General features: G+C 40.9%; 7 protein-coding genes across 10 annotated transcripts in view; 2 read left to right on the top strand and 5 right to left on the bottom strand.

The window, feature by feature from the left end:
* LOC102298010 (parvalbumin beta) overlaps positions 1-1,714 on the bottom strand; it is a 1,799-nt gene extending 85 nt beyond the window's left edge. The window contains exons 1-5 of the mRNA XM_005925463.2: positions 1,558-1,714; positions 1,009-1,075; positions 782-914; positions 297-406; positions 1-180 (exon numbers count right to left, since the gene is read on the bottom strand). The exon at positions 1-180 is cut by the window's left edge and continues 85 nt beyond it. Coding sequence (XP_005925525.1) covers positions 140-180; positions 297-406; positions 782-914; positions 1,009-1,069 — 345 coding nt within the window. The 5' untranslated portion in view covers positions 1,070-1,075; positions 1,558-1,714 and the 3' untranslated portion in view covers positions 1-139. The remainder of the gene's footprint in view (positions 181-296; positions 407-781; positions 915-1,008; positions 1,076-1,557) is intronic.
* A 1,512-nt stretch (positions 1,715-3,226) lies between these two features.
* Positions 3,227-5,608, bottom strand: LOC102296479 (parvalbumin alpha). Its single transcript, XM_005925457.2, has 5 exons — positions 5,466-5,608; positions 4,597-4,665; positions 4,194-4,326; positions 3,767-3,876; positions 3,227-3,521 (listed from the first exon to the last, which is right to left on the bottom strand). Exons 2-5 carry the CDS (start codon positions 4,655-4,657, stop codon positions 3,496-3,498), a joined length of 330 nt encoding a protein of 109 aa, XP_005925519.1. The 5' UTR covers positions 4,658-4,665; positions 5,466-5,608; the 3' UTR covers positions 3,227-3,495.
* A 3,684-nt stretch (positions 5,609-9,292) lies between these two features.
* Positions 9,293-12,930, bottom strand: pvalb5 (parvalbumin 5). The gene is made up of 6 exons (XM_005925459.3): positions 12,792-12,930; positions 11,992-12,154; positions 11,349-11,425; positions 10,295-10,427; positions 9,845-9,954; positions 9,293-9,582 (listed from the first exon to the last, which is right to left on the bottom strand). Exons 3-6 carry the CDS (start codon positions 11,407-11,409, stop codon positions 9,560-9,562), a joined length of 327 nt encoding a protein of 108 aa, XP_005925521.1. The 5' UTR covers positions 11,410-11,425; positions 11,992-12,154; positions 12,792-12,930; the 3' UTR covers positions 9,293-9,559.
* A 171-nt stretch (positions 12,931-13,101) lies between these two features.
* On the top strand, positions 13,102-43,554 carry lmtk2 (lemur tyrosine kinase 2). Its single transcript, XM_005925461.3, has 14 exons — positions 13,102-13,621; positions 21,903-22,036; positions 22,255-22,408; positions 25,301-25,377; positions 26,137-26,252; positions 26,493-26,580; positions 31,560-31,690; positions 34,216-34,300; positions 34,869-34,990; positions 36,991-37,140; positions 37,278-40,311; positions 40,396-40,528; positions 40,606-40,857; positions 41,318-43,554. Exons 1-14 carry the CDS (start codon positions 13,519-13,521, stop codon positions 41,344-41,346), a joined length of 4,608 nt encoding a protein of 1,535 aa, XP_005925523.1. The 5' UTR covers positions 13,102-13,518; the 3' UTR covers positions 41,347-43,554.
* A 1,577-nt stretch (positions 43,555-45,131) lies between these two features.
* Positions 45,132-58,073, bottom strand: tecpr1b (tectonin beta-propeller repeat containing 1b). 3 transcript variants are annotated; one of them, XM_005925456.3, is made up of 26 exons: positions 57,842-58,073; positions 57,545-57,644; positions 55,652-55,884; positions 55,377-55,559; positions 55,099-55,221; positions 54,873-54,995; positions 54,146-54,320; positions 53,475-53,575; positions 53,184-53,285; positions 52,165-52,292; positions 51,453-52,066; positions 51,237-51,352; positions 50,959-51,114; positions 50,707-50,856; positions 50,440-50,597; positions 50,075-50,202; positions 49,655-49,748; positions 49,434-49,530; positions 49,267-49,346; positions 49,128-49,184; positions 48,873-49,047; positions 48,652-48,787; positions 48,371-48,463; positions 48,175-48,281; positions 47,442-47,561; positions 45,132-46,143 (listed from the first exon to the last, which is right to left on the bottom strand). In XM_005925456.3, the coding sequence occupies exons 3-26, from the start codon at positions 55,874-55,876 to the stop codon at positions 46,003-46,005; spliced, it is 3,582 nt and encodes a 1,193-aa protein (XP_005925518.1). In that variant the 5' UTR covers positions 55,877-55,884; positions 57,545-57,644; positions 57,842-58,073; the 3' UTR covers positions 45,132-46,002. The 3 variants fall into 3 exon arrangements, with proteins under 3 accessions (XP_005925518.1, XP_042078155.1, XP_014190056.1); XM_042222221.1 differs by lacking the exon at positions 57,842-58,073 and having other exon boundaries at positions 57,545-57,825; XM_014334570.2 differs by lacking the exons at positions 57,545-57,644; positions 57,842-58,073 and adding an exon at positions 57,133-57,530.
* A 4,620-nt stretch (positions 58,074-62,693) lies between these two features.
* Positions 62,694-67,890, top strand: bri3 (brain protein I3). The gene is made up of 3 exons (XM_005925455.3): positions 62,694-63,295; positions 64,283-64,391; positions 66,561-67,890. The coding sequence occupies exons 1-3, from the start codon at positions 63,142-63,144 to the stop codon at positions 66,691-66,693; spliced, it is 396 nt and encodes a 131-aa protein (XP_005925517.1). The 5' UTR covers positions 62,694-63,141; the 3' UTR covers positions 66,694-67,890.
* baiap2l1b (BAR/IMD domain containing adaptor protein 2 like 1b) overlaps positions 67,380-69,413 on the bottom strand; it is a 27,691-nt gene continuing 25,657 nt past the window's right edge. For both annotated transcript variants that reach the window (XM_005925453.3, XM_005925454.3), the window contains exons 13-14: positions 68,897-68,943; positions 67,380-68,810 (exon numbers count right to left, since the gene is read on the bottom strand). In XM_005925453.3, coding sequence (XP_005925515.1) covers positions 68,738-68,810; positions 68,897-68,943 — 120 coding nt within the window. In that variant the 3' untranslated portion in view covers positions 67,380-68,737. The remainder of the gene's footprint in view (positions 68,811-68,896; positions 68,944-69,413) is intronic.

The following is a 69,413-nucleotide window of genomic DNA, read 5'->3' as shown; positions in this document are numbered from 1 at the left end:
TATTTAAGACATGAACACAACCGAGCGGCATTTTCATCATTTTGGACAGGTGTTGCATAGAAGAAAACGTCTTTTAAGCAAATGTATAAAAATTAGGGTGACGAGATGGAGTTCGCTGTGGTCATTGTTGTTCCATCCATCACTTGGCACCATTATTTGTCTTAACCAAGACAACGAACTCTGCAAAAAGACAGAAGGAAAAACACCTGTGACATATCCGTTAGCAGGAAAAACAAAACATCCAAAGAGGAATTTCACTGTGGTGCACGTGAATTTTTTTAATTTATTTTTTATACCATCAGCGCCAATCTTGCCGTCACCGTCGGTGTCACCAGCACCGAGGAAAGCCTTAGTCTCGGTGTCGTTCAGGACGCGTGCACCTGACTTGAAGTTCTGGAGGAACAGCCTGCAGACAGAGGTGAGCAGTGAGTTCACAGACCCAAGTTCTCATTGGCTAAGACATGCAATCTGACTGCAGAGAGTACAGTTTGGATACAAGTCAACTAAGGCATAAAAAAGCTGTTTTCTTTAGCTAAATAAATTAAATTAAAGCAAAATATTCATTCAAAAAAACGACCCATACCTAACCGAAATATATCATTCTGGTTATATAAAACCAGTGCATGGGTTAAATATGTCTACACATAGCTTACTGTAGTCTACTGTTAGCGACTGAATGGTTTTGTGCTTACAGCCTCCTGCCACTCATTATGATGCATCCAAGGTCAAATCAACAACAACAGCAAAACCCTAACAACGCCTTTTGTATGAACTTTCTTACTTAAGCTCGTCCTCCTCAATGAAACCGCTCTTGTCCTGGTCAATGATGGCGAAGGCCTTCTTGATGTCATCTGCGGACTTGTCATGAAGGCCGCAGGACTTGAAGAACTTCTTGTGGTCGAATGTGCCGGCGTCTGAAAGTAGCGCAGGTTGTTACTGAAATTCGCACAAAGCAAGCGCAGCTGAACAAAAAAGAAGGTGAGTTGTGATCGCAGACGAGGGAATCACCTTTGCACGCATCCAGGGCTGCAGTGATGTTAGCCTCAACTAGTACACCTCCGAATGCCATTGTGAACTGGGAAAATAAAAATAAAATTCATTATTAAACTTTTAAAGTTGGGCTTAATGTCCATAGGTGACCATCCCAGGTTATTATTATTATTTTATTATTATTATTAATATTATTATCTTTTAGAACATTGGCAGCATCTGAAGAATCACACATCTGTAAGTTTGCTTCTTGCCAAAAATAATCTGAACCACTCCAAATATGAAAGGGCAAATTATTCATTGCGCTTCTTTCTGAAGCTGCAACTCTAAAGATGCGAGTACGTCTGATCAGTAATCCATGTGGCCAACGATGATGACGCTCCGGCAAGAAAGCGCAAAACTCATCTCCTTCTTCTGATGCTGCCTCGCAGTAAGGAGTCCCGATTTAAAGCGTAATTAACAATAAATTAAAAAAGTAAAAAAAATTAATAAATGTAGTGTTTTCTCAAAGATGCCAGGTGATGATGTGGCTCTCGGGTTTCCCTTCTCCTTTCCATTCAAACTCACCTCTTGTGTCTTTGCTTTGTAGGCTACGAATGACACAGACAAGACCCGAGTCGACTGCAGTGACCATCACGGCGCTCCGGGTGAGCTTTTATATGATCACGCCATCGAAATCTGAAGCATAAGATAACTGACACCGAGAAGGGGGATGCGAAAATGCGTCCCCTTAGCCAGAGAGCCGTCTATTTTAAGTTTCACAAATGAAGACGCTTAAAAGGTGCGTTTGAAGAAGTCTTTAATGTCCACTCAAAGCTAAGAATAGGCCCCAGCACTGCTGAGGAGGACGAATTGGAAGTGCTGCGGGCGGGGGCGGGGGACTGAGCATGCATGCATTAGAGCTGGCGTAAGTTGTACTAACTGGTTGTTTCTCCTCTTTTTGACGATTTAGAAGGCGTGGACTACTCACTGCAACAGTATGTGAAATATATTTGGCGACTTTGAGGGAAATTGTGGTTTTGATTTCTTAGCTGGAACAATGAAGGGTACTTCGTAAGATATATATGTATTTCACTCCTTTGAGATTCGCACAGATAGTCTGCCTGCCTAGCACATTGCTAAATACTTTTTAAAAACCCGTCTTACTTGTGCCGCATACGAATTCCAAATATCAGCCACGCCCGGTTTTACTGTCAAGTCCTTTTTGTTCCAAATATTTGTAAAAAGATTTATTAAATAACCAAATTAATTCAAGGGGACTCTCTGACTTTAGAAATATTCTTAAGTTTTCCTTAAAAATTCCATCTGCCATGTGTGATTACAATAGATATTCTAAACCCCTAAAGGCACAAGGGCATGCTCATGCTTTTAGACAAAGCATTAATAATCAAAATGGGCAAAAAAAAGATAATCACAGTCAGCTACTCTTGCTGAAAGAATGTGTTTGACCTGTAGGAGGCAGCAAAGTTCTGTGGCGTAAGCCTAGCAATTGTGAGGAAACGGCAGACTGCTATCACTCAGACTATTTCTGATTCCCCTGCTGTTAGACAGTAATAACCTTATGGCGTCATCTGATAGGCTTGAGGTTTACATAATGCTGAATTCTTAGCTTACATTGGGATCGTAATTTGACTTTAATATGGAAACTGAGCTGTTCAAAATTTCATTCCAGGCTTATGCATATAGAATATTTTCTTCCTCAAAATGAGGTACACACCAGGTGCTGATAGAAGTTAAATAATGTATTAAAGACCTTCGGCTGATGTAGATGTGCAACTGTACAGTGGGTTCAGTGTGTTAAAAGTTCCTGCTGATGCAACAGTGACTGTTAATAGAACTCCTGTTGCCACAGCACATCATTTAATTGACTATGCAGCAGTTGGTGGAGGAGGAGACCTTGGAAGAGACAGCGTGGCAGCTATCCATTGCAAACCTCCCTAAGATCCCAGAAGCATGTGAGCAAAGCCCCATGGGCCCATTCCCACAGCATTTCCCAGTCCATGGCCAGAGTCCAGCCACACTCCACTATCTCATTAACCAATTATCCAAACAAGTGCTGGGCATGTTGTTTAGACCGTCACTCAACACCTCTGGAGTATTCAAACACCCTGGCAAATCAACAACTACCGTAAGTTGAAAGTGCCACTTCCTCAAACCATTGTGTTGGCATAGCTACGTCTGTGTGAATAGAGAGGGTTTTGGTTGACCATGCAAAAAACGACTGACCTGAACGAGATGACTTTACACCAAAAGAGTATTTATTCCTGGTTTTTCACTCTTCCTCAAAAAGTGCAGATGATGTTGTACAGTTTGCACAAGTCATTTTTTCAGAACATTTAACACATCTGAATAACAGTATCAGTAAAATATGTGCTCCATGTTGAGAAACAGTCCACAGGCAACTCATAAATAAGGTATAAAAAATATTCTTTCAGCTGATGATTAGTGAATCTTGCAAGGAGTTCACAGTTCCATGAAAAGAAGTGGATCTTGGTCAATGGAAATTTATGCCTTTACAAGGGCAGCAAACTCTGTGAAAGTAGAATAGAACTGCCATTAGTATTGGGAACAAAGTGGATTCAGGTTAGTGGTATAGTTTAAACTGACAGGAGCCATTCTCTGACTAAGGGTGTGTCAATGGATGTTAAAAAAATTAAGCTTGTTTCTAACATCTGATTCATGTAGGCTCTGCGGGTAACACTTCATATATATGATGTGTTCTGCTAAACTGAAAGATCTGTAGGAAAGTGCACCATGCTCCACAAAGAACCCTCACCATCAATTCCGATCTTGCCATCACCATCACTGTCACCAGCGGAGAGGAAAGCCTTGGTCTCCTTGTCAGTGAGTGCTCTGGCACCAGCAGAGAAGTTCTGCAGGAACAGCCTGGCGTGTGGACAATAAAAAGCAGCAGTTATTATTTATTATTTTCTTGTGAACCCTTTGGTTTTCCATGTTTTCATGTGTGAGATTTTAAGACTTAAATTGATGTGTCAACCAAATGATCCATAAGAAAGTCATCAACAGCTTCTTTTTGGGGGCTTCCTTAGCAATAGTTACTATATTATTTGGCTTGTAGACTAAAGCCCAAGTCTATAAATAAATGACACAAATCACACTGATAAGATCGTGAATACTCTGGACCACTTAGGCTTGCAAGTATGAGATGCCAGCATTAAGTGTGAACTGCTGGAATTACTTACTTCAGCTCATCCTCCTCAATGAAGCCGCTGTTGTCCTGGTCAATGATTTTGAAGGCGTTCTTCACATCATCGGCAGTTTTTGCAGCCAGGCCGCTGGCCTTGAAGAACTTCTTGTAGTCGAAGGAGTCAGCAGCTAGAACACACATTTTAACTCAATTAGCGCCCAGCAAGTCTGCGCAAGCACAAGTCAGGACTTCATTGTTGATGCAATACGATAACTGTGACTGTTTATATGACACAATGTGAAACTGAGACTTTACTGCTTTCTGACTGAAGCCAAGTTGCATCACTTGTTGGTGTTTTGAATCAAATAGCAGTAAAATGTTCAACAAAGTTACATGAATAATGAAAAACTAGAACAGCTTGTTCACTGTGTGATGAAATAATGATAATGAATGCTCACCTGCGCAGCCATCCAGAGCTGCTTTCACTTCAGCATCATTGAGGACACCAGCAAAGGCCATTTTTTAATCTTAGAGAGGGAAAAAAGACAAGATAACTGGATTAGTATGGTCATTATAAGTCCTATGCAGTGGTCATACTATTGGATTATAGATCATTTTTCAATTCTCCAACTTAACTGGACAATTTGACCTATTTTGTTTAGACTACATTACAGTGAACCTAACTATATGATGTGAGTAATCATAAATAAAACACAGGAAGGGTAAAATCAGACATTAGTGGTCAAAAGCTTAAACAAGGATTAATCCACAATAAAGCAAAGCCCCCTTTTACTTTATGTTGGTCACGAATCAACTCTTTTCCTTAATCCAAAGTCTACCATGCAGCTCTACCCGTCCCGATTAATATAAACAACTACTCTTAAGAGCTGCTCTTCGCCTCCGGATGTTTAATCACAACACGGCACTGACTGTGTATCCCAAAGCGTTTTGCTGCTATGGCACGAAATAGATGATGCTTCCACCGAGAGACCAAATCACGGCAACATGAATCACTGACACAAATAAACAAAGCACCAGTGACGTCAAGCGCGCCAATAACCCTAGGTGTGTTATCATAGCATTTCTTTTATCCCGTTAAAAGAGATAATGTAAATAACAATATTCATCCACAAACGGCGCTCTTCTGAAATCTTTTGGCCTCCTTTGCGCGCTAATTGAATTATCCTGTGGTCCATGAAGTTGTTGGCTATGTTTGTTCCAATTCTCTCTATAGTTTATAGTCCACGTGGATCTCCTTGTCTGAATCCCCTTTTCCCCCTTCCAGTGTAGAAGTCGGTGTGGCGTTCGTCCGCATCCCCGCACTCACCTTTGCGCTGAGTTGAGGCGAGTGAAAACCTAGGCGGACTCGAGTGAATGCCACGAATCCCCTTTCCCTCTCTCTTATATATCCTTGAGCAACACCATTTACAGACCTTTGAGTCCCAGTATCAGGTACCAAGATCCATGGGTTTCGAAAAAATGTGTCTAGTAGTTCAGACCTATTTTTAGGTGAACAAATGAGGATGCTACCATGTGTGAGTAAGGCCTATAGCTAGACATGTGTAACTCGAGCATGCCCGCTGCTACCCGACTTCACTGGCCATGTTGCACCTATATGATTTATTGCCAGCATGCTGATTTTGATTCAGAACGTTTCCTCTACGAGCATAAATTAAAGGAACTGATACATGTGAGGGTGCAGGTCATAATTATAACCCTTATTTTGATTTGTGAGAACCATGTAAAGGAACACCAACCAATTCAACTTCCTACTTTAAACAGGATAACCTTTATTAACGTCACTATAAGCCTTCACTATGAAGAGAAGACCACTGGAAAGGACTGCCTTTTAAAACACCTTTATTTTTGATTTCCATGTCAATATGATCACAGAGCCATTTTCACCTATGCCTTTTAGACTTCTGATTGGCTGATATTGTTTATTTCTACCGTGTTTTCTCTGGCATCATATACTCCAATCACATGCTATATAAACCCACAGTGAGTCCATACAGTCCATTAACAGAGCTGTTTTATGATAAATCTTTCCAGCAATATTTAATACTCATGGTTGTAGAGTGGCTGTGGCTCTTGGGCGACTTATAACTAGATTTACACAAATTCCAGGTTATTTTACATAAATGCAATCTTTTTTCCTTATATTATTAAGAGTTTCTTATTTATTGGTGTCAGGCTTTCTATTCTTGCCTCTGAAGTTGCAACACCAGGCAAGATGGTCTCAGATGATAGACATGTGCAGCTTCTGCCTATATGCTGTCCTGTAACATTAACTAGCTATACCTAGTGTATAAGCTACAGCACAGTATACACAAGGTTCATCTGAACTCTTCACGAAGTGTTGAGTTTCAAACTAAACCACCACCTTATCAGGGTTGAGACTTTGAGGCCTATTTTTTTACATGCTGTATGATTGCAAGCATGACAGTTTTCCATGCTATCCTCAGTAGTTACACCAGCATGTGTCTGTGAATAACATCCTTATAAAGCTTAAACCAAAGACTGCTGATCTCAGTCTGGTAGTTCTGTGTAGTCAGTCTTTCTTTTCTTTTCTTTTCTTTTCTTTCTGTCTGGTCAAACTGAACTCGTGCTAGTGAGTCTACAGCAGTGACTCAAAATGAGGATATTCTTAACTGTCAGAACCATGGTAGTGATCTTTGGTTAGATCCCAGTTTTAGGCAAGCAGTTTTAAGTAAACGCATTGGAAGAAGCAACTTTATCACAAATATTTCGTGTTTAATGGAAATACTGGATATCAGTTTAATAAAGTAAAACAGTGGCTCTCTCAGAACCTGCATTATACACACTATTAGGCACACCTTGCTAATACTGGGTTGGACTGCAGAGATATTGGTCCATATTGATATGATAGCATTGCACAGCTGCTGCACATTTGTCTGTTTCACATCCATGATGCAATTCTCTTCATTCACCTTTTTGGATTTTCTCTAAATCTCAATGGGGATGCGGTGACCATTTGAGTAGAGTGAAATCATTGTCATGTTAAAGGAGCCAGTTTCAGATGACAGCAACAGTACTGGCAAGCAGGCTGTGGTGTTTCAACTGATCCTCAGAAAATATCCCCCACAGATTTACACCACCACAACCACTGCTACAAGGAAGGATGGATTCATGTTTTCGTGGCTTATGCCAAATTCTGACAGTATACCATCTAAATGTTACGACACAACTCATCAGACTAGGCAACCTTTTTCCAAACTTCTGTTGTCCAGTTTTGGTAAGCCTGTGTGAATCGTAGCCTCAGTTTCCTGTTTTAGGTGACAGGAGCGGCTCCTCTGTGGTCTTCTGCTTCATCTGCTTCAAGGTTTATGTTCAGTGATGCTCTTCTGCATATTCTGCTGTAGGTTTTTCTGTTGCCTTGCTATCAACTTAAAGCAGTTTGGTCATTTTCCTCTGAAGTCTGACATCAATAAAGCATTTTTACCCAGAGAAGCGCTGCTCACTGGATATTTTTTAGGTCCATGCTCTGTAAAGTCTAGAGATTGTTGCATGGTAAAGTAGATCAGCAGTAGAATTGTTATTTTTAAATATTTTTTTCATTTTCATTTTGGTTTGACTTTTTATTTTTAATTCTGTTTAGTCTAACTTACTGCCCAGATTTGTTTCCCCTTTGAGTTGTTTTTTATTTGAAGATTTTTTTGTTTTTGTTTAGTTTTTTTATTAGTTTCAGTGTTAGTTCTAGATAGTTTCATATTTTTAGTTGATCTTAGTTAGTTTTCCAAGTTCACAAAATAACTTAGAATGATTAATTTTCAACCTATGGCGGTTTCAAAAGTTTTGCCTTTTATTTTTCTCAACTAGTTCCCCTCTTGCAAAACACTTAGGCCTTGCATACTGTTTGGATCTAATAATATAACAGTGACAAATTCACCCTCTCAAGCAGCAGGTAGCTGGTTTGATTCCGACCAGAGACACATAAACCTCTTTGGGATTGTGTCAGGGCGTCCGGCATCAAACCGCAAACTCAAACATGCAGAGCGACCCTTTGTGATGAGGGAGACAGCAGAATAAGAACCCTAAATTTCATATATTTCGTTTCATTTTTAACCTGAAATTTGGTTACTTTTCTCAAAGTGATCCAAAATATATAAAAATTAAAATGTTTAAAATTGTATGTTGTTCATGGAACATGGGGAAGCTCTAAACAGTATAAATGTGTATAAGGTGCACAAAAGGATGAGAGATGGTGCTCGGTCACAGGATGTGAACTAGAGGAGTGGGGTTTCTGAGCGTTAGTACTATCAGCTTACAGCACGAAGGTTCCTGGTTGAAATCCTGTCTGCAAAGTTTGCATGTTTGACCAACTCCATTGCAATTGGGAGGGGCTGTCTCCTACAGTTCAAATTACTTTGAGCAGTCAGTAAGGCCAGAAAAGTGCTATTTGAATCCAAATACATTGTGTAACTGCCCCTTGTTGGTTGTGCTTCAAGTATCCAGAATGTAAGAAAATAATGAAAATAATTATTCATTATTTTCATTATTCTCATAATCACATTAGAATGCAGCAAACTGAGATTAAAACACAGATCAGAAGAGGGTTGGAGAGTCATAAGATTATAAAGTCATAAAGAGCAAATCCTCCACACACAACATTTCCTTCCACTGCTTTAAATGCACAGGCTAGTTCAATACGCAAGTTTTGTGCTCTAAGTGATAATTAATATTGAACTAATGTTGATTAGTAATTGTAAGAAATATATATATATATCATATTATAAATCCCAAGAGTTCTGATATTTTGCCATTTTCACTTTTAATAAAACATAAAACATAATAAAGCAGTGCTACATCTTCTTGACTGAGGTAAAACGCAACATGATATTTTGTGAAAATAGATGTTTTTTTTCTTCTTCTTCTCCCTGACCTCTGAAATATTACCAATTTAGTATTATTTATTAAAGCATTAACATAACAGCAGAATGCAATTTATACATTTTAAATAGCTTGTTGTAGATACTTATTATGAAGCAATTTTTGACTCAGTTCTAAACCTGACCTGAGCTATGTGAAGTCATTGAATATGAATGAATAGTATGTAATGCTTAATGCATCTATTTGCATCTATTTAAGTTTACATGTATATATATATATAAAAAAAGACAAGCAAAGAGTAAGTTTACTTCTTTAATTGTCTACATTTATTGATTCAAGGTACCTGATTGATTAAACACAAACATGTTTAACATCCAACTTTGGTCATCTGTCTACTAAACATCTTATACACGTTGCATCACATGAACAGGGAGAGCAGCAGGCAGGTACAGATTTTGTGAGGTTTTTGGTCTTTGCATGAAACAATCCAGAAAGTCAAGATCTCCATTGCAAATCCATTATTCAGAACAAGGGTAGACAGCCTCGGTCGTATGTGTATGTAGTTTCTCTTTACTTCAGGAGATCACAGAACTCTGTGTGGGGGGAAAACAGAGACAGCCAAAAGTTGAATTGTGGTTGTCATGCAGCATTACAGTTAAGCAAGATGACTCAACAAACAAGAAATATTTTGTTTTCTTTTTTTTTTAACTTGTTGGAGAGCAGAAGTTTATTTACATCAGTTTTTTTTTTTTAAAGACTAGAATTTCAGCACTAAGTGGTGGACAGCTCCTCAGCACAAATTGCTCTGATTTCACATCTGCTAACAGCTCTTCTAGATGTTTTACAAACACTCACCTTCTATTCCAATCTTGCCATCACCGTCTTTATCCCCAGACGCCATCAGAGCTTTGGTTTCAGCCACAGTCAGCTCTCTGGCCCCCGGAGAGAAATTCTGAAGAAATAGTCTGAAGGGTAGACATAAAAAAAAAACAAACAAACATAGAAGCAGTAAGTTCAGACTGTATCTCTGCTGATGCCTTTTCTTCACCTCTAAGCCTTTTTCAGTTGTCCCTGTCCTCCTCACTCACTCAATTCATGTATCAGTCAATTCATGCAAAGCGGAAAGGCTGCTCCATTCATACAGTGACCTCTGCCTGAGGCCCATCATGAGGGACAGTTACGACAAACTGCAGATGTAACACACATGCACAAACAAACACACACACTCCATCTGTACCACCATGTGCTCCTGCTCAAGTCTTTCAGCCACACACACACGTACACACACATGCACTCCATCCTTACTTGAGCTCCTCCTCTTCGATGTATCCACTCTTGTCTTGGTCCAGGACTGTAAACACTTTTCTCCTGTCTGCTTCAGATAAGCCAGTCAGTCCAACTTGTTCAAAGAATGACTTGAAGTTGAATGTGCCTGGAGCTACGTTGGACCACGTACACACACACACAGACACACACAGACACACACACATAGTTGAGAGAGGAAGAGAAACAGACACATGGGAATAAGAGGTCAATCACACAATGACAAGAAAGAAAGAAAGAACGACGGGAGACTGAATAGACATGTCGCATTAACTCATTCGCTCAGATGACTTTCATTCTTCAGCCAATGACATTTACCAATATACACCCTGTGGCACATCACCGTCTTTTACCATTACAGGCTATGTCATTATGCCATTAAAGCAGGCAAAGCACAATGAATATGGCCCATAGGTCTAATGCAAATGTTAAAAGCCTTTTATTTACAGTCATAGTGGAATTCTTCTGGTACAAGCTACCTTCAAATAATTTCAAAGGACTTTTCTGAAAAAGACTTGCACACACTGCAGTCGAGTTTAAAACTTCTGATTAATAAAACAAAAATCTTCTTAATGCTATTTTGCCTAAAACATTACTAACAGGCGGGTTTGGTTGAATTAAGGGTATGAAAGCACTGACATTTGATTTTCATCAGATCAGTCGAGCTTTGTCTGCCTCGTCATGCGGACATAATTTCTAGAGATAAATATTTAAGTAATTTTGGATGTGAGGACTTTACAGCTTGTGTGATTTGGTGTTCTATGTGTTAATGCTCAACACAACCACTTTGGAAACTACTCTCCTGCCACATGGCTGCCTGGTTACCTGTAGGTACCCTGTCCCCACTGTGAAAATCACATGATACAGGTATGCCCTGTGGGAGTGGGTTTAATAAGCACCTCTGTGTGTGCTGTGTATATGTGAATGGACCTATATTCCCTTGCTGTAAAGTACGTGTTCTTATGTTCACAATTAGATGCTTGCAAAGTGTGTATTTTTCTTGGATGCAAGTTTTAGTGTGCGCTGTCTGACTCACCTTGACAAGCCTGGACTGCAGCCTGTATGTCCTCGTCGCTCAACATCCCTGCAAATGCCATGGTCCTCTGTGGCTGCCTGAGGGATACACATACACATGCATGGAAGAAATGCAAAGTGACACTAAATTGAACTGCTGAGGGCGTTTTCTGCTGCCAGATAGCTGCAACTGTCAAAGAAAAGCAGGACTTGTGGATAGGTTAAGCATTATCATCACCTACGTGGGCATTTTTCTGATCAGCACAGTCAAAAAGAGAGCTGAGTGGGACGTTTTATCAGCAGGGCAGGGCTGCACCATTTTAACAATAAAGTAAAATTATTATAGCTATAAACAACATAGGCTCCACAGTAGGAAAAATGTTCATTGTGTGGTATCATTTTAGCATCGTATGTGAATTGGATTATGGTTTTCTAATGTTAAACACATTCATTTTTCCACAAAGTAAGTTGCAGGTAACTGAAAAGGTAATCACAAATAGGTCCTAACATTTTATTTTTTTTGTCTTCCTATATTTAAACATTTATATCCCCCCTCTCTTAAAGCTAGAGGACTAAAGATTCACAAAACAGTGACACACAGCTATCAGCGCACAAAGAATTTGCAGAAAAACTGCACTTGAATTTGCAGAAAAAGTGGTACTCACCGTGCTTCGGGTGAGGTTTGGAGATCTCTGTTGCTCTTGCTTTGTGCTTGTAAGCCACCAACACTCTCTTACAGCTTCGTGATCCTGAGTGCAAGAAGCAACCTGACGTATCTGTCCTCAAACCAAGGGAGATTTCCTTCACGCCACCGACTGCCTCCTCCCCCTTCATCAGTTAATCAGAGCAGATAATTTTCCCATTCATACTGTTTTGTGAACTTGCATCCATGACCAAAACACAGTAAGAACATATTCACATCCCAACACATCTGATCCTCATAAACATGCATTTTTCTGCAATTTATCTATTTTACTACCACAGTTGCTATGTTGGTGCTGTAGTATTGTAGCACATTTGTAGGGAAATTAATAAGGATTATACAATCAGGTACACTCAAGTGAAAATGGTAGTTGTCCTTGATTTTATTACACCTATGTGGCAAGTTTTAAAACATGCAATGAAGTCAGTCTTAACAGAGCATGTGATTTTTATGCGTTCTTGAGCACACCATGCTGAATAAAAAAAAATGAATTAAAATACAGGCGAGATTGTATTACAAATAATTTCATACCAGTATTCCAAGTAATACGCAAAATAACATATATAACCCATCCTATGGATTACATAGGAATTACAGGTTTACAGCAATATCTACATGCATTTAGTCTTGATGGCGTTTTGGGGACAGATTTTTTTAGGCTATTTCTATGTTTGGTTTTCCATGTAAATCTAACAACGAGCCATATTTATATGAAATTCATACTCACAATAAAACAAAAACAACGAATAAAACCACACATACCCATAATAAAGGTCCTAAAGGTAGCATCACTCGTCAAATACATTCATAAATTTTTGTAGTTTATAGCTTGCCGTAAACACAGATATAAACATTTTATATAGAGAGGTCTTCTTTCATAACCACTTTTACGTGCCTCACATGGTTGGCGACTGACTGAATGCAGAAAGCTTTCTTCAGCTTTGATACAAATCACTGGATTTAACTGACTGAGAATAAAGCTCGAACCCGATTGGCTGTGGGAGTTCAACGCGACGGAATTGTCCCTTGTAATTGGTTTAGGCTGCTGTCAATTCCTTGAAGTTTCACGGCCCACTTTCAGTGACGTCACGGTGTACAGGAACATGGCGCTTTGGAGGAGAGGTTCTTCATGATAGTCAGGGGCTATAACGATTGAAATTCCCATTGTTGTGTTCATTTAGACAACACTAAAGTACAGACACTAAATATGAGAGGCCGCGAAAGGTGACCGCCCCCTCTGTCTCCATGGATACCCGACCACTGCGTGTGGTAGCGGCGTTTGCTGTCGTCAGCTGAAACTCTTAGCATCGATAGCTAAAGCTAGTTAGCTGGCGAATAGCCAGACGCAAAAACAGACAAAATGTGCTCGTTTATGTAGCCTAGACTAACGCGAAGCTGCTATTCAATGTTTAAAACACTTAAGCCTTTTTTTAAATCAGCCATTTTTTTGATTTCACGTAGCTAACATTTTGTTAGCTAAGCTATAAGGATGGAGAACCGCCGTGTATATGTTTTGTTGCTGAGCTTTGGGATTTTTCTATCGGCTTTGGGACTGTCTGAAGGCGCCCCTCTTCAGTATGGTCAGAAATCAGGTAAGGCAACCGATTCACAGGTAAAGTGTGTTGTGTTTGTCCACATGAGAGGATGTTTTGCTGAAATTGGTAGCTGGTGCTAATACGAAGCTAAAAGCTAACAACACACTAGCTTGAACTGTATTTCCGGTTATCCAGACAGGAGTGTTTTCAATGGACGGGTTGTCATACTTGTTTGTTTGGTTGATCACAGAGTTATCAGAATATCGGTTCTGGTCTTTCCGTAGTTTGTTTAATAATGATGAATAACTGCAGGTCATTGTCACGACTCGGCCAAATAGCACAGTGATCAACACAGACGTTTCCTTTAACTATTCTCGGAAAAACACTAATTTATTGCTGCAGGTTTATTTCTGATTAATATTCAACAGCAGAAACCAGTGATGTGTGTGTTGTTGCTTCCTGGTACATAGATGTTAACCTTTTACTGGGATTGGTCTAGGTGTTGATGTAAACAAGTTTAAGGCACAACAAGGTGGATGGTGGCCTACCCGCATGGAAATAATGTTTCTGGTTCTAAAGTGAACCTTGATTAACTTGCTTCGATGACTACAGTGTAATATTTCACCCAAATAAAGAGTCCTGTTATGGTTGGGGCCTCATGAATTGTATGTGTTCTTTGAAGAAAAGTTGCTATCTTATTAAAAAATTAAAAACACTTAATGTAGTAATTAAGAGAGTCTCCTGCTCAGGACACAGCTGTAAAAACGGAAGAAAACTGTGTTATTAGGTTACTAATGTGACTATTTCATATTTGCACAGTCACAAATCACCAACGAAATACAAATGTGAAACAATCATCTTCTTAAATAATCAGTTGAGATGGAATATTCAAGATTCCATAATACTTTGAGCAGTCATTAAATGTTACAGTGCTATGAAAAAAATATTTGCCCCCTTCCTGATTTGTTTTTTCTTTTTGCATATTTTTCACACTTAAATGTTTCAGGTCACCAAATAAAATAACTGAAATAAATAGAAAATATTTTGCAATTGTTAAATTTGGTTTTTCATTTATTAAGGGAAAAGTTTACCTAACCTACAAGGAGCTATGTGAAAAACTAATTGTCCTCCAAACCTTATAACTGGCTGTGTCACTTTTGGCAGCAGAAAATTAAATAACTGGCAATGAGTTTTTAGCATTGTTGTGGAAATTTGGCCCACTCTTTGCTAAATTGTTTTAATTCAGCTACATTAGAGGGTCTTTGAGCATGAACAGCCTGTTTAAGGTCATGCAAATGGCTCTCAATCAGTTTTAAATCTGGACTTTAAATAGGTTACTCCAAAACCATCACCACCTCCTTTTTTTTCTTGAACTATTCAGAGGTGGACTTGCTGATGTGTTTGAGGTCTTTGTCCCGTCTAAAGTGTGCTTGAGCTTCAGGGCACATATTGTAGGCCAAATTCATGCTTGCATCAATCACAGCAAGCTGCCCTGAAACAGCAAACCAGCCCTAGACCATCACACTACAACCACCATGTTTGAGTCTTAGTATAATGTTCTTTTTATGAAATGCTGTGTTTGATTTACACCAGATGTTACAGGATGCAAAATTTTCAAAAACATCACCTTCTTTTTGGCAAATTTGAAATAATCTTTTGTTTTATTTTTGGTCAGCAATGGTTTTTGCCTTAGAACTCTTTCATGCATGCCATTTGTGCCCATTCTCTTTCTTATTGTTGAATCATGAACTCGAACCTTAGCTGAGCCAAGTGAAGCCTGCACTTTTTTAGATGTTGTTCTAGGTTTTTTTTTGTAACCTACTGGATGAGTTGTTGATGCGCTCTTGCACTAATTTTGGTAGGCTGGACACTCATCAAAAGGTTCACCACCATTCCAAGTTTTCCATTTGTGGATAATGGCTCTCACCATAGTTCACTGGAGTCCAAAACATTAGAAATGGCTTTCTAACCCTTCCTGATAAATGTCAGTGTTTTGTGTCTCATCTGTTGTTGAGGTTCTTTAGATCTTTGCTTGATGTGTTACATTTTGAGATCTTTTAACCTACCTCATGTTGTCAGACAGGTTTTGTTTAAGTGATTTCATTCAACAGGTCTGGCAGTAATCAGGCCTGGGTGTGGCTAATGAAATTGAACTTGGCTATCTGAAAAAAAATGGAAATCAGCAGTAGCTGTAATACTTTTGCCACAAAGCTACTTGGTGACAAGACAGTAGTTTCTATGTTTTGCAGAATCCAGAGTTTCCTTGGCTCGTATTGGTATAACATGTTTCCTAGCACATTACCAACACTCACTGGTAATGTGTAACTATAACAGATTCCAGTCTTATCACTACAAGTTAATGATTAGCAACAGCGTTGTTTGCTTAATCATAACGAATGGCACAGGAAAGTACAGTGTAAGATGAAATATAGTCCATATTTTTATTATTTTATTACACAGCAACCTGTCCTTTGGTCCATTTTCCTAGTCTACTTATATCTGTGTGTACACATGATATAATAATTCTTGATTATTTGATTGTTCAAAGTTTTGACTTTAAGTTTCTGATTGTTAATGAGATTATTCTTATGAATATGACTTGGGTTTGCCAATCTGCAAGGGATATTCCGTTTACACATGACAAACAGGGGTAAAAATAGGTTGTTAAGCTTTAACCAAAATGTCAATGTTTAAATTGTAGGGCATAGCCAGGTGATATTTGTTTGATTAGTCTACAAGTCATTAACCTTTCACTACTCTGCTCAGTGACTACCACTACAGACTGTTGGAGATGCTTGTAATAAGCAAGTTTATCCTTTAGCAGTTGTTTATTTTCTAAATGGTGGAAATCAAATTTAGTTTTGTCCCTAACCAGACAGAGATAAGTATTAGCCTATTTTAGGTGCCTCTGTTTTTTCGTTTGATTCATGATATTCTCAGACTGAAGAACCTTAAACTAACCCAAAGCTTTTAGCCACAGTGCCATTTGCCATTTTGTGTGTAACTAAAAGTAGACATCCACTGTTGTGCACACCGGTCGGTGGGTGAAATCTGTAAAAAATGGGTCAACTCCTCCTCTCCCTGAATGCCTGCTGGAATATGCAGTTTAACTGAAATAGGAGGTGGCAGCTCCCTGCTGTATTGGTCCCAAAAACCAGTTGAGTCATTTGGTGGGGCCTGCCAAGTCATAATATGAACCTATGACTCAAATAAAGCCTAATGGAGGAGAACTGATCCCATGTAGCGCTGCCGTGACCCAGCTCCTGTTTTTTTGTATCTGGCTGCTGCTGTAGCCTCTCTGGGAGCCCTGCACTGCCTGGAACCCTGTTGTTTTGCTGAACCAGGTAGTGGGTATGTGTCAAAAAGCTGCCCGCAATTACAGCTGAATGTTTTTCACAGGATTGTTGTGAGCTTTGGAGTTATTAAAGCCATTTGTTCCAATGATTTATCCCACTACTCATTTTAATTGCTGTAATTTAAATAGAAAGGGGCATTGGCTGAAAAATAGCCAGATGTGACATAATTTAGTACCGACTGAAACAGGGCTGTTAAGTCCAAGCTTATCATTAGCTTGGTTTTGCTTTAAAGTTGTTAGAGGTCATTGCTGGTCTAGAGAATATTCTAAAACCCTTAAGAACTGGATTGCCTTATTTTTAGATCCAGATTAGTATAGTAATGGCTTGCTGTGTGGTTTGAGAAAAGTAAATATAGGGCAAAGCTACTTTGATTTCCCTCTGAAACATATTTGCTTTGGCATTGTGGAAAACCCCAGTAAGAAAACACTCTGTCTCAGTACAAGATTCTCATCTGGGGGGCAGTACGGATGACTGGTTTGAAGGCTGACACAGTAACAGCACAAAAATGCATTTGGTGGATTCGTATAATTTTTAGGGATGTTGGCCTAAACCATGCAGTGATGTGCATCTGTTCACCTTTTTAAAACCATGCCTTTTTAGCACGGAGTCCTCAGCCAGAATTGTCTGGGTCAGGTTTTTGCCTTTACTTGCCTTGTTAATGGGTCATTTGCTTTTCACATAAGAATATCAATCTTGACATTGCTATTGCATAAACGGACTTAAAGGCTTATAGTTTTATATAATATGAATCATTTATCTCTGGCATTACCTATAGAGTTTGCTTACAGGTTTGAGTTGCATGTGTTTATAAGGAAATATTATGTTTAATTCTTGTTTTATTCACTTAACATTTTTGATTGTTAAAAAGTTTCAGTCTGGTTGGACGTTCAAGACTTAACAATCCCTCTTCATTGTTCTGTTGATGGTGATGATAATTGCAAGGTAAAGAACCCTTACATTTAACAGCTGTGAGTACACATGCCATTTATAGCTACATTCACTGGTCCAATACACTACAGAGCTATTTAATCTTTAATTTCTCCTCTCATCAATATTTTACTGGATACAGTTTCTCTGTTGCAGTCTTAAGCACAGAGGTTTGTGGAAGTAATCCTTTAGAAAGAGCACTTCATAATGCTGGCCTTGCTGTTGTTGCTAATTTATTTGCATCATAATATATCATCAACTATCATTGACTTACAAAGATCTTCGTGATATCTATCACTGGCGATTCCAATTGTAACTGTGCTCAGTTCTCAGTGAAAGAGGCCACAGAAGTCAGTTTACCTGCACCAGTTTTGGGGTTGTAGTTCAGTATTTTCTGCCCAGCAGGGAAAACATTAGGCATTCAGACATTAGTGAAAAGAAGCAGAGTGCATGAAGGACTTTCATTATGATCATAAGTAAAGAGAACAGATTAAGCCATCTTTTCTATTTCTGTCAGTGACTGCTTGGTGTTCTGTGGCCGACACTAAATGAATCTCAATCATGGCTGACACTCTGTATCATATCTAATATTCCTCAGGGAGTTGGAGGGATTGCTGCTCCATCTTCTCTACTCTCTGACAACCTATGCTGTGTGGATATACCCCCCCTCCCCCGTCTCAGATTAGAATTTACTAAATAGTTAGACCACTGTACAGCCTTATGTGCCAAGCTCTTGCCTTAAGTTTATTTCAACAAAATAATTTGTTACCTGCCACTGTTTTACCTGAAATTGCAAACCTGTCAACCTAGAAATGATATGGCACCCACATTTGTTTTTCTGATTTTTTTTTTTTTCAAGAGAGTTATGTGCAAACTAAATACTCATACAGTCAGAGAAACAGGAACAAACCTTTCTCTTGGTAAATAAATATAATCTCAAATGATGAGTGTGATAGGTGTTAGTGGTTCAAATCATCATTCTGTTGATTACCCTTGGTGTTTCATTGAGGAAGAACACCAGAATTTAATTCACAGTTATATTTATTTTCAATTTCTTGTGTCATACTGCCTAAGCATAAAATTGATGTGTCAAAAACGGCTATCAATTACAACAGTTTCCATGCTGACGGAGCAAGGGTAGATCACAATTTCATGTTTGTGAAATCCTCTGACATTCTAAACATGCACATGAACTGTGACACCTGTTCAACTTAATTTCCTCCCAAAATTGGGCCCATGTTTACAGTTCAAATTTTAAAACGGAATGCAGTGTTAAATGTTGAACCTGAAAATGTGCTGGATTGGATGTTGGATTTCTCATTTGACTTACATTTGTTTTTACTGTGGTAACTGACCTGTAGTGAAGTCAGATAGCACCCAAAGTCTTTCACTATGGTGCTATGCTGTTTAAATGTCTGTAGGGGTGGGTGATATAGCCAGATGAACCTTTTGTAACCTGTGATGTAGCGTATACTTAGGGTACAGATTGTTAATGTCACAACATTCCATATATGCAGAATCTGCAAATATCCATTATGCATGTCTCCAGCACCTTTTTGAATCTCTGTTATAGAAAATTGAGAGAGTTCTGAAAGCAGTGTGCCTACTAATAATTTTTTACTATGTAGATAAGCTAGCTAAAGTCTGATTTTTCATTTATTCCAAATCGGTTCAGGTGTGTGTTGCAATCATACTCACATGTTGGTGTGAAAGCCTGAGACACCTAGATGTGAGTTTGTCATCTGGATGTATTAGTCACCCAATTTCATCTGTCAGAAATTTTGTAGCCAGAAGGAGACTCAGTAGGTGTATACTGTCCTTCTAGCAGACACAATGTACCTGACAAGCCGCAACCAGTGGGACACTGAATAAACATTGACGGGAGGCTAGGAAGAAGTGTCTCGCACAAATTCCCACTGCTCTCAACTCTCACGGGCCACATTGAGGTATAATGTAGGTGGCTGTGATTACGTTCAAGTTATAAAAATAAATGCATTAGACTTTGGTGAATTTGTTACCTCATAATGAAACAAATTGATTCAGCAAGTCCTTTCTGTGTGAACTGAAAGTTGTCATCCATAAAAGATGATTCAAGCTGCAAGTGAGAGAGATTGACTTTAACGTCTTCTGACTGTTCACTGGCATTGGCAGTAAGACAAGAAATGCAATGACCAGTAGTCATACCATTCAAAGGAACAGTTAGAAATGAGCAGTGACATGTCGGAAATAAGATGGGTATGAGTCACGCACACCCTAACAAAAGAATGCGCTTTTGACAGAAATGCAGTGAACATACAGGTGTTCTTGAAATACAAAGAGTATAGGTGGCGTTATGTTGTCTAGCAACTTGTCCAACCTTACAAACAGCGTTGAGAATTGGTTGGTTGGACAAATATAGGTGATAGGTGGTTGGCGAGAACCTCCTAATACATAATTATGAATGGTAAATAGCAATACATGGTGTGTCTTTTTTGTAGTGCTGAGGTACGGTTGTACACAGGCACCGATTGAGTTCCCATCAGTTTCTCTAGCCTGTTGTTAAGGCTAAACCAGGGCAAATATCAAAGTTATTTTGGTCAGCTTTGTCTTTTTTTTTTTTTTTAAACATATATATGTGGCTGTAGCTCAGGTGGCAGAGCAGGTCAGCCACTAATCAGAAGGTCGGTGGTTCGATCCCAGGCTGCCTCCTGGCTGCATGCCAAATATCCTTGGGCAAGATACTAACCCCATGTTTGCCTACTGGTGGTGGTCAGAGGGCCCGGTGGCGCCACTGTCCGGCAGCCTCGCCTCTGTCAGTGCGCCCCAGGGCAACTGTGGCTACAATGTAGCTTGCCATCGCCAGTGTGTGAGTGTGTGTGTGTGAATGGGTGAATGACTGAATGTAGTGTGAAGCGCTTTGGGGTCCTTAGGGACTAGTAAAGTGCTATACAAATGCAGGCCATTTACCATTTTACCATTTATGCACAGACATTGGAAATCCAACTTACAGACCGGTGAAACCAGTGTACTTTTATTGCCAGGCCCAACCCTGGATTTGTACAAGGAAGGGCATCTGGCTTGAAAGGGACATCAACTTTGCGAAATCAGACATGCAGGTCATCAGATTTCCCGATCAGTCAGGGCCCGGGTTAACTACAGCTTATTAGCTTTTAAATTAAAGGAACATAGCTTTTCATTCAAGTAGTTTTCCATATTCTTTATTCATAATTCACTTGAATATACTTAAACAAATTTAGACTTGCTGAAAGGTGGAATAATCTCATTACAACAAAACAGAATCAGTCTCAATAATCTGTTTATCTTGATGTTTCTTTTTTATTAATCTGTGGAAGCTAAAATTGTAATTGCAGTTAAAATTTGATAATGCACAGCCCTGCACGTATATAGTGCCCTCCGTTATCCTTTTGTCTCCTGTAGTATCAGCTTGTACCGTTTAGTTAACTAAATCTGAGGCTCATGTGGTTTGGCATTAGTATAGTGAGTGAGCTGCAGCTGAGCAGCACAGTGGGTGGGTTGTGAGGATGCTGTCAGCCCTGACACTTGAACTGCTAGGCCAGCAGCATCCTCACTTGAGCAGATCTACACCCGCTGTCACGACTGCTGCACTATCAGCTGGTGATTGGCCAGCAGACACCCCCATAACTGCTTCTCTGAATACCTGATAAGGGATAGAGGTCATCTGAGAAGTCACACTTATTGCCACAACATTTTGGGAGAAGTGGTGAATCACTCATTAATGTATGCCATGCACAATGGTACAGATTGGTTTTTCTTCTCACTGCAGTGGAGTTGCAAGAGAAAGACAGTAATGATATGAAGAGGTTGTAGTGTAGTGCACTGTGCAGTTTATTTTTGTTGTCAAGCTCTAATGTACCTTTGTGGGTGGCTTTAGAAGTACTGGTACACTTCTCATGTGTTGTACTGCTGTCAAACACACTTATGCTAACCTAACACAGCTGTCATGTTTCTTCTTTATTCCCTTCTAATTTATTTTTGAATTCCAGAGATAGATGTGAATGATTCAGCACATTTTCTTTCTGTTTTTGTCATTTCAGGTGAAGGCACGGGGGACACTTTGTCTGTCTCTATCTACCTGTCCCTGGTGGTGTCTTTGATGGTGATTGTGTCCTTGGTGGTGGTGCTAGTGAACTGTGTGACCTGCTGCAAGGAAAGGGAGATCAACTTCAAGGTGAGAGTTTTGGCAGGCAGGTAGCCAGACACAAGTGAGTTTCATTTCCTTCATGCAGACTTGACTTGATGAAAACACAGTGGGTGAATGTATAATGTAATGGGCTGTGTGTAAATTTAGTCTAAAAGAGAGTCAGCGTTTTTTGTTTGGGTTTTTTTTTTTTGTTGTTGTCATGCCGTCAACAAATTTATACATGGCATATGTTTGTGTGGACGTAGGAGTTTGAAGATCACTTTGATGATGAGATCGACTTCACTCCGCCAGCAGAGGACACCCCTTCTATGCAGTCCCCAGCTGAGGTCTATACCCTTGCTGTGTCTCCTGTGCCCCTGCCTGGCCCGCCACACCTCCAACCTCCTGCCTGCATCACAGGTCTGATACATACACATTCACAGAATCATGTTGTATAAATAAACTTGGCACAAACACTAAGGAAATGTGTGTATCTTCCATGATTTCTTTGTTGTAACAGTGCTTTTAGGCAATAAGTCTTATAGTGTTGGAAAGCCTGGTTATTTCCCTTAAATAGTGCCACAAGGAAAATGCATTTGTGGGTTGAGCAGCAGAGTTGAGTTTATGGGTTGCGCCCATGAGAAGCTTACAAAATCTTTTCTCCCAGTGCCAGACTGTTTGTTCTGCTATTAATTGTTTGGTTTGGTTTGGTTTGGTTTGGTTTGGTTTGGTTTGGTTTAGTTTAGTTTACTGGACTGGATGATTGAAGTCTGAAGAAACAAGACAGTTTGCAATTTAATAATTTATTTGTCTAATAAACGGGGGCCTCAATAGCTTGTGGGTGAATGATACACAGCCACAACAGCAGTACTCAACTCTGCTGCTCAACCCACAAATGCATTTTATTTACAAATTTTACACCATTTAAGCAGAAATAAACAGGCCTTCCAACGGTAGTTAAAACAAAGAAATGATCAAACACAAATTTCCTTACTTTTGTGTGCTTAGCTTATGTCATGAAATACGGTTGTCCATTAAAATATGTTTGTTTGCACTTTGTAGTAAAAAATGTTCTATTAACACCAGAGGTGGTGGAAATCCACCTGTAGACTGTTTGGTCCCCACCATTAAATAAATATTGAGGGTAGAAATATTAGTACCCCAAAACGTTCTCTGTGGAAAAAACTAAACAAAAATGGGATTTCTTTGGCAAATGTGATCACTGTGTCACAACAGTTCACATAAATTTGAGAACAGTACAGGGATGGAAGGGTGTATCTTAAAAAAGTTGTCACATTTTTTTATTGAAAACGTCATACCTAGTACCCATAAACAGTGACTATGAAATACTTGTTCAGGGCTCTAGACTAACTTTTTTGCCATGGGCGTACCGGCACGCCTAACTTTAAAAAGTTAGGCGTGCCGGCACAAAAGTTAGGCGCACACACATTTTATAATAATTTATATAATATAATGTGTTTTTCTGGATACACTGTGCTTTTTCAGCATTCAAAGATTGATGACACCGTGTCAGAGCACTGGCTATGAATTTCAGAAGGATCAGGCCTTAACTTAACGAAAAGTTAGCAATAGTTCTTTTCCTAGTACAGCTACATCCACTTCTGTCGTGCCTAGGCTGCTCACTAGGGCTGGGTATCATCACTGATTTCTATAATCCATTTGATTCCGGTTTTCAAAGTCCCGATTCGATTCAACTTAGCCTCAGACAGTCAGAAATATTATAATTCTGATCATTTATCAGTACTGACTTCATCAGAATTGTGAACATAACAGCAGATGCCTTTGTGTGAAAGTAACTGAGAATAAAACACAGAAAAACATGAAGGAGATTTTCCTGGTCTGGCTTTTTATAGCAGATAACCTTAAAAATATTCTACAATGTTCTGCATATAAAGTTAAAATTTCTTCAGTATTGAATAACAGAAAAATAGGCTTTCTTGTCTGAGGTCATTTAAGTGAAAAAAGAAAAAGAAAAGAAGACAGCAGCCACAGCGCTGTAAACAACGGTAGACTGGTGGGTAATAAGCGAATGAATAGTACAGAAAACAGAGATTTGAGACGGGAAACTGTTCTTGAAGTACAGAGAGAGATAGAGAGAGAGCTAGCTGTGCATGAAGTGTGATTTTTAATAGTCGTGGAAGCAAAACAGCAAAATTCATGACGACATTGATCAAATGTGAAGCGCAGTTTGCTGCTTCTTTTGCTGCTGGCTCGGTGAATTTTGGTTGGAGAGAGACAAAACCTGCAGCTCAGAATCAGCGCAAAAAGACGTAAACACAGTGTGGACCCGACTCATCAAAATCGCTAAGCTCCGACAGCGTGTCCGTCTACGGGCCGTCGGGTGAGAAAGCCGAGAAAGACAAAGCTGATTCTGATGCGTCGGTCTGCTCTGTGTTTACGTCTTTGTGTGGAGTCCGTGTACCTGCTCTCATTTGCTGTTTGGTTGTTGTTGAAATTGTTTTGTGAGCTTTAATCTGAGAATCTGGCGTTTCTGGCAAAACACAGTTATATTTAAAAGTCAATTCAGGATTTAATGAATTGATATCGCTTTATTCAAGCTACTCACCTCCCACTTCCACCTGCACTTTCAACTGGACCACGGCCAATCAGAGAGGTCCCGCCCCTTAATATCTCTGATTGGTTTAGTCCACGATAGGGGCATAATGTCTGTCTGTTGTTGACCACAGGGAAGGTTGCAGATTTTTTTTTTTTTTTTATTGTTACACGAACAGTTGGTTGCACAGGTGCAACCAAATTTTTTTTAATTTTTTTTAGTCGCACCACTGAAAAATTTGGTCGCACTCTAGAGCCCTGTTGTTCATATCCACACACGGTATGTTAAACTAGTTAGTAACTTAATGTAAAGAAGTTGATGTACTTTCTGTTTAGGTGTAGTTAGCTACACATGCTGCATACAGTGCTTAGTGCTAGTCATTAGACAGTTGTTGTTGTTGTTTTTTTGTTTTTTGTTTTTTTGTTATTTTAATGCAGTTTTATTGTTGTTGTAATTTCAATGTGTTTGTCTGAAACAGGTTTCTCTCGTAAATGAGACATTGAGCCTTAATGGGACTACCTGTATAAATAAAGATTAAGTTAAAAAATTAAATATTTCAGATAGTTTGTTAAGAAGACCATCTCTGACTCAACTATGTGACAACACAATTTCTCAATTTAATTTCACTGTAGTGTTTTCTATTTTGAAGTTGTTGTTTTATTAAGTGGTTCAGATGTAACTTGTGATGCGTCGGTTGGGGCAGTCTTAATAACAGTGATGGGTATTTGGTGTCACAGAGGGATCAACAGGCTTCCAGGTCGTGCGCCACAGTCTGAGCTACATCCAAGAGATCGGCAACGGCTGGTTTGGCCAGGTAAGATAGTTTTTCTTTAATTATCTTCTTCACAAAATTGCATCCACACAAAAGACAAAGAGCTAAATACTCATCTGAAAAAATCATTTAACAAGATGGCAAGCTGTCACTTGTGATTTAATCATTGAATCACAAGTGACAATCATTAATCAATATCGCTGCAACCAGTGACTACAGTGGCTTGCAAAAGTATTCGGCCCCCTTGAACTTTTCCACATTTTGTCACATTACAGCCACAAACATGAATCAATTTTATTGGAATTCCACGTGAAAGACCAACACAAAGTGGTGTACACGTGAGAAGTGGAATGAAAATCATACATGATTCCAAACATTTTTTACAAATAAATAACTGCAAAGTGGGGTGTGCGTAATTATTCAGCCCCCTGAGTCAATACTTTGTAGAACCACCTTTTGCTGCAATTACAGCTGCCAGTCTTTTAGGGTATGTCTCTACCAGCTTTGCACATCTAGAGACTGAAATTCTTGCCCATTCTTCTTTGCAAAACAGCTCCAGCTCAGTCAGATTAGATTGCGAATACTTTTGCAAGCCACTGTAGTATATTGTGTCAAGTAATCCTTACCTCTCAAGGAAAAAAATGACACCTTTTCCTCTGTTAATCAAATCTTTTTCTTTTTCTCTGCAGTTAGTGGTGCTCCTTGAAATCTTAGAAAAAAAACATCTAGACTTGGGTGGTGGTGATGAATCTTTGTTTTCTTTTTGTTTAGCGTGACGTGTTCTTTCTGTTCTATTAACAGGTCCTGTTGAGTGATATCTACACAGACCCAGGGACAAGAGTGGTGGTCAAGGAGTTGAAAGCTAATGCAAGTGCCAAGGAGCAGAATGACTTCCTGCAGCAAGGGGATCCATACAGGTAAAAGCTGATGTTTCTCTCTTTGAGAGCACCCCATTTGCAGACAGCTGTTATTGTTTTTCAGAAGGCTATGGTTAGGGTCATCAACTTATCAAAGACTGTTTTGTTTACTGCACCCGGAGCATCTTTCCTCTTACTTATTGCATCAGTAATTGCAATGTATAGTTTGCTTATTTTAAACTTTTTTGGTAACCTGATGGTCATCAAATCAATGACCTGTTATGTCAATTTGGTTTTCAGAGTTTTGCAGCACCCAAACATACTCCACTGCCTTGGACAGTGTGTTGAGGCGATTCCCTTCCTACTGGTTTTTGAATACTGTGAAATGGTAAGTAACTATATGCTTTTTAAAATACACCAGTACAGGTATTATGTCAATAATACCATATGTACATGGGAATTAAATTAGGCTGTTGTCAATCTACCATCTACAGTCCTTGTCCAAGAATTTTCAGTGATTGTGAGGTGGCTGTGCTTATGGTGTTTTAGCCACCATTCACCTAGAAATTTGTATTCATTGAGGAAATTGAGGAGTTTGAGAATTAGCTCATACACAGGTATTTAAAAGATAGTACTCAAAAACTGTTTATCAACTTGTGATATGTGAGAGATGCTCAATTTTCGCAAGAAACTGGTTCTTAGCAACTACTAAGTGAGACTACCCGGTCTAGGTGTGTCTTTAGTCACCAGACCTACTCTGGAGTGATAAGACCAGATAGAGACACTATTATGAACTTGGCAAACTGAGCTTTTTTTCTGCGATATGACACATTGCACTTGTGATTTGGATAACTATATCAGGGATATTCCTGGCAACTAATTTCTTAGTTGCCTAACAGATTGTTCTAAAGCTAAGAAACTCAGATATTAATGTAAATTTAATTTAATGTACCATGCTTAAATGCATGGTACTTTGCGTTATGCACTATGAACCTGTGTTATACTCCAAACAGATAAGAAAGACGAAAAACACTTAAACTAACCGGCTAAAACTGGCTCCTTTTGATGTGTAGGAGTAGTGGCTCTACTCTGAGCCCCTCCTGAATGACTGAACTCCTTACAATATTGCTAAGGGAGAGCCCATCCACGTTTTGGAGAAAGCTGAGTTCCGCCGATTGTATCTATGATCTCATTCTAGTAGTTTTAACATAAAGATCAGGCCTAGATTAACACATTTATAGTATTTCTCAACAACGATGGCAGATGACTGTATAACATTTAGGACACAATAATTTATTGGCATTGGAGATCAATTACAATTTGAACAAATGGCTTAAATGACTACTACGTCTGGTACCAACTAGTGACAACAGTGACTATTAGACGTGTAAGCGACTAGTCGCACACATCTCTAAACTACACATTTTATGGCTCATTATAGTACCTTAATTACCTCGTCAGCATGCACTTTTTATGGCGGTTGTAACTGCTGAAGGCCAGTGTATGGTGCTTTGTAAGGGTTTGTTTGCAGAGCTCTCTGCCTATACCAAAGAATTATGGGAATTCACCTGACACAGAGGGTATGGAGACACTATTTTGTACACTCCTCCAGGAGGCCAGTGGAGCATTACCTCTGGCTGATTGAATGCTGAGTGGTTGGAAACATGTTAAACAGCAAAGAAGCACAGACAGTGGCTGCTGTGGATAGTTGTAATTAATTTATGTTACTACAATATAAAGACATTTGTTGTACACTTTGATCTCGGTTTCTTCTGCAGCCAGTAGTTTTGATTATGGTGCCCTATTTTTTTTTTTCATGCTGCCCCCTAAAGTGGCAGCAGACATGAGGCAGACATTTGTCTACCTGCTCAGCATCAGCACTATACCAAGCTGGAGAGTTCATGCACTCATTACTTTACCAAATGATTATTGAAGATAATTTTTTTTTCTATGTTTTAAACTTAAGATAATATGTATATGTTGTTGAATAAGTTAAGTTGTTGCCAGTTTTCTTTTATAAATATGGTAAAGATAATGGTTTAAACCCAAAAAATAAAAATAATTACTTAAAAAGCCCAAACCATCCACTTAAAGCCAAGAAAATGAATGATCTAATCATAATGAAGTCACTCAGACTACATTATGGCAGCTGATTTATTCACTCTTCTCCTTTATTTATTCTGGATGGGTTGAGTTGTGACTGAGGGAAAGCTCTCTTCTCCTGCCTCCTCCTTCTCCGGCCCGAGTTACATAGTTACTCTAAGCTAGGGACCTCTCACATTCCCACCTCGCCCAGCAAAGCAACAGGCTCCATTTACGCTCCTCTGGTGTCAGATCCCCCAGTTGCTGTGTTTGTGCATTTTTAATGCTGGCACCTTGTGTGTGTGTGTTAGCGGCTGTTGAGTGCAGTAAACTAAGCTCTTTCTAAAGAAACCTATGGGTGCACGCTGATGAATGCAAAAAGCCAAGAGTGCTGTCTAAAAATATAAACCACCCTGTTGATTTATGTAGCAGGACAAATCTTGACTTTGACTTTGAAGTTGTGTTGGAGAAAACTTCAAAGTTGATATATTTTATATATAGATATATTTTAATGTTTACATAATTTTTTTTATTTTAATGTTTACATAATTTTTTTTATTTTAATGTTAGTAATGTTAGGCCTGTCTGTAAATGTAGAGTTTGTACCCAGGTAAGGTGTAAGGTAACACTGCTTGGAGCAACTTTCTCCTTGCTTCCCAGTTTTCTGACATGTCCCTCAGTGTCCAGTTCAACTTATCTTGCCAGGGATTGCGTAACCTCACTAGACTGGGGTATTGTCAGCTGCCCAGACCTGGCAGATGACCTGGCATTGTGGTTTTTCCCAGCCAACTCTCGTAATGGCTCTGACAGGACATGGAAGTGAGTCAAGGTGAATGACTTATTATGAATGTGTGCAAGCTATTAGGGAGGATGGCATTATGAAGAGCAAGTCCTGTTTGTTGAAGGCGATAATGTGTGAGGGTAGCACGACTGAGTGATGTGTATGCTCACTATCCCTTGCTAGATAAAAGTTTTGAGGCCTTTATCCAAGTACGGTTCGGGTCTCGTCTTTATATAGGATACATTTCCGTTCTATCAGTGTGATAAGCTATATAAGCAAGATGAGCAAAATAAGCTGCTGACACTTGCTTCATAAAGAAACAAGTGTCGAAGTGCTTGTGTTGCATGTAAAGTAAGGGATGACTTGCTGATGGCGTCTTCCTACTTGAGGCCGTGTCAATCATCTGCTACATGTCGAAACATGAAATGTGACACTGCAGCTGCCCAGCGGACAAGGTGAATCCCAAAAAGCCAATGTACTGTGACGTTCCCTCTGGCAGGCTTTTGATTGATGGCGGTTTTTATGTTTTGTATCACCCATGCCAGTAATCCTGACTGAAAGCATTTTAGACATCAAAATACATCCAGCAACTGGTACATGGGCTGCAGAATGTCACATTCTGTAGTGTTAGTGAAAGCTTCAACTGCGTAGATTTTCTGCCTAGTGATTGGCCAAGATGTTTGTTGAGCCTTTTCTAGTTCAAGGTCTCAGACAAGTGGCAGTTCTTCTTTTTAGATTTCAGAATTCACCTTTGTCCTTTTTAACTGTTACAACAGCAATCGCTGTGATTGCTTTTTCTCTTTGTAATACTGTAAAGAAGTTACACCATCACCCTGTGAGCAAGGTTATGTTGTTGTTGCCCATTCTCACAACTGCTTTTATTGAAAATCAATTATTTTTTAAAACTTGAACCGATTTAACAAAGGTGCCTATCCTTGGCCTGCTGTGGTTCTAATATCCATTCGCAGAATTCAGCAGTAGAAAGCACTTAAAATAGCTTTTTTTTCTTTTCCCCACCACTGTTAACTTGATCGTGTGATTACTGAGTTAGGCACGAATCTGTGTTGGAACCTTTACATATCCTTGTTATAAACAGGCCAGACACCAGACTTAATTGTTTTGGCCTTTCACGGTGAATGTCATTTCATTAACAGCGCTGGATCCCCATGAACCCAAACCTAATCACCTGCTTCACATAAAGATAGGCACGCAGTATCACTTACCATATATTGAATATAGCTCTTCAGTGAACACCCCTTCTCAGAGCTATGTGTCTGTCTCTGTCTGTGTCTGTCTCTGTCTGTGTGTGTGTGTATGTGTTTGTGTGGAATAAGCAAACAAATAGTGCTTACGTAAGACGACTGATCTAAGCTGCTTGCACTGAAATGGCTCAAGGAAAAGTAAACCCTTTGTAAACACACACCCAGACTTGCATGCTCAGTAAATGCATGGGATTTGACATTTTTATTAAAGCATTATTAGCATTATCAGTGGATTCTAAATACACTAGCATTATTTTTAAAAGAAACATTTGTTTAATCTACATCAATTCCCCTGACAGTTTGATTTGTCAGAATCACTACTTCATGACTTTTTGCTGTGAAACTTAATGAGAACTGAGTAAACTAACAATCCTTGGTCTTTACTAAAATTCTATAACAATACAGTTCAAAAATAAGAAAATTGCAGATTGCCCCTTGTGAATGGTTGAAGGTTAATTGTTTGTTTTTTTTGCCTGACTTGTCTTCGCTTTTAAAACTTTCAGTTATCGGCAGTTATAAATACCAATAGATTGGGAAGTGGCTAAAATTAGCCACTAAGATTGTCCTGCCAATAAATTAGTCAGGCTCTAATCATGCTGTTACTCTTTGATGGCCACCTTTGCTAAAAGATGTTTGTAACAGGGTTCATTCAGAAAAACCTTTGCTCACATAGTTCATCATCTAGTTAATGGTTAGCAAAGCTCTAGTATACAGTGCAGTATTTAGTTGTTGAACAGTCTGAAAAGTTTTGGTTAAAGTGTTCACAGCAACTCCCTGTTGACTGTGTTTTGAAACTGCACTCATCTGAGATCCAGCTCCATCACAGAGACCCCTGCAGGACTGTCACTCTGATAACTTGCAGCATTTTGTGTCCTCTATCAAGTTCATGTCTGTGTTTATTGTTTAGAGGGGACTTCAGTCTGAACCCCATCAGGCAAATTTATTTCGCTGGTCTGAACTGGATTCTTTTGTACCCATATACCTGTGACACAGCAATACTCATTAAACCGCCTTACCCTTATTTATTTTTCTCACATGTCAGCAGTGAGAAGTGCTGAGAAGTCAGGAAGAAGAAGGGGACTTTGCTGCCCCTGTGTGGCGATGTCTCCACATTGCATTTAATTATTGCCACTTGATAAATTCTTCCCATTGCTAGAATACATACGAGGTTCTGCTGCATTTGTTGAATGTTTATTCCTGATACTAATGAGCGAATGTGTTTATCTGTGTGTGCCTCTGCAGGGGGATTTGCGGGGCTATCTTTCTCAGCAGGACTGGATGTTCAGAAATGCTGAGTTGCTGCAGCTGCAGAGGATGGCCTGTGAAATTGCTGCTGGTGTCACTCACCTTCACAAACACAACTTCCTGCACAGGTAGCACTTCAGAGCTGCAACACTTTTAGCTACCTCTCAGTTTTGATCCACTAAGCTAAACGTTGTGCTTTTCCTTCCACTCAATACAGCTGGTGTTTCGGGAAATGCTTTTCTGTCTAGCGGTCACTGACAACTAGACAGAAAAGATTGTATTGACTGTATAATCAAATTGTGTGCTCCAGTTGTATTTTAATGTTAAAAAAAGATAAGTAGAAATGTTGGTGATTTTTATTTAATGAATGTACTTGACTAACATGTTTATTCTGAAATCCCAATATACTAAAATCACACCAAGTATGTGCTCTTATTCGTTTTAATGTTTGTCCTATAGATACATTTTACTAGGTGCGTACCACCAAGTATCTCTTGGCGAGTACTTAGTCATTAGCATTCCATAATATTATTATAAAGACAAGGGTAAACTAATAATTTTAATTTTGTGCTGACTGCCCAGCCACTCTAAGGAGTACCAGTAGTGTCCAAAAATGGTGTGCACAGCAGAGAAGGCTGCGTTTCATTTTCACCCCAGTCTGTACTGGATGTCTGGCTGCCAGCCAACAGGGGGGTACAAGGGATGTTGGGAACTTGGGGAACATACGATGCTCAGCTCATCAGCTCTATTTTGCCTGCTCAGAATAAGCTCAGGGGGTTCCAATTACACAGCTCCCATGCATTGCCACAGTGTCAGCTGTCCGCTGCCAAAGGGATATGATGATTCTGCTTTTTGCGTGTAAGTGGATAGCCTCATATTGGGCGTTGTGTTTTAATCCTTGTTACTACTCAACTAGAGTTCTACAAGCCTGTTCTCATGTGAACTAATTTATTCTGCAATCGTAAAAATGTTTCTGTGGCACTTTTAACCACAGAATATAAATTAAAAAAAAAAAAAAAAAAGTACCACCAACTGAACAACACTGCACACAGACACATGCTGGCAGAAAAGACAGAGAGGATGGTTATGTAGCAGTACCATGTGCTGTACACGCCGTATCCAAAGCTGAAACCTCAGCTTCGTAATGCAAGGGTGAAATTGGACCCGTTACAGAATAAATTACATACTGTACTGCGTGCCATGAATAGATTCCCAATAGGAAGACATGGACAGGGGTGTTTAAGCCATTATAAGACATTTTTGTGCTTTTTCATTAGGGTTTACCGGGATTTTGATTGTATTATTCTACTACAAAAGTGTTAATGTGTTAATGATTGTGTTAATGTTTAATAAGATCACCTTTTCATAATATAAAAGAGGAAAAATGTAATCTAATCCAGTGCCAAATCACAGGAGTGATCATCTTAAAATGCTTTATATTGTATAGTAAGGTAGGTAGGGTTTCTATCTACCAGCTTGCACTGTTTATTTTCCTGTAATCCGTGGCGTATTATGCTATGTTTTCCTCCTGTGTTAGTCGAAGCATCCTAAAGGATCAAATACCCTTTGCCTGAACAGTTACAGTGCTATCTTTGACTGCAGATTTTATTTGCTGCTGCATTTACATTGTATCTGATATTTTGGGGGGGGTTTTGAGAGTGGGGAGCAAAGTTATTTTCATGCATTTTCTATAAAAGATCTTTGTCAGTTGTTCTTGGACTCTGCATTTATTGACTAGATTAGGTTACTAGATTATATTATTCTTTCTGTGTTAACAATGACAGTTCAATACAAAGACATATTAGTTATGTTGCTTTTTCTGCTGGCAACCATGATACCAAATTGCGCAAGTGTCTGTATGGATGGTAAGGTATGGAAGCGATCACTGCTGTGGCATGCATTAACCTTGTAGGGTTAAGATATTGGACTTGCTTCCTCACTGCTGTGTTACTGTATGTTGGGCTGTCAGCCAGCAGCAGAGGACAGGGGACAGGAGAGTTTAAAATACAGCTCCATTTATCTTACAGGGGTTTCAGTGGGTCTGACAGTAGCTGGGCCATGTGCATGCAAGAATACTTGTGTCAGCAGGGTTTGTCATTGGGTGGGTAAAAAGGCCTTGGAGCTTGTGGACAGGGAATGCTGCAGGGCTAGAGGGAAACCAAAGCCTGCCTCTTCAGTCAGTGTGAATGAACTACCATATGGCTGTTTAATGAGCAGACTGAGTCTCAAGAGCTTGTGACGCCCTCCCCTGGCAGACTAACAAAAAGTCTGCACAGCCTGTGGTTCCCTCCAGAAATCATATCCTGCTGTTGGATGCACAGTCAGGAATAGTCTCCACAGCTTGTTGCAGTGTGAAAGACAGATAAAATAAGAAAGACCCTGTTCTAATTTCCTCTAAATGTTTAAGTGTTTTGTGATCCTTGCCAAACTTTCCTCACTTGATTCTTGTTGATTGTTTTGCACACTCCTTTTTTATACTTCTAAATGGTAATGCCGGCATAGGCTAAACAAAACCGAATAAGCTAAATAATTTCATTAGTGATGGCCTCGGTCTTTCTTCCAAATCTGTGAATGCTGTAGCAATTGTGAATTTGTCTTGAATGTCTTCACCACTCAAAATGTAATGCTCATGTCTGTGTTTATGCTCCTGTAGTGATCTAGCACTGAGGAACTGCTACCTGACTGCAGACCTCACAGTCAAAGTGGGAGACTATGGCATTGGACCCTGCAGATATAAAGTAAGGAGAAACCTTAAGTGAGATGCATAAAAGTGTTAAAAGTGCAAAGAATAAAGCATTATATGAATGGATGGATACGCATGAAGTGATTTGAGTAGTTAGTAAGTAGGCAAGCACAGTTTAAATGCAAGTCAGTTTTATTTATGTTTAAGTCTGGCCATGTTTTTTGGCTGAAGTCAGTGCTTGTGCAACCAGTTGCAAATGAACAGACTGAAAATAAACAGACTTTATCAGAGGCTGTACATGTTTCCTTTGATCAACGATATATTTCACTGAAGAATTAATACTGTCCTCTCATATAACATGACATGCTGCATATGTGAGGAAGCTCTGTCTGCTGCATTCCTTTAATACTGCTGATCTGTCAGTTTGGCTGTCTGAATTTAATACTCATGATATAAGGTCACCCACTAGATCTATTTCTGTAAAGAAAGAGGGAGGCAGTGCAAGAGTGAACCACCTCAATGAGAGCTAATAAACGTTTTATTTGGGTCATATTTCTGCAGTATTTCTTTGAAAAAATTGTAAAAAATGTGTAACAGATTGTTTTTAAATTGTGCTACCATAGGAAGATTACATCATCACAGAGGATGATGTGTATGCACCCCTTCGTTGGTTGGCCCCTGAGCTGGTAGGCGAGCGCCATGGTGGCGTAATTACTATGGAACAGACCAAGCCAAGCAATGTGTGGTATGTACCAGATTTCAGCCCTGCACTGACACTAGAGGGCATTTCAAAAACTGACTCACACATCCAGGCTCACTTGCTGTCATTAGAGAAGAGAAACTGTATTAATGTGTTATAACAGGTATTCTAAGTAGAGCCAAATCCACAATAGCTCAAATATACATACATGTAATTGGAACATGATTTATTTTTGGAATACAACAAAGTAAAGTATCATAGTAAATGATTACTTACAGTTTTGCTAATGTTCAGCAGATTAAAACAACAATCCTGACAGTTCACCAACTGTACATCTCTCCTCACAGTATTCTTTTTGAGCCCCTCCATGACTTCACAGTTACTACTGCCTGTTTTAGTCAGGACAATCTTACAAATGACTTGTAATTATATTTTAGTTATATTTAGTAGTTAAAAACTAAGTCTATTATGGGTGACTGTAGCTCAGGTGGCAGAGCAGGTCAGCCACTAATCAGAAGGTCGGTGGTTCGATCCCAGGCTGCCTCCTGGCTGCATGCCAAATATCCTTGGGCAAGATACTAACCCCGTGTTTGCCTACTGGTGGTGGTCAGAGGGCCCGGTGGCGCCAGTGTCCGGCAGCCTCGCCTCTGTCAGTGCGCCCCAGGGCAGCTGTGGCTACAATGTAGCTTGCCATCGCCAGTGTGTGAGTGTGTGTGTGAATGGGTGAATGACTGAATGTAGTGTGAAGCGCTTTGGGGGACTAGAAAAGCGCTATACAAATGTTTACATTTACCATTTACCATATTATCCAAGTACCTAATTTGCCACTGAATACAACTATGTTGACATTCTAAACGTTTCCTGAGGTAAAGAGAAAGTTAGTATTTATTATGTAATCCCACAGCTACACTGAATCTACAGCAAATACAATTTCCAACCACTTTATTAGGTACTATTTAAGGCAGTTATCTAATCAGCCAATCACATGGCAACAGCACAATGCATTTAGTCATGTAGACATGGTCAAGACAACTTGTTGTTTCATCAAGTTCAAACCGAGCATCAGAATCGGGAAGAAAGTGACCTTGAACATGGTATGTTCGTTGGTCACAGATGTCCTGCTCTGAGTATTTTGGAAACTGCTGATTTTCCCACACAGTCTTCTCAAGTGTTTACAGAGACTGTTCTAAAAAAAAGAGAAAATATTGGAAGGCAACAATAATTTAAATAACCACTCATGACAACAGAGGTATTCAGTTGAGCCTTTCGGAATACACAACACATTGAACTTTGAAGCAGGACTACAGCGGCACAAGACCACACTGCATGAATCTGGTGTAAATGTCTCTGCATCCATCCTGGCTTGTATCAAAGATCAAGGTGGTGTAATGGTGTCAACGATATTTTTGGAATACTTTGTGTGCCAACCAAGTATTGTTTAAAGGCTGCAGCCTACCTCAGTATTGTTGTTGATCATCTCCATCCATTTTGCATCATGGATGTGCAGCCGACAAATCTGCATGGCAGCATCACACAGTTCTGAGGGCAAAAGGGGGTCAAACCAGGTACTAGCAAGTGTCTGGTGAATGTATGGATCGTGTGTAGCAGAACATATCTTTTACTCTGGACACATAAGCAGTGCACGTTTTGTGTAGGGATTTGTGAAGCACAGTCCAAACATGATAAGCTTTCACTGTGAGATTAAGTTGTCTTTAGCTACTTTAGCAACTCAACACAGCGCTACAAAATCTATTTACCAATTTTGTGTGAAACTGGTAAATAACTACCTATAGACAACAGTTGACTGTGTAAAGTTACTGAAGTTACATTGTCTGGTACCTTACTGACAAAAATAATGCTGATGCTGGTATATGTAATAAAATACAAGCACTTTATGATCCATTTCTGTGTAAACTTGGCTGTGTTGTGGAGTCATATAGAAAATTCATCTAGTTTCAGAAATGTAAAGCAGATACCTGTGGCACATATGCATTGCTTATCCTTCTAGTACAACTTTTTTTTTTTTAATCCTCAATTGTCCGTAGGGCATTGGGGGTCACATTATGGGAGCTCTTTGAGAATGCTGCTCAGCCGTACCCACATCTGTCTGACCGAGAAGTTCTCAACCATGTGATCAAGGAGCAACAAGTCAAGCTGTTCAAGCCACAACTGGAACTTCCCTACTCTGATAGATGGTGAGTCCCTGGAAGATGGCTATTTAAGCAGCTTGCATTAAAATTGTTAAATTTAAAACTAATGACATTGCTAAAATTATTAGGCTGTTAGCAAAATAAGTGTCTAATTTTTTTTTTTTTTCTTTCTGTAACTGTAGGTATGAAATTTTGCAGTTCTGTTGGCTGTCTCCAGACAAGCGGGCCACAGCAGAGGAAGTACACCGTCTCCTCATCTATCTGCGTATGCAAGGCCAGAAGGACATAGAAGAAGATTTCGAGCAACGCTGGGATGCACTGAAGCCTAACCCCACTATGCGGCAGACCACTGTTAGCCATTCCTCCTTCCCAATCTTGGAACAGTTTGCTGATGATGCCCTGAGACAAGAAATAGATGAAATTCTGACTGTGACTGAAACAAGCAAAGGTCTCAGCTTTGAGTATGTTTGGGAAGCGGCTAAGCATGACCACTATGATGGTAACCATGGACGTTCAGGCGTAGACACAACACTAAACTACCACAGCATGTTCTTTCCTGTTTCCAGTGAAGATATTCAGGCTCATTTCCCTGATCCTTCAACTAGCGCAGCAGGAGGAGAAAGTGGGAACACTCCAGGATTTCCTGGGATCTTACCGGTGTTTGATGCTCAAAAGCCATCTAATGGGAATGAATATTATATCCAACTAGAAGAGCAAGGGGAGAGCACTGTTGGGGAGGACGGGAATAGAGAACCAGATATGGGCTTTGGTTCAAGCGGGCAAGATTTTGTTGTGCTCCAAGATGTGCGGCTAGATGAGTCAAGCACAGATGCTGACTTTTTCCACCAAAGTATTGACTCAAAGGATTCATATTTACCAGACAGCCACATCTGGTCGTCTCTTGAAAATGACAGTCCGTACCACACCAACATTTTTACAGAAGATGGGTCAAAACAAGAAGACTCGCCTTCCTGGAGGCAGAATTTTATGGAGCTTCCAGACCGCAGCGGAAACCCTTTCCTTGAAGGAGGAACTTTAGAGGGTGAAGCAGTGAATAGAGATGGAAGCTATGGGGATGCTTTTTTAGGGGAACCCACTAAGGTGGTGAATTCTGTGGAAGCAAAGGATGAAAACATGAATGGAAAAAGTCTTTTGAGTACTGAAAAACTAGCAGATAATTTTATGTTTCTTAAAGATCAAACCCTAATGAAGGAGGGTGCTAGTTTCTTAAGCCCACAACCAAATTTTCTTTTACCTGGTTTAGCCCATGAACCAGAGGAAGCATTCAAAATGAATTCTTGGGATAAGCTTGACTCGTTAGGCAGCTTAAACACAGCAGACACTTATTTTAAATTGGCAGCAAGTAGCACATCCTCAAGACACGAACTTCTAGACTCTCCAAGTAACAGTTTGGGGGAGTTTTGTCAGTCTCTAGAAAATGAGACACTGGTGCCTTCCATTACAGTGGTCACAGAAGATGACACAAGCAACCAGCTGCCAGCTAGAAATAGTTCTTCCACAGAAGACCTTGGTCTGTTGCAATCCTCAAACAGAGGTGTAGACTCTGGTTTTGATTCTACCTCAGAGAGGTTTGAGGTTCTCATCAGTCACACTGATGACCACACCACTGCAATATCTGACAGTGCCAATACAGATTCTTTGTGCACAGATGCCAAAATTCCCAGCCTTGAAGATGACCTTGGAACCTCAAAGGATGACACTCAGCCCATAGAAAGTAAAATGCCTGAACCCCTGCCAGCTCAAGTATTACCTTCAGATAATGGACACAGTGAAGACCTAACAAGTAATGATTTGTTGAGTGAGCTAATTGAGGATGCAGATATACAAATGGAAACCACTCTGTCTGATCATGAAGAATCATTTATGGATACCAATGGGCATCCTCATGATAGAGCTTCTCTTCTGGTGTCGGGTCCATCTTTGGACCAGATCAGCCAGGACAGTTTATTGGAAGACAGTATGTCCACCACTGTTCCAACTATAGAGAACTTTGCTGAAACACCAGACTCATTAGACTCACTTGACATACACAGGCTTGGAGAGCAAGGAGATGAACTGAATGCTCAAATTGCTCAACACAAACTCCAACCTCCATACAGGATATCAGATAGTGGTTATGAGACTGAGAACCTGGAGTCTCCTGAGTGGAACTCTCAGCCAAATGTCCAAGATTCCTCTCCTGTAAAAAATGGCTTGAGTGTTACCAAAGAAGAAGAGGAGACAGAAGAGCTCACAACTGCGGCAAATCTGGTTCCGCCGAAAATCATAATCTCCGAAGTAGAGGGTGTGCTAGATACTCGCAGTGAAGATCCCAGTGAGGAAGATCAGCCAGATAATGAAGGTCCTGCTGAGGAACCAATTATGGGAAGTAATTACAGAGACTCTGCATACTTTTCTGACAATGAATCAGAACCTGAAAAGAAGTCTGAAGAAATAACTGCAGGTGGTTCTGTTGAAGACACGTGGCTAAGGAACTCCACTGATGAGGTTCCCGAGGCTTCTGGAGCTCCTGCACTGGAGGCTTACAAGGAAAAAGATATTGACTCTTTATTTTCTCTACCTGCTGAATCACAAGCCAAGGATGTTAAGGAGATGGGTTCAGTAGCAGATTCAGGTATCACAGAAAATGGTGAAAACCAGGTGGTCGAGGCTACCAGCAGCTCCAATGAAGATGGAATTAAACCAGAGGTTTTCAAGGACACTGCATTTACTGATCACCTGGACCTCTCTGAAGGTCCAGAAACCTCAATACTTCCTTCTATTGCCCCAGCTAAGCCAGCAACAGAGAGTGTAGTTCATGCTAAACTCACCAGAACCGACACCAGTGATGGTCATAAAATAAAGGAGCCGGATGTGGAGGGGCGTTACCTGGGGAGGCGGGATGGGTCGGGCTTAGATGGGCAAGAAGATGGCGTAGATGCAGACGAGGAAGACGAGAACAGCGACGACTCGGATGACGACATGCGCGCGTACCAGCTGCACAGCTCTAGCTCAGAAAGCGAGGATGAAACCGTGCACCCGGTGCCAGTTGTTATCTCGGACGACAGCAGGGCGAAGAACCTGAAGAGCTTGTTAAAACCCACATCTCTGAACATCGGAGCATCATCTTTCCCGTTTCCTGCAAGGTTTGGTGCGGATAACTCCAAAAGAGCCGTGTCTTTCTTTGATGATGTCACTGTCTACCTGTTTGACCAGGTAAAATTTTAGTCTGCGATCTTCATTTTCTTAGTTTGCGGGGGCAGCTGGTAATATGTGTTAACTGAATTAAATCTTATTTAGGAGACGCCCACCAAGGAACTGGGTGACCACTCCTTGGATTCAAACAGTCGGGTACCACAGTTCAGCAGTTCCACGCCTGCTGCCAGCTACCTGAACCGCTTTGCCAACTCTGAGAGCTCAACAGATGAAGAAGGTAATGCCACAAGTCAGCAATAAAAGCCTCTATTTGCACAAAGCATATGTCTTGATTCACTGGCTAAATCTTTACAGGTGGTGGTTTTGAGTGGGATGATGACTTCTCCTCACCCGCACCCGCCTTCCTGTCCAAGACGGGTAAAGACACGGTATCCAAGGCAAGGTCCTCATCTGCAGCGTCGTTTTCCTCTCCGGCCCCTGCAGTGGGGTCCATGCTGGATACCAGCTGGACCGGCTCTTCAAGCTACTCCCGTTTTTCCATCTCACCGGCCAGCATTGCCAGCTTTTCCCTTACCCATCTTACCGACTCTGATATTGAACAAGGAGGCAAGTAGAGCAGGCCAAACTGGTATACAGTCTTGAATGGATAGCTCAGTATTTTAGGAAGAAAATGTCCATGTCTGTGCAGTAAATACAAAACTTTAATGAAACCTTCCTCACTCAAACCTGAGTCTTCTCCTGATCTTTCACATATTAGACCAGTTTGTAAACCACTACACTGTACAGCTACAGTGTGCCACGTGTATGCATCAAATTCACAAACTTAGGAGGTGTGCATTCTTACTGAGCCCAGCTATTCTTGAATTGCAGTCTTGGTTCTAAGTTAAGCTAACCAATCTGATTCCATTGCGTTCCTAATTTTATTATATGTATGCAAGTGTCTGAATATATTAAGATTATGTTTAATTTGATGTCCACCACTGTCATCAGAGTTTACATGAACAATAAAATGGTTGTGTTTTCAGGGGTTTTACCAGATGACTAAACTTGTCTTTGTTCACACCAGGAAGCAGCGAGGATGGGGAGAAAGACTAGGGTGCTAAATGAAGGGACCGTTTATCTTCACACTACTGCGGAATGAAGCTACTCTCGCTCTTTTTTTTTTTTTTTTGGGAGAACAGCCGAATAAGGACAACAGACGACGCAGTTTGTGGGGACAAACTGCAGATGCTTCTCTCAGGCAGAACTATTCTCAGCGGCGTGGCCATGAGAACAAAAGGCTGTAAACGGACATTAGGCAAATAAGACGGTCGAGGCCCAGTCCCAGTCTGAGCCACATCACCTCTCCAGCTCCATCTGTGTGTGTGCGTGCGTGCGTGTGCGTGCGTGTTTGTATGATTTTTAGTTCAGTGCAATTAAAATGTTTTGGGGAGGGAAAACAAACTAACTGACGTAGCTTCTAAATGTTTGCTTTAATGCCTCATCATGCGCATTCCAGGTGTTTGGCTGCTTCTTTTTGTTGTGTGTAAGTGCACTCCTTTTCTAGGACTTTTGCTTCACCAAAAAAAAAAAAAAAATTAATTTAATTAAAGAAAATCAACCCACTGGGCTGGTAAACGTATCACTACAGCCAAACAAGAATAAGCTCTTTGATTTCACACACACACCTAAAACTGACAGCTTAATTTGTTCACTTTGCTCCTTCATGTCATGTGATTATTTCCGTGATTGCCTTTTATTTTAAAAACTTCCTGTTAAGTTTAATCACAGTCTCCTTTTTGGAGAGGAAGCCATGTGTGTTGTCTTTCTGTAGCAGCATTTGAATTAACGGGTTGTAACTGCTGTAGGTGCAATCCATGCATAGGATGACTGGAACACTACACTACAGAGGCGACACACTGTATTGTCCTTTATGTTTTAAAGGAACATGTATAGTAAGCGTAGTCGAAGTTTGGAGAAATGTCGGTAAGAATTGTGGGATTGTCATATCAGTCGTTAAAGAGGCGACCCAGCTGTAAGACAGTTGTGATGAATAACTTAAAACAAGTTGTTGTTGCTTTTCTTTTGTAAAGCTTTATTTTATCCTTGCGAATGTGCAGGAAGTCGCTTTGATGGTTGTCTCGATTACTTTGTCACTGGGTCTCATTCCAGTGCCTGATGACGCTGAAAGACAAAGAGGCTGCACCCCTCGATTGATGATCGCTACAAAAAGTTTAGTTGGATGATGTTTAAAAAAAAAAAAAAAAAAGAAGCTATTTTTAAATGTAAGGATGAAGAAAATGTCATGAGCTGTTTGTAATCAAAAGTGCAATGAATTTCATAAATTGGTTTGAATCAGAGTTTGTAGGACAAGCTGATGAGTGTGTGCAGGGACTTTAAGCTTTCACAGCAACTCACTACTAGAACAACGACAACAACAACAAGAAACTCAATGCTGCTGCTTTTATAAACCCGAGCGTTGTGGGCGGAGTTGTTTGCCTTTTTCATTTTTCAGCTTTGTGTCAAACTTCACTATTTCAGATTGCATTTCCATCTTAAATGACCCTTTTTGTTCAGCTTCTGCCTCTGAGTCTTATCATTTGCGGGGCCGTACGTACAGGGATGTGCATATGTCGCAATCACTTTCTGTATAGAAGCGCAATGCAAATGGTTATAGATGAAGACAGACCTTTCCTGACATTTTTATGTACAGCTTTAAAATCTCTTATTTGAAACTGTAGGGTATACAGTTAAGGCTTTCCTTTCCTTTCCTTGAATATTTTGTCGCTGATGATGAGATGAGAAGCTGTACTTCACCCGTAATAGCTACATGTCCGTCTCACCTGCCCCATACAGACGACACTGTATCCCAGACAATGTTATCCTCTGTTTAAAAACCAGCAGCCTGTGCTTCAGTTAAACTTGAACATCTATTTAAGGAAATCTTCTTTTATTTCACTACAGTATACATTTGCTTAATCTTGCACATTTGAGAAATGTAACTTAATGTTGAACTGTACTGATGTGTATATAAATGTTAATTTTCCTTTTTGTCTGTAAATGATGGGAAATTATGTAATTGAGTTCTAGGTATGAGGTTTCATTTTGTAACTTAAACTGAGTTGAATCAGAGGAACATATCACAGTCATCAGCTACAAGCAGTTAAATTAAGACAAACAAGCAGACGTGAAGTCATTCTGTCCTTTAAACTTGTAGAATTAAAAAAAAATATTTTTACTTCATATTGATCATGCTTAGTGTGATTGAAATGTTTATAATTACACTGTTTAATATGAAAATAAATGCAAATGACTTCTAATAAAGGTTTGTGGCTCGTTCTGTTTTCAGTTGATAATCATGCAGGAGATTAACACGTTTAATTGGACTGAACACGAGTTGGTGTATGAGGCTCAGGGCAGGCTGCACGGGTAATCTTAAGGCCTCGAGTAGGTTAAGATGTCAAAATGCACAGTGCCACATTTGGCAAAAACTAAACAAAGCAAATCAGCAAAAATACCTCATCCCTGCTGTTGGTGTACAGGACCTGTCACCAACTCCACCATGAATTCCCCTGTATGCCAAAGTGCTCTAGAGACGAATGCAAGCCGTCTGTTGGCTAAAGCTCGGTCCATGTAACAGATCAATGATCTCAGGGGTGGCAGAATGACCCAGTCAGCTTTTCAACATGAGCAACGAATGATCGCAAACATCACTTAAACTGAAGCAACGCTGTAAAGAAGAGTGGGGTGAAAATTCCTCCACAGCAATGTGAGAGAGACTGATAGTCACTTATTGTTGCTAAAGCTGGTTCTAGAAGCTACTAAATCCTTCAGTGTACTTAAAGGGTTGTTTTTTTTTTTTACAGGACTGAATACAGAACTGTGAAACAAGTTTCAGGGAACTTAGAAATGTGTTGGTAAACTCATGTGGATGTGGCTTTCCAAATCATCCCTGCTGTGTTCTGAGAGTGGCTGTGTAGTATAATATAATGTTAATGTTCATTGTGTAAGCACAGGTGTAAACTGTAAAGCTGAAAATATAGTGGTGGACTATCAACTATCCGATTATGGCCTTCCGTGTTATTCAGTGCAGAAAAAAGCAGGATTTCCCACTGCAGCGAGTGCCACTCCCTTCAAGAACCAGAACAGTTCTGCTTTCCATGACCATTTAATCAAGCTGTCAGTTGAGGATTTATTTTTCTCAAACTACAGACGGATCAGTGTTCTTGCTGCACAGGGTTTAGAGCCAGCCCCAGTTTAAGCTGGGGGATGAAGAAGTAATACACACTGCTGTATTACATTTTCAACATCCCACGTTGAGTAGCCTTTTGAAGTTTAGAGCAAAAATACTTTTGTGTGTGTGTGCATCTATTTTGGGATTATAGACTAAAAAATTCTTTCAAATATACTCAGTTCAGAGCAGATTAAAATGGCCTATATGTGACAAAGGTCTTTTTTTTAAAATGCAGGAACATCCTGTGATCAGTGCTGGAAGGTCAGGGATTTGTGCTGCTGCTGAAACATCCACCAATCAAAACTGCAGATTGTGTCTCGGACTTTTGAGATTCACTGCAGTGTGATACGTCTGCACGACTTCACAGCAGACAGCTTTTGCCTTTAATCACTCATTTTAACATTTGTGATTGTCTAAAGAAATTTTTTTTTTCACAGCTCGTTTCAGCACTTGTGTAACTTTACAAATATATGGCGGGTTAACCTATATGCACATACAGAGGGAGGAATTCAGGAAACATCCTGTGCACACCTCTGTAACAATATATGAAATTCTTTGGCGGATGAGAAACACTCAGTACATAAAAAAGAGAATAAAATAGCAAAGACGTGGAAAGGGTCAAACTTCCAAAGCCAGCTTCTGTGAAATGATGTCAAACCACAAAACGGTATTTCCAGACGTTTATTTCACATTTCAATGCCCCGGTAAGATCAATGTACAGCCGTGGTGACATTCAGACCTGCTGCAGTGTTACGGTCATAGCAGTTATCTAGATGTGTGTATATATATCTATATCTATCTATAGAGATATAGATAGATAGATATATATAGATCTCTATCAACAGGAAGAGCTTCTCATTTTATTGCAGAAGGATAGAAAGGTATTGCCTGGCGGTAAAAAGCAATATATTTTTCCCCACACAAAGTGAACGTATCAAATTTTTTTGCCAGTCATAAATACACTCCATTGCAAACATGTAATGGTCCAAAGTAAACGGAGAAACACAACTCAACAAACGCATCATAAATAAATGATAACACATTCAAATGTACATGACAGGCAACTCAAAACACAAAAACAAACAGAACAAGAGTCTACAAACCGATAACAGCTTAGGCTACTCTGGGATTGTTTGAAGTTCATTTGGTAACCAAGCCTTAGCCCTTCATCATATCCCACCTTCTTAGGTTTTATCAGGCTGCTGTGGAGAAGAATTAAAAGCTATTGCTAGATCCTGTGACATCCAGTAGCCAAAGCTTAGTAAGAGCAACAACATGCGCTCACTTTTTTCTCTGTTTTGTCATCAGTGAATACTGACATGATTTCTGCCCGGGAAACAAGCCAGCGAGTAACATTCATCCATCGATCAAGTTTCAAATCCAGCCAGTCCAAACCCATGGGTGTGATTGGGCATGTCCCTTTACACGAAGGGATAGGAGTTCGTTGAAATGGTCTGAGGAGAGATGCTGTGTATAGATCCAGGCACAAACAGGGCTGAGGAAAAAGAACGAGAAGGAAACGGGAGACAGAGAGAGAGCTACACGCTTGTGGCGCTGCCGTTCGCTTGAGTCGGACGCTGCGGGTGGACCGGGCTGCGCGATGGGCCGGCGAGAGGAGGGTGAGGGCCTCGAGGAGCCTCTGCTGAGTTCCCCCTCACACTGATGTGCTCCCACCCTCCCTGGAAGTCAAACATATGCAAATGATAAGAAATACTAGAAAAAGCTTAAACAGCTTTAACTGTTTTTGAATACTTGCATGTGATTAGCAGCACCTGGCTGCTACTTCCGCACTTGATTCCTATAGAAGAGGTAAAGTTGGACTTTTCCAGAGTTCTTCTGCATTTTGGTTTAGATTTTGTTAAATAAATGAAAACACTGTAATTTGTTGTTGTATTTACCTTATTTTAAGACCTTGTATCTACCAGATAGATTTATTATATTGTGAATATGTACATCTTTAGAACTGAAATCGGGTGTTACTTCATATTACCCTGACTGTATATATTTTGCTGGTTTTTAAAGTGCAGTTAATTTTAACCTAATTATTAGACAATTAAAAAATAGCTTTACTTCAAATCTTAACGCTAAGTTTGAAAGGTGCCTTTTGCCAATAGCCTGAATTCTTCAATTCAAGTAAGGAGAACATGATGGCCCTGCCTAAAGCTTCTGCTTATGTTGATTTAAGGCTTGATTCATAGTCCTGTGTTGGATCCCTGCAGAGCTTCTCTCTCGGTGTCACTGTTTGCATACAGAATATACTTCTCCATCTGTGTGTCTGCCAGCACGAGTGAACCTGAGCTGATCATCTTGCACTCTGCGCTAATAAATAGGGAATAAGATTTAGTTTACACTGGCAAAATACTGGCTGTTGCGCGAGCTCTGTTAAGCATTTGTTTGACAGAGCTATTACCCCTCTGCTAATCATTACACTGTGTTTACTCTGCATTTGATTTTTATTGGCAATCATACCTACAGCGTAGATTTATCACAGTACTATTAATCAAGCTTGAGTGGTTTATGCTCTCTTATGAGAGCCACTTTCCCTGTATGATTTCACAGAGCTACATTGAGGTTAAAAAATATGTGAAAGTCACCCTTTTGGTTGTTTCTTCACTACAGCACCGCATGAGTATCGATCTGCAGATGAAAATTGTTAAAAAATTCATTCTTCTACTGAGATCACTCCTGATCAGGCTTCAGTGAGCAGTAGACTAATCAGCTGAAGGGGCTGGATGCATCTCACATGTCCTGTGTCAGAGTTTTGCTGGATTTTTTTTTTTTTTTACTGTTTCTTACCACAGGAGTCCCAGTTTCCTCAAAGTTTTTAGGGACACACTGCGCACTATGCTGTGATAATAGCTTTTTGGGAATCGTGTTTTTGGTGCTGGGATACAATATAATAATATCTTTGGCATCTTTCAGTTTCAACTGAAGAAATGGGAACAGTTTTTGCAACAGGTATCAACTAGGAGCTCACCCCTATCCCATAGTCCCAGGACAGGCCCTTGGGCTGCATGGGTCCCACGCTCGTCCTGTGGCAGACGGCTCCGGGAGTCTCAGCAGGGAAACCTGGAACTCCATCTGCTATGATCCACACCTGGAGAAAACAGCATCGCTGACACAAACTCCAGCCTTACAACATGCAAATGTAGTTATTGATGGATAGACTTCTTGTTTTAAGCCTTCGCTTGAGTTTATTTAGTGTTTATTACACTCAGCTAAGTCTCTGGGGTGACGGGGCTTTTCAGACTTTGGTAACTGAATGCTAAAAACATATCTGTTTAGATGGGCAACTGGGCGATATGAATGCAACAGGTCTGCTATTATGTAAAGTTAATTTGAATTCTCTTAATGCTTGAACTCCAGTTTTACTATAAATGCAGTTTTTTTTTTTTTTATTCCTTTTAATGTCTTTTAGATTCTGTTTTACTTTTAATTCCATTACAATCCAATCCAACTTTATTTATATAGCACTTTTAAAAACAACAAAGTTGACCAAAGTGCTTTCCAATAATAAAACAGAGATAGCAGTTAAAAACCATACTTTAAGCATACAATGAAATCAATAAACAAAATAAATATATAATTAAAAAAGATAAAAATAAATCAGTGTATATACTAAATATCACAACATGAGTAGAATAAACAATAAGATATACAATGAATAAGATTACAGCTTGTTTGCTTCTGGAAACTGTGGTAACACTGACCTGGTCCAGCGGCCCCACAGAAACCTTGGTGACATTGTTGGAGATGAGCTCCCAGGCGGACCCCTGTGGGTAGCTGGGGGTGAGGCCCTGTCTGTACCACAGGTTACCTAAATGACATTGACAGAAGGTATTGCCATTTAACTCATGTTCTCGCATTTTAATAGACATTGGTCCATTAAAATATAATATTGCTCACTGTTTTCATCCACAGCAAAGACAGAGGTCCGCCCAACAGAAAGCTGTCTGAGGGTCTGTCTCAGGGGGGAGGGGATGTGGTACCAGCACTCTCCTGCAGAGAGACAAAAGCTCTTGAAAAATAGACAAAGTCTGGCTCTCTTTGGTTTCTCGCTGTTATATTAGTCGATGCATGCACTCACATCATAAATCATTTAACTTTATTCTCTTTTCCTCCAGAACACATTACAACTTTATGACTTATGTATATGATTCATTATGAGATTTATAAATTTAACTGACCTGCAGGGTTTTGTGGGGATACTGATCCTCTGTAGAAGACAGCTCCATCCTTGGCAATGGCCCATACCTGATTGGCTCCACCGATAGAGATGGACTTAAAGGGCTGGTCAGTGCCCACGTGGAGCCACGAGCTGCCCTATGTGGTCAGACCCAGTGAGGTTAGAGATGGTTAGAAGTGTGAAGTAACTACCTATAAAACAGATCCTCAGCACGTTTCTCACCGCAGGGTTTTGGAGGCTGACTCCCAACCGACACAAGACATCTCCCTTGTCGCTGAGGGCCCAGACAGGGACCTGCTCCATTTTGCTCTGGGCCAGGCATGGCATCAGTGAGATGTCACTCAGGCGGATGGGTGGGACCTGATTCCATGGAGCTTGCAATGTGATCTTACACTTCCTGGGTGTGGATATGTTATTGTTAAGATGCTGCAAAAACTGAGCGCTACAAAATCCCAGCGATGCGAATTGTGCGCTCACCTAGTCCATCGTCTGCGTCTAACAAAGTCTTTCATGGTTTTGTGGCCATGAAATGTCCTGTAGAAAACAGATGAGTCAATAAAAGGGAAGGACTTCTTTCGAGACACCCTAATAAAAACAAATAAAAAAGCTTACGTACGTGGGAAAGTCTGCAGCATACTGCCAGCCTTCTTTGTCCGTTCCTCCGGGGACGCTGTAGTCCACGGCCCACTCTGACACCTGAAGCAAACGTTCATGGCAGAGAATGCCAGTGAGACAAAAAAAAATGAATATTTCGGAGGAACCAATCCCTCGGATTCTACCTACCCAGGACCACTGAGGGGAGGGCGGGTATGTGCTGCCTTTGATGCACTCCTTCAGGCCGCTTTCATCGCTCCACATAGGGCGGTCTGTAGGAAGCCCTCTGGAGGAGTAAATCACAAAGGAATGGTGTAAGGTGGCGAGAACAGCTGCAAAGCTTAAAATAAAGTGCAAAGACTTAAAAACTGTAAAAGATGGGGTGGGGTGTGTGCGGGGGGCAACCCTACTTGTCTGTGTATCCAGTCATAGGGTTCCATCTTTGATTCTCATACACATGCACGCTCCTGACGTCGGTCTGCTGGTGCATCTGAACGGCACCTCCTGCAGAAACGAAGAAACATTAAACTTTCATGCAAACAAGGGAATGAATATTTATGCATGTGTATCTGTGTGTGCTTCTACAGTGGCAACAGATGGAAGAGACTTTAAACTATGCTCAAGCAGTTGCACATCGAACTAGAACATGCGAGCAAGAAAAGAGCAGACTGGTTTTTTTTTAGATATTTACATGTTAGTATTTTATTTATTTGATAACAATCAGTTAGCTGGAAAAAGTTTGGCTTTGCTAAATAAGAACATGTCTTTATTTTGAAGTACTCCTTGTATAGGTGTGGGGACATGGGTAATCGTCTACAGGACATGTTTACCCGGGTTGGGCTGTTGCTCACAGCGCCCACTGTAGACCCAGGCGGTGCCGTCCCACCCGATGCCCCACACCAGCCCCAGACTGTTAGACTCTACACAGCGCAGGTGGCCGTGGATCTGGCGCCAAAACCTGCAGCACCATACAGCGGAAGCACCCAGCATTAGCTCCAGTATAGTTAGCACAGACTGAAAGTGATTAGATGCTCAAATGCTACCCACTTTAACCAGACAGAGATGTATGTTAGCATGTTAGTGAGGCAGTGATTTAAAATAAAAACAGAGTAATGAGAAACCAGGTCAAGACAGTGAGAAAGAATGAAAAGACATGAAAAAGCAGACAGAATCCACTGCTCGGTATCATTCTCACATGAGGTCACAGGCCATGGCATGCGCAGGGGCCTCCAGCGAGAGGGACGGCTCGTGGACCATGATGTCTCCCTTTGATGTGGTGGACCACAGGGCCTGTTTGGACGGGAGACCTGTGATCCCTCGACACTCACAGCAACAGTCAGACAACAAGCACAACTGAAGACACAAAGCAGATCCAGAAACAATGGAGAATCTGATCAGCCTCACTGAAAAATAACAGATGGGAACAACTGTCAAACTGCTTAATGATGCATAAAGCTGTTACCCAATCACTCATATCCTTTTCGCTTTGTGCTGCCAGGACCAGAGGCCACCTCTGTTTGGTCCTTTCGGCAGTGTACACAGCAAAGGCATAGTGGCAGTCCCTGAGCACCGGAACCAGCGCCGTCACTTCATTTATAAACACATGAAGGTACTAAGACACAGAGAATGAACAGAGTGTGACCAAGAGACATCTATCTGTGCTTTCTGACACTTCTTATGAGACTTTAACCGGTCGCAGCTTAACACAACCGACCTTTTTCTCATCATACTGTGTGTAGTAAACAAAGAAAATGCTGTCCTTTTTGCCATCTGACTTGGTGGACTGCTCGAGAGCAACGCCCACATCGATCCAGCGCTGAGGTTTCCAGTCTCTCCACCAGCGCAGTGTGCCCTTACGCACCCACACCGACTGATGAGAGAAAAGGAGGCACAGATGTAGACACGGACACAGCCGAGGGTGTGCCATGAATATAATGAATCCAACACTTAGAGGAGCATGTTAAGAGACATGCCAAATATAAGCTGTCTTACGTTGCTTCTTTCCAGCGGTTTCTTGCTGATCTCCTCTCTGTGTTCCTGCTGCTGTGGCTGTTTGCTCCAGGCGGCTGACTGGACTGGAGTCAGTGACAGAGAGGTGGTGAGAGGACCTGATGGACAGAGATACAGCTCACACAATCATTCAGAGACATAAAATGGAGCAAAAACACAATATCACAATATAAGTATTGTGACTGGTTGTCCATATACCTGCAGGACTAAGCCAGCTAATCTGTGAACTCGCATCCACGTCGCAACCTCCACCGGAAATCCAAGCCCACACTGGTCCTTCCTCTTCCCCCACTCCCCGAGAGCTCTCCAGAGTCCCCAGGGCATAAGTGGCAGCCGCACTGCCATCGCCCGCTGAGGGCCCTGCCGTTTGTGCACCTCGAGCCGCCTCTGCCCCCTCCAGGTCCACGTTCATCCAGGGGACATCGTGCCCTCCGGCATCAGGGGTTTGGAGTACTGGGGCCGGAGGTGGCTCCTCACGCTCTTCCTGCGGCATCTCTGTGATGGACGGTTGCAGCGTGGAGGTTCTGTCACGATCGGACACCAGGCTGTTGATGAAGCTGTCACTGGCAGGAATAAAAGGCTTGGGGGCATTCGTTTGGGGGGCTAAAGGAGCATCTTCTTTTTCCTGTGGAGGCGTAGGTGAGTCAGAGCCCCCTAAGGGGACTACAGAGGGTGCTTCTGCTTCTAAGATGGGGGTGTTAGAAGTGCTGTTTTGAGGGTCGGCAGGACCCAACTCTGAGTCTGAATCAGTGCAGCTCAGAACGGAGCCCTGTGATGCCTCAGTCAACTGCCCGTTGAACTCACAGTCACCCCTGTTAAACAACACACATGCAAACACACACACAATACTAAGCTTGAATGTGCACTGTACTTGCCAATTAAAATATGCAGTTAATTTATTTATGCACACCTGGGCGGAATAACCTCTTTACTATTGCCCCATTGGGCAGAAACAGGGATCCAGCCATTTCCACTTGGCTCAGATGGGGTGACACCTATTCTAAAATACAGGCCGCGGTCCTCACCGACCGCCCACACCTAACAGGAGAACAGAGAAAAAAAGCAAAACAAATGCTGTAACATAAAAAATAAAAGACGGCCATTGATGTACATGCAATATTTACTTATTGAGTTATTAAATAGTTTTCACTCTCAGTAATCGCAGGAAAGTATTCACTCCTCAATAACACATCAGAAGCTCTAGCAGGACACAGGCAAGTACTACTTTATAAGGCCATATACTGTAACACTGGCTCCTGCCACCTCACACAAGCCATTCCCCTAATTGCAACCCTGAAATATGAAATATGGGATACGATGACGATGGCTTGGCCAGCTTCTAATTAGGGAGTCTTCCCCTATGTGAGGCGAGTAGGAATATAGTCTGGGGATATATAAGGCTGGGCCTGCTGGGACATTGGCTGGAACGTCTGGCTGTGCTCTTGTTACAGGACTACAGGCAAGAGAAGGAGGGGGACATGGGTGAGACCGAAAGGGAGGAGGTGCGAGATATGGGTTTGCAGAGCTAGCGAAGTCTTCAGCAGTAAGGCACAGGATCGAAAGCTTTCTGCCTCACCCTAAGACCTGATCTGGTTTGTCTTGAAACCAGATCCAGAGTGACAGTAACGCGAAGCAGACAGAGGTGGTAGCAGTCAGAAGTACAGAAGCTGTGCAGAGCAGGCACCATCTGCAGTGGAGTTTAAAAGACCCAAGCAGCAAGAAAGATCGAAGAAAATCTTATCCTTAATAGTTAAATTTCACCCACAGGCCCACTTCAGTGGCAACAGCTAACCTATTAAATCCACATTCTAAGCATTTGAGGAATATCTTTTCATATAAGCAGTATTATATTATAAAGTCGACTCGTTCAGCTGTTTATTCAAACTGATGATCCGCTGATGAAATGTTTCAGCTCTAAGCTGTCCTAACCTGGTCATTCAGTCCTACGTCCACCATCATCATCTCCCCTCCGATGCTGATCCAGCCAGAGCCACAGGGGTTGTGGGAGTTCACGCCACGCCTGAACCACACCTGGATTCACGCACCGACGTTGGGGTCATTACTCAAAAATGTATTTTAGTGCAGTAGCAGTAATTCAGTAATACAGTTCACTTCTTTTTAAATCAAAGCATTTGTTTCATTTCAGTCTCAAGAAAATTGCAGTGACGCTGTCAGTGGGCTACAATGCCCTAACATAACTGCAACTGACTAATAACCCACCTTGTAGTCCTTAGTGACCACCCAGACCACACTGACTCCTACAGCCAGGTGAAGCGCTTCAATTTCCTTTCCCGGTGATTCCACCTCGAGCCACGACGTGCCTGACAGAAGAAGAAGAAAATGCTTTACAAACGCAGCACAAAGGCAAGCCTTCCTCATAATGAGGACGCCGTCATTACTGAGAAGCTTCCTGTTGAGTTCTCAAATCATCTAAAAATGAACAAACCAGATGTGATGTTGATTTTTATCTTTAAAAGGGAGTGAGTCTTCCTAATTCGATACACACTCATATTTTTAAGTTTTTAAAATAAAATGTTTAAAAATTTTTGCCACTTTCATGCCTTTAAACCTTTACTTTTGATACCGACCAGTACTACATGTTGTATGTTTACTAAGACTGACAGTTGGAAATGCAATGAATTTCACTTACTACTTTCTAGATATGTCATATATCAGTGGGACTGTGTTATAATACTATCACAAAAATGATCATAGCATTTAAACTGCATTATTAATGACTTTCAGAGCAGCTACATAATGATTCCTAACTGAAAGAGTCCCAAAATCACTGAGTGATCCTGTATGAGAGATTGTTGAAGTAAAGAAAAGGGGACCAGAGTGAGACATAATGGAAAATTGTTGAGTAAATGTGAGCTACAATGACAGCTCACCAGTGGGACTGTCCAGGCTCAGGCCAGTTCGCACCAGCAGGTTCCCATCCCAGAGCAAAGCCCACAGCAGGTCTCCAGGACCAGCTGATATCTGAGCCACCTCCTTGGGCACTTCAACGTCTTCCCAGCTGGTCCCTTCTGGCACACGAGGGTGGATACCCTCTCTGAACCACACCTGCAGGGTAAAGGTAACATCAGCAGATCATCATCTGACACACCCCTTCATTTAAAAAGACAGATCCATACCATGTTAGGTGGCTGAGCTCATTCTGGGATAGATAATAGAGCATCAATTTTAACTTGATTAATCATCAAGTTAGTCACGATTTAACTGGTTCATGAGAAGCCTCATGGTCAAGGACCATATGAAACTATATGAAGTCATGCTGCCCTCTTGCGGCTAAACCTTAGAAGTGGCCTACGCTCAGCATGAGAGGATCCTGTTGCAACAGAATACATCATTAATCTTGAACTGTTTGATCTCATGAGATTTAAATGTGTTTGCGAATGTGCTTGATTAAAGCTTCCACAGCACTGTATTGAGGTTGTTGGTGGAGAAGCTTTACACTTCCCTGAACAACAGCAGAATGTTTTTAGAGCTCTTTAAACTTTTCAGGAATTTTCTGCACTGCCATAACCTCTTTTTTTAATCTTATGGTACGGTTATTCATTTTAATACACATTTATTATGATTACAGTAAATGGGTCCTACACACACATTGCTCACCTGTCCCTGTTGAGACACACTCCAGAGGTAGGGATACCTTCCGGACTGGTCGCTCATCTCCCAGCCACCACAGCTGATGTCACAGAGCGGCAGTGGAGGTTTCCTGGGATTGTCCAAGGGGATCTGGAGAGGAAGACAAGGCTACTGCGGTAATTCTTTTGCTTTGTCTCATAGTGAAAGTAACATGATCATATAGAAATACAGAATAAATGGAGACTTTTGAAACCTTTGCCCAAGTGCCCTGTGCTATGTATCTTCTGTAGCGGATCCACCGTCTACGACGGACACAAGAATTCCACTTTTTGTCAGGGGAGAAGTTGGCTGGGAAGTCAACAGCATACTCCCAGCCCTACAGAGTCCAAGGTAGTGAGCATGTGATTAAAACTGGAAGTATTTGTTTTAAATATGAATTAAATATTATGAGAAACAGAAGAACAGAGGAAAGACAGGAGGATGTAAACAATGGGTTTGTATGTGTTCACGAGGAGCTGAGTTATTTCTCACCCCAGTCTGGCTGGGTTCTCCTCCACAGGTGTGATCCACATACCAGTCTCCCTCCCACTCCCAGCTGCGGGAGGGCAGCTGGAAGCTGTGGAGTGGCTGGGGATTCATTCCGGTCACATCGCTCCATGGCCAACGGTCGGTGGGCAGCAGTGTGTCAGTAAAGCCATCCACTGGGTTCCACCTCTGAAAAAACAAACATAAAAAAAACACAGATTTAGCATTAATCATAAACAGCATCTCCATTTACAGCGTTAAAATATACAACCTTGTCCCACCTGGTTTTCATAGGTCTCCTCCCGGTAGCGGATCGGGGTCTCACTGGGCATCATATTGAGGTAAACATGGTGGTCACAGCCGATGCCCCAGCAGCGCCCCTTCCCTGCAGAGACACGTTTGAGCTCTAGCAGCGAGTCATCAGCACGTTCCCAGTGCTGGCCGGCTGTAGAAAGGCTGTACACTCTGCCGTACACGTCCACAGCCCACAGAAGTGTTATTGGCATGATGGTTCCTGAACAGGAACAAGAGGACAACACTCATCATTCCAAGCTGTGCCTTATATATTGTAAAACTCTCTGCTCATAGCATCGAAAAGCATCCCTCACAAATCACAAATGACTGCATTATTAAAAGTGTTTTATTTAAAAAAAAAAAAATCATCAATAAATAAATAAGTGTCTAACATATTTTCAGGAGTTTTAGGTTTATATCTGTCACTCAAAAATAATAACATGCAGTTAGGTCTGTAAGTTTTTGGGCAATTACATATTTGTTGTAGTTTTGCCCCTGTATACCAACACTGTGGATTTAAATCAAGTAATCAAGATGTGATTGAAGTGCAGACTTTTTATTTGAATTCAAGGCATTTAACAAAATTAGGAATTAGAGTAATTTTTATAGATAGTCCCTCATTTTCAAGGGCTCAGTAGTAAGGAGACAATGCTCAATGCCAGATGAAAAACATGAGCAGATAAAAGATCTGGAGTTGATTTGAACCTGCTGTTTGAAATCTCAATATGAGGTCCAAAGAGATGCAAGTTTAGGCCATTGTTAGATTAAACAATGGATTAAAAGAAGAAAAAAGAAAAAAAGATAAACCAATCAGAGTGATAGCAAACATTTTAGAATTGCCAAAATCAACAATCTGGTCCGTTCTTAAAAACTGGCCAGTCCTGAAAGGCCACAGATGATGGATGAAGTGGATGATGACAGAATTATTTCCATGGTAAAGAAAAACGACTTCACAACATCTAACCAAGTCTAACCAGTTTAAAACAGGGTGCACAACACTGGTTCCACTCCTGAACAAGGAAGCCAGATTAGACTTTGCCAGAAAAGAGGGCAGTGCTTCAAAGTGCAAATTAATACTAGTGGAAAATAAATATATTTACTTATATTCTTAAATGGTCACTTGACCTCAACCCAACAGAGCAGCTTGTCGGTCACTGAAGACAAAACTAAATGCAGAAAGACAAACAAACCAGCAGCGACTGAAGGAATCTGCAGTAAAGGCCTGCCAGAGCATCTCACAGGAGGAAACAAGGTATTTGGAGGTCAAGCAGTCATTGGCTGTAAAGGTTTTTCACCCAAGCGTTAAAAAACAGTCCTTATTAGTTTGTCCAGTTACGTCTGAGCCTCTGAAAATTGTGTACTATGTAGGGTATAAAAAAGCTGTATGTCCTAAACAGTTAATGCATTAATTTTACAGTGCAGAGTTTCAGCTGATTTAAAGCTGCACAGTCGTAATTGCTAGAGTTACCTGATGGTAAACAAAAACGTAATGGAGCCAACTAAACAGACTCAACTTTATCTTCTGTAAAAACAAACAAACAAACAAAAACGAGGAAGTCGACTTTTATATTGAAAAGTTTGACCGGAAGTCTTCCTTTTATGTAGGCTGGCTGGCTTGACCCTTGTGTTATCAACTGATACTAATCCGCTACAGTATACTATGTCAAGGCTATCCATTGAGCCGGGCCCTTTTGTTTGCCTCTCGCATAAACAGAAGTAAACAGAAGGAGCTCATCACATCAGCGTTTTTATTAACCTGCAGTTGTCCAGGCTGAACTTGTTATAGATGACAGACAGCAGTAAAGCTTTACGCAATCACACACAGGAGCTCCAGTAAATCCAGGATCAGAAACACTGCACGGGCTACCGCAGCAGCCTACCTGAATATTGGTATCCGATCCACGGTCGTCAAGGGAATATCCACAGACGCGTCATGACATCAGGTGCAGCAGCCGATGCCTGTCATCTCTGAGGCCCATGCTGGGACACATTCAAACCCCCATGTTATTAACAACAGACGGGATGTAACGCCTGCTATGCAGCATGATAACACAGTTGATATCTACTAAGATGTGCCGCAAAGTCGGGTATAAGCTGTTTACATCCTCAGGGAACAGGCAGCAGTCAGCTGGCGTCCCCCCCCCCCCAAAGAAAAAAACGTTCCAACTGTTACTTACGCATGAGGCTCCGTGACGCAGCAGCACCTCTGGGGAGAACAAATAAAGTCATCCATGCACACAGTAGTATTAAATTCACATTCTGGACCACAGGAATCCTCCGTGCAGCTCCCACTCCACAACAGGAAATGGAGGAAGTGCTGCTATGATTGGTTGAAGCTCAGCAGGAGCGTGGGATCTCTTTCTCCCATTGGTCGAACACCGGAGCCCATGATATATTTTTTTCCGACCGCTGCAGCTGATCAGCAGGCATTTTTTAATAATTTATTCAGCGCCAGATGAATTATTGAAGCGCGAGCTTGATTACAGTTTGGAATATTTCGCCACAAACTCGAGTAACAAAAAATAACTTAACTTTTGAACCCGATGGGATATGTTAAAACCGGCTCAGCACCTTGGACAGGCGCACTTTGATCCACCTGAGCTTCAGGAAACAGTAGAAGCTTTAGACAAAGTGGATGGCCAACCCTGGGACAGGCTCAACTCTGCACGATTTCAAAGACGTCCTCCTTTCTGGTTGTAAGAATGCTGAACAACACAGGGGCGTCTTTGGATGGAAAGGAAACCTGCAGAGTGTCAGTATTCCTGCCTGTGCCACCAACTTTGGACTGATCTACCGTCAGTGTTACAGACAGTCTTTACATCCGCCAACACCAGAGTAAAAATAGTCCCCTAAGTTCTACATTCAAAACATTACCGAATTGAGGTTGTAATATATCACAATTATCAAGCAACTGAAAAACTTTTTTCTTTCTTTGAATTACCTCAGTGGTTCCCAACCTGTGGATTGGGCCCACTGTGAGGAGACACAGGACAAAACTAAGGGATGTTAAGATGAACAATACATTCATTTTGTGTGTGTGCATGTGTTGTTGTTGTTGTTGTTTATGTGAAAGTACTGATTTATTATTCAAACATACCTGAAAATAACTCATAGACTGAATCTGATAAATTAACAATTAATTAAAAGTAGCAACATTCTTTGCACGTACAGTTGTGGCCAAAAGTTTTGAGAATTACATAAATATTGGAAATTGGAAAAGTTGCTGCTTAAGTTTTTATAATAGCAATTTACATATACTACAGAATGTTATGAAGAGTGATCGGATGAATTGCATACTCCTTCTTTGCCATGAAAATTAACTTAATCCCAATAAAACCTTTCCACTGCATTTCATTGCTGTCATCAAAGGACCCGCTGAGATCATTTCAGTAATCGTCTTGTTAACTCAGGTGAGAATGTTGACGAGCGCAAGGAGGCTGGAGATCATTATGTCAGGCTGATTGGGTTAGAATGGCAGACCTGACATGTTAAAAGAAGGGTGATGCTTGAAATCATTGTTCTTCCATTGTTAACCATGGTGACCTGCAAAGAACCGCGTGCAGCCATCATTGCGTTGAATAAAAATGGCTTCACAGGCAAGGATATTGTGGCTACTAAGATTGCACCTAAATCAACAATTTATAGGATCATCAAGAACTTCAAGGAAAGAGGTTCAATTCTTGTTAAGAAGACTTCAGGGTGTCCAACAAAATCCAGCAAGCGCCAGGATCGTCTCCTACAGAGGATTCAGCTGCGGGATTGGAATGCCACCAGTGCAGAGCTTGCTCAGGAATGGCAGCAGGCAGGTGTGAGCGCACCTGCACGCACAGTGAGGCGAAGACTGTTGGAAGATGGCCTGGTGTCAAGAAGGGCAGCAAAGAAGCCACTTCTCTCCAAAAAAAAGGGACAGATTGATCTTCTGCAGAAAGTATGGTGAATAGACTGCTGAGGACTGGGGCAAAGTCATATTCTCCAATGAAGCCTCTTTCCGATTGTTTGGGGCACCTGGAAAAAGGCTTGTCCGGATAAGAAAAGATGAACACTACCATCAGTCCTGTGTCATGCCAACAGTAAAGCATCCTGAGACCATTCATGTGTGGGGTTGCTTCTCATCCAAGGGAGTGGGCTCACTCACACTTTTGCCCCAAAACACAGCCATGAATAAAGAATGGTACCAAAACACCCTCCAACAGCAACTTCTTCCAACAATCCAACAACAGTTTGGTGAAGAACAATGCATTTTCCAGCACGGTGGAGCACCGTGCCATAAGGCAAAAGTGATAACTACGTGGCTCGGGGAACAAAACGTTGAAATTTTGGGTCCATGGCCTGGAAACTCCCCAGATCTTAATCCCATTGAGAACTTGTGGTCAATCCTCAAGAGGTGGGTGGACAAACAAAAACCCACTAATTCTGACAAACTCCAGGAAGTGATCATGACAGAATGGGTTGCTATCAGTCAGGATTTGGCCCAGAAGTTGATTGAGAGCATGCCCAGTCGAATTGCAGAGGTCCCGAAAAAGAAGGGCCAACACTGCAAATACTGACTCTTTGCATAAATGTCATGTAATTGTCGATAAAAGCCTTTGAAATGTATGAAGTGCTTGTAATTATATTTCAGTACATCACAGAAACAACTGAAATAAAGATCTAAAAGCAGTTTAGCAGAAAACATTGTGAAAACTAATATTTGTGCCATTCTCAACTTTTGGCCACGAATGTATTTTGGAACTAGTAAATGTGCCCATCTCTAAAGCACTTTGGGTATTTTGTTTTTAAAAATGTGCAACAGACTATAAATAAAATAGACATGACAGTGAACACAGAAAGGTTCAGACATTTTTCATATTGCATGTTTGAGGTTTAGAGGATAGAAACAAAAATATCGATCCTATCGTGTTAGTATCAATCTGATACCAGTGCTGGTATTGGTATTAGTGATATTTAGGTTGATATGCCCACCTTTAATTAGCCTGGTACAAACAAGAGCAACACACAGACAATTCACAAACACTGTAAGATTAACTGTACTAACAGCTCTTCCAAGCAGTGTCTGCTAAGTTTTGATGGACGATTAACCTTTTGTGGTGTTTGGGTCTGTTTGGCTTTGTCTCCTTAGTTTTTCCTCTTCCTGCATGCTGTTTCCTGCATGAGGTTCAAACATTGTTACATTATAAACACCAAAACATGTCTGTGTCCACATTCCAACACATTTTCTCTCTGTTTTTGGTGAAACACTATATTTCCTCACACTCTACTGCAGCTGAAAATCAGGGGTAGGGAACCACAAACAAATAGCTTGCTAGGGTGACTCCTTACTGATTAGTTAGCAAGTTAGCAAAGAGATCCTCTGCTCAGAGAACTGCAGTAATTTTTGAGGAGAGACAAGATTTGGAAGATGATGAAGAGTTTTCACAAGTCCTTTTGTCTTTTTTGGATAAGACAGTGCAGACAGATGTGTCTGGCCTACTCACAATGGCCTTAAAATATGAATGAAAAATGAAGTTTGAGTTTTGATAAATTAGCAGGTTAAATGTGTTACATTCAGATATATTCATAGATGCTAATCTGGAAGTGCTTCTAAGCCTTCATCTGGTCAACTTGACTGTTTTATTAGACCGGACATGGTCAGAGTTGCTTTCCCCTCACCATTATTGTCAACAGCTTTCTTTGCGAATTTGTTGCATGAGTTTATAACTGATAAATCACTGAAACTGGTTTACTTGCTAATGCTAGCTGTGTTTCCACACAGAGTGCAGATTCCAACTGATATTAGAGCACTGAAAGCAGAGCCATCGGCAGCTTGCCTTGAACATTGCTCTCCCACAGGTTTACCATGAAAGAACAGAGGTTTATCCAATGCGCATGCGGAAACCACCAGACAAAACCTTCTGGCCTCTCAGCTTTCCCAGCTCCAGTCATTGTTACCAGAAGATGGACACCACTGAAAAACAGAGAGGGCTACAGTTCCCTATGAGTAGAAAACAAGCCAGATTTCAACGACAATGGCCACAAGATGGCAGTAGAGTATAGACATAAACAGGCAAAGAGCTTCATGGAGGTGAGGTGCTGAGGAGCTGAGATGAAAGGAGGGAGTTTGCTTTATTAATGCATTTCTTTTAAAGATTTGCCCTGACATAGAGGACTCAAGTGCAAGACGTATACATGTGACACACACAAACACTTCAGAGAACTTCAGCTGAGATGAGAGAAAAAACTAATGTTAAGACAAGACCGATTAACCCCAAGAGGAGACTAGACACTGATGGAGAGAAACTCAGAAATCACAAAGAGCTGAAGACTAACTAAAACATACTTAATACAAGAAGCACTGAAAATTCAAAAATAAACAGCATTCTGCCCACAAACTAGAAAACACTGGGTCATAGACCCCGTACCATAACAATAAATTATTATATGTGTGCTGATTCAGTAACACAGGAATGTGCACCAGACTGGGCAACATAACAAAAGTATAAATACCACCCAAGAGTTGATGTTCCCATATAATATATTGATGCCCTTTGCTTACCAGGCATATGGTCACATGTGGCACCCACAATGCTAAACTTCAGGCTTCGAAACCCATTCTCAAAACTATCCTTTGCTACTTCCATATTGAATTTTCTTGCAATAACATTTCAACACATACATTTTTTTTAATAATCTGCTGATTATGACTGGTTGCCATTGCCAGGAATTTGCTAGATCGTTTAGATTTCTTCAGCACTCCTGTCCTCTGATTAAAGATGTGAACTCAATATTATGCAACGCTAGGTACTAATAAGGGCAGCAGTTATGTAAGTCACGGAGTAAACAGGTCTGGCTCAGACTCTGAGGCATGGAAACAACAGCCAATATGATGCAAACCATCCCTGAATTATGAGCAGAATATCACCAAATATCAACTGGTACCAGCAGATAATCGCTCTCTTTCTGTCAGTAAACTGCAGGCACTGCAGTGAGCTGCATGCAGCAAGACACACACGGCCTTTTATTTTTTTATGCGCTGTCGCTTTAAGAAGCCTTTCACTGCGCAGAGGCGCTTCAGCAGCTCATCACATGATTCTTCTCTTGTGACAATCCGAACAGAAAGGAAAAGCCTTTCCGACTTCCCGCTGAGTTTTGCTGAGCTGCGATGACAGATGACTGTTGTTTTGGTATCAGAGGACCAACTTTAAGGAGGGAAATGGAGTTGAGTTAACCATTACCAGTCACACTCAGATCATTCCCGTCTCTGAACTGGACGTTTGGGGTTGTTGCGCCGCCCGGGGGACAAAGTTGGCGCATGGAGAGGGACGAAGTTTCATTTTTGCGCAGCGTATTTTCTTTTATTTTGTCGCCACTGAGTGCTAGCGAACCTCCCGTAGCAACGAACGCCAAGTAGTTCGGTTTCGACCCCCTTTGTGTGCATGTTTGTGTGGCTGATTTGAGGTCAGACAACGAGACAAGTTGAGGACACGTTACGTCGGGCGAGATGGTGGACAGCAAACCTCTTCTCCAGGACAGACCGCCCGCCTACAACGCCGTCCCGGGTGCTTACGACTACGGCCCGCAGCAGCAGCAGCAGCACAACTATGGGGCCATCGCCGCTGCGGCCCCGCCGCCCTACGCGTACCCCGCTGGTCAAGGCAAGTAGTCCCATGTATTTCCCTCGTGTCCACGGTTAAAGCGCACACCGGAAAGTAAAGTAACTAACAAAATGTTAACCCACTTCCGTTTATGTTTAAAGGAAGTCTATTGTGGGCCTTTATATTCTATAAGTCTTTGTGCGCCACAGAGGTTTTTGGCTATAAAGGGAACTTTTCGTGAAACGTGAGAGACTTCGAGTTTCGTCAAAGACTAACCAGTTTCCTTCACAAGGCGCTCCAATGTTGCGCATGCGCTCTATGCGAAAAGATCTGGGTTAACCTGAATTTTTTCTCTCTTGTTTAAATTAGACAATATCCAGATTAAAGGAGTAATAATAAACAAATGCTGAGCTGCACAACTAGTCAGCAAATCACCTTCGATTGATAATTTTTTTTCTTAATGTATTTGGAATCAAAATCATCTAAAGATGTGAAAGTTTTGACATCCAGAAATAATTCTTCTAGAGCGGAGGAGCTATGCTGTTGTATGTCTTTGTACTGCGTGACTGCTGTACATGAAGTACAGGCACTCATCACCTGACTGTGATTGTATAAGGGCGGCATTCGAGGAAGCAATCCTGTGCTTAAATCAAGTTCTTGTAATTGCATGAAGCTTCCTGTTTACTGAACCACATGTGTTTGGTCTTCTCAACAGAGAAACTAGTCTGTCTTTTAAGCTTTATGGCACAGTTATCATAAATCAGCGATGTGTGTGTCTGTGTTTAGTTAAGCTTCAGTTTTCTCTGAATGGCAAACACTTCTGAGAATTCTGGGTATCGTGTCAAAGGTCATTGTCTCACTTTGTGGTCTGCAAAGTAAATATGGCTGAAGAGCGAAATCAGCAGCCCTCCAGTTAACACTCCTGTTGGTACTCAGGGCAGTTTTATTGCCGTCTACGTCAGTAATATCTGATTGTGTTGTTCGTGGTAATAAACACGGCCTTTGACCTGCATGTGACTTGTCTCACCTGCTTCTTTTAATCTGCAGGTTACCCAGCAGCCCAGATGCCCCCTGCTGTATCCCAGCAGCCCTACCCTGGGACATACGCCATCATCCAACCCTCTGTAGTGGTGGTGGGAGGCTGCCCTGCTTGCAGGTGAGGACATGGACGTGTTAGAGCGTGGATAAGGGAGATCTGATAAAAGCTGCTGTGTTGCTGTGTGGGATTCCTAGTTGTACACTGAGGAAGAAGACAGTAAAAAAACCAGCCGGTCCACTGATTATTCCCCAGATTAGCATGTGGAGTGTCATGTGCTCACCGTGGTTAACCTGGTTTCTGAGAACGGTTCCTTTTGAGGCTCAGTTATGGTCTGAATGCGCACGTCTTAAAACGTGTTTATCCCGTGCGGTTATTTTGCATTTCTATTTTCACTGGTCTGACACATCTCCCACCAGGCCTGAAGTCTTATCTAACTTTAAGAAGATATGACTTTCAGTTACGGCTGACGGTTTTATGTTGTTTTCACTGTGACTGAGAGTCAGGTGACTTCAGCCTCAGACATGTGATGGAGGCAAAGGTGACTGAAGCGCACAGTTCACATGAATATCAAATGGAAATGAGATGGACTCTGAATTTGAATAATAAAATGTACTGTATTTCATTTCTAGGGACTTAATTGTATAGTTTTAAATTTCTCAAGTTCAACAGGATTATTTATAAATTATTACTAAAATGAGAACGCAGTGGTTTCTGAAAGCTGTTGTTACCAGTCTGTTACGGGAAGTGAGATCCACACATTTATTAAACATAATCTAGAAAAAGGAGAACAAAATAAAATTGGGTACTAACCTAAAACCAGCATGTGACTGAAATTAGAAATGACTGCAGCACAACCAAAAGAGGCGGCTATCTTGAAGGGAAAGCAGCTCATATAAGCTCCAAAAACAGGCAAAGTCATTTTCTTTTAATAGATAAATTCTTAAGTTTCTGACTCATTTGAATGATTAGCAAATCAAATTCAAATCAGAATATTGCAAATAATAATAAAAAAGCGGTTCTGATGTGTTTTTTCTCAGCTTTCTCAGCTCTGCAACTTAGTGGAAGATGAAGTAATGTATTTGTATTTCAAGGAGATTGTGGTGTTACTTAAGTAGCTAAAAATGCCATAAATACTTAACAATAACTAATTTTCTTCTTCACTTTTTTTTTTTCTATTGAAAGTTTCTCCACTTCCTAAAATCAGAATGACGCACAGCTGTGCGGCACTTTATCATTTAAAAGTCGACATACAACCAAACATATTTAGTCTGCCAGCAGTATGTCGGACATTCGGAAGACTTTGAAAAACACTGACGCAGTTTTAGTCAGCATTTGTGGCCATGTTGCTGGGGTCAGCGACGGCCCGTTTCCTGGTAGCAGTGTCCAAATAAGTTGTGCAAACACCCATGACATGGCACATCGCGCGAGAGGTCAAACGGAAATGCAAGTTACTTTATTTTAGGAGCAATATAAAGGTTAAACACAGTTCACTGTCGCAGCAGGATCCAGAATTGAATATCAAATTTCCCAGAGGAACCCACCCGAGGGATTAATAAAGTTCTATCTAATTGAGAGGGAGACTGAATCTAACTGAATCTGAGACTCTGAGAAGCTACTTTGGAAAGCACCTGGTTTCATTCCTTCAGAGACTAGCTGAACGCGCTGCAGGGCCTCCAGCTGATTTACTGGCCCCACTGGTCGGTGCAGTGCAGTCATGGGACCAGCTCGGTGTTTACTGTCACTCTGCATAAAAGCTCTTCTGCTTTCCCGTTTCTTCTATTTTTATAGATTATCAATCTTTGTTTCTTCTTTTTTTCTTGTTATAAATCAAAGAGTCTAATAAGGGACGGCAATCTGACACTTTCTGTCTGATTGTTTGTTTCTAAGATTTTCCTTTGACTTTATTAGTTATAATATTGAACCAGATGAGTAAAGAGCTTCTGTTTCAAGAATGAGGTCAGACGCCAACTGAACAGTTTCCTCTTGATGACCGTTTAGCCCAAAACATCAGGCGCTGCTCGTACGAGAGGTAATTGGAGAGAGACGAGTGTTCTGAAAAATGTTGTTTGAAGCATGTGATGAAGGTCAGAACTCATCAGAAAATCCTCACAGAGGATAAAAAAATCAGATCGAGGCGTAGGTGTAGACTTGGCTGATAAGATAAATAAAATATTTTAAAGGCTGGAATCACTGCTTTGGCTCTAATGTATGTTGTAGATAAATAAACAGAGGTCCCATCCAAACAGTCCTCACTAATGCTTTCTGGTGTGTGTGTCTGTGTTACAGAGTTGGTGTCCTCGAGGATGACTTCACTTGCCTGGGGATCCTGTGTGCCATCTTCTTCTTCCCCTTGGGTATCCTCTTCTGCTTTGCACTGCGTCAGAGAAGGTGTCCCAATTGTGGCGCCACCTTTGGCTAGGGGGACCAAACTACAGCTCTCACATGCTTCCCATGCATATACACACACACACACACACACGCACACACACACACACAGATAATCTGGGATTTTCATTTTGTTTTCTTATCTTTTGTTAATATTGCACATTGCTGTTATGCCATTATGTTATATAAATATATGTATACAACAAATGACGTAGATATTACCATGATTTTCTATTAGAGGCATGTGTAGAAATGTGTTTTCATCCGCGAGCTGAGGATCTACTCTGACATGTGTCCAGCTGTTGTCAGTGCCTTCACTACATGCTGAGTGATCATTCGATTCCATCAGTCATGATTTCTTTCGACGATTTCGCTCTTTATCTGAGGATCTGAGCAGATTCCTTTGTTTTGCCAAGTCACATTTAATCAAGGCATATGTAGTTTTTGTTTTTGCCTGGCCCTTTTTTTGTGGGTTAACCTTGTGCTTAGTTCACATTGCACTCGAGATCTTTGATGAATTAGCTTTTTGTTTTTTGTTTTTCTAGGAAGTTCTTTTGCTCCTTATTTGTATCACGTGGAATGACACAGAACATGTTAGAGATGAATATAAATCCCTGGATATAAAGTGTTCCAGCTGAAACCCGAATCAGTGGACTTGAATTAGTTTTGTCTGTTTTTGTTTGTTGATATCATTTCTTGGGGCCATATTTGCACTGAACGTTTGTTTTCTTTTTTTCTTTTTTCTTTTCTGCTGAGTTGCGCTCTCCAGGGCCAATGCAGACCTCAGGTAGATATAATCTGAAATGCCCACGACTTTACAACCTCAACTGCGTAAGACTTCTTACTTTAAGAGGACACTCAAAGTCAAAGTGAAGACTACTCCTTTAAGAGTTACTTCAAGGAAGCATGCTGAATTTAAAAAAACTGAAGCAATCTATCAATGTGTATAATATCTGGATTTTCCCTCCGCGACAAGTCAACGTGCACCTTTCCTCCCAGCCAGACAATCAAGAATGTTCACGTCTCTGTATCTGCAGTATCACCCTGTCTACGTCTTCCATCGCAGCAAGATGTTATAAAACTGTCCCCCGACAGAAGAAAAGGATCTATAACTGGATGGGAGGGATTTAAACAAATATATCTTGCTTTAGAAAACACACTACGCACGCTGTAATGATTGAGGTTCTTACTTTTTATATGTTATTGTAATTAAAAATGAATACCATCTATATTTTGGACTTCTTGCCTTCTTTTCCCCTCCCAGATAAATGAATGCAGATGAAAAAGCATTTAAAGTCACTTTTTTTCCAGATCAACAAACAACAAACTGAAGAAATAGATCTTTATTTCCATACAGCAATTTCTGTTAAAGGGTGTAATTGGGTCAGGGGGAAAAGTGCACACACTGATGGTTTTATGTGTAGTCAATGAAGCACTGACTTCACAGATAATGTACGATGAGGTGATTGTAACATCTTGTATGGACAGTTTGAAGAATGCAACATTTTGCAGTAAGTATGAATGTGTTGTTAAGGCAGAAGTGCGGTCTCCACGCTCCCGTAGTTAAGCTAGATGGCTAAGGACAAAGCATCTGTTGTGCAAATGTATATACAAGAAGGTATATACACAAGAGGACAAGTCACTGTACCACATCGTATCAATATTAAGCATAAACAATCATCTGGACCCGAGGTTGAAATGCAGAGGTCCTGTACAGTACTTTCTTCCACTGTCCTATGGCAACAAATGATCTCTTAACAGTCATTTCTGTCAATGAACAAGCAACAACATAATTCCACTACTCTCTTTGACCGTTTTTATTCATTCATATCTTATGTGCAGGTCAGAATGTGGCAAGTATTTAACACCACAGAAGGGCAAAAATAGACATAGAAAATATATATATATATATATGTTTCATAAATATATGTGGATCTGTTCAGTAAACAAAATGGTCCCAAAGTACTTCCATATCAGAGTTTATTTTCATCCAGATCAGAAGCTGCTGGACAGTAAGATGACACAGGAAGTTTGACAAGGGTTTGTGGGAGTTGAGTGTGGGTGGAAATGCGGACAGATCAGATGACTGGCGCGGAGCGGTCGTTGGTGACAGTTGGACGGAGCCTGACTGTGGCGAAAGGGTTCCCTCCCCTGTGAAAAATGCAGCAGATGATGATGAGTTTACGTCCGAGTGACAGAAAAGCAAATCATCTCGCTCATGTTCTTATGCGACTTACGCGAGGAAAGCTGGCGGGGGTCTTGCGGTGCCATTAGGCTGACTCGCCTGTGGAGGAGAAACAGACATGTATACTGTCACATGCGAATCACGAGCCCAACCAAACACACAACCGTGACACATTTGCACTTTTAATGCCTCGGCGATTTATCGCCACGTTTGTATTTACACTCGTTTGATTTCTAGGAGAATTTAACACATATTTTCCACAGCTGAAGGATTGAACACACTGTACTGAAAACTATTTAATGCCTCATGCCACAAGACTGTGTGGGGAACCTGGATCTTCTGGAAATTCAAGTCTGTAGCACAATGAACCGTGCTAAGTTTTCTTATGACAAGCCATGGTGAATGCAAGTGTCTTAACAGGTGCTCTGTGCCTGGAAGGGTTCACCCATAAACTCCTTTAACAGATTTATAGCTGAATCATTACTCGCATCTAATAAAAATTTGGATCCTTATTAGATACTAACATATTTTTCTTAACATCACAAAACTCTTGGTTGCACATTTGTGAC

This window comes from Haplochromis burtoni, unplaced genomic scaffold (genome assembly GCF_018398535.1).
Source record: "Haplochromis burtoni strain Fernald_Lab_line unplaced genomic scaffold, NCSU_Asbu1 Contig_81, whole genome shotgun sequence".
In the NCBI taxonomy this organism is placed as follows: Eukaryota; Metazoa; Chordata; class Actinopteri; order Cichliformes; family Cichlidae; genus Haplochromis; species Haplochromis burtoni.
The sequence above is the reverse complement of the archived record's forward strand: the minus strand, read 5'-3'. Positions and strand labels throughout refer to the sequence as shown.

Bases quoted from the DNA above. Each gene is read 5' to 3' on its own strand.
- LOC102296479 (XM_005925457.2), bottom strand. From the start codon at position 4,657: ATGGCCTTTGCTGGTGTCCTCAATGATGCTGAAGTGAAAGCAGCTCTG. The intron at 4,327-4,596 runs GTGAGCATTCAT...TGTGTGTTCTAG, and splicing joins AGCTCTGGATGGCTGCGCAG to CTGCTGACTCCTTCGACTAC. The intron at 3,877-4,193 runs GTAAGTAATTCC...TCCACACGCCAG, and splicing joins ATTGAGGAGGATGAGCTGAA to GCTGTTCCTGCAGAACTTCT.
- lmtk2 (XM_005925461.3), top strand. From the start codon at position 13,519: ATGGAGAACCGCCGTGTATATGTTTTGTTGCTGAGCTTTGGGATTTTT. The intron at 26,581-31,559 runs GTAAGTAACTAT...GTGCCTCTGCAG, and splicing joins TTTTTGAATACTGTGAAATG to GGGGATTTGCGGGGCTATCT. The intron at 37,141-37,277 runs GTGAGTCCCTGG...CTGTAACTGTAG, and splicing joins CTTCCCTACTCTGATAGATG to GTATGAAATTTTGCAGTTCT.
- bri3 (XM_005925455.3), top strand. From the start codon at position 63,142: ATGGTGGACAGCAAACCTCTTCTCCAGGACAGACCGCCCGCCTACAAC. The intron at 63,296-64,282 runs GCAAGTAGTCCC...TTTAATCTGCAG, and splicing joins CGCGTACCCCGCTGGTCAAG to GTTACCCAGCAGCCCAGATG. The intron at 64,392-66,560 runs GTGAGGACATGG...TCTGTGTTACAG, and splicing joins GGAGGCTGCCCTGCTTGCAG to AGTTGGTGTCCTCGAGGATG.
- pvalb5 (XM_005925459.3), bottom strand. From the start codon at position 11,409: ATGGCATTTGCAGGGATGTTGAGCGACGAGGACATACAGGCTGCAGTC. The intron at 9,955-10,294 runs GTAAGGATGGAG...TCTACCCTTCAG, and splicing joins ATCGAAGAGGAGGAGCTCAA to ACTATTTCTTCAGAATTTCT. The intron at 9,583-9,844 runs GTGAGTGTTTGT...CCCCCCACACAG, and splicing joins TGGCAAGATTGGAATAGAAG to AGTTCTGTGATCTCCTGAAG.
- tecpr1b (XM_005925456.3), bottom strand. From the start codon at position 55,876: ATGCCAATAACACTTCTGTGGGCTGTGGACGTGTACGGCAGAGTGTAC. The intron at 54,321-54,872 runs GTGAGCAATGTG...TTTACCCTGCAG, and splicing joins GTGTGTCTCAACAGGGACAG to GTGTGGTTCAGAGAGGGTAT. The intron at 52,293-53,183 runs GTTAGGACAGCT...TTCTCCTGTTAG, and splicing joins ACGTAGGACTGAATGACCAG to GTGTGGGCGGTCGGTGAGGA.